Here is a 72,089-nt window from a genome sequence, read left to right as displayed (position 1 = left end):
TAAAAGACGTGCCTGACTGTGGCCAATTAAATGATATCTGCACATCACGTGACTGTGCGCACTTCAGACAGTGTGTTTTAGTTCAATCTAAAAACCTTATCCGTATGTCGACCCATAAAGAGCGAAGACATCTTCTTGACGAGCGAAACTTTTGTACTCTGTGCGGTGAGATTAAATACCGTATTAAGGACTTGTGCCCGTCATCATGGACAGATGATTCACCAGGGATTAAAATCAGGTACAGTAGTGACTTTTGAGATGAAATAGAATTGTGGAAACAAATTATAATTTTCAAGATTTTCTTCTAGAAGCACGTTGTTAAATTTCATCACAATCTGGTAGGATGTAACAAAATTGGTGAAGTACCCTACCACGGCATCGAAATTTTCGGGCTGGCCATCTAAACACGGTATACGATCGTGGTCCCCGTATAAATGTCATTATAAATTATCATAAATGTCATTATAAATTATCATAAATGTCATTATAAATTATCATAAATGTCATTATAAATTATCATAAATGTCATTATAAATTATCATAAATGTCATTATAAATTATCATAAATGTCATTATAAATTATCATAAATGTCATTATAAATTATCATCAATTTTTTTTAAAAATTATCAGAAATGTTTTTATAAATTATCATAAATGTCATTATAAAATAATATCGGCCATGTGTGTAAATACAATTTCATGGTTACTTATCTTGATAAGATGTTCCTTAACTGCACTGGAAACTCTATTCAAGGCACCCGTTTCCAGACGGTCCAAACAATAGAATCCTCCTTTAATAATTCTTTAATAATGATATACCACAACTATTGTTTTTTCGTTGGGGTTATTGTTTAAAATGATTTCGAAGTTATTGGCTTCGTTGGCGGCCGTCGAGTCTGCTAATACGGTTAAACGAGGCTTTAACTTCTCCCAGGTTTCTGTAGAAATGGCGAAATTTTTCATCGATTGTCTCCTGCATAGACGAATCTATGGATCAAGGGTGCCGTTCACCTACCCCGTTGTTAAGAACAACTCTTTCGAAATGTGGAATCTGCCGTTAATTTTACGTTCATTAGTTACGCCGATCTTCCTTATGCGAACTTCTTGGTTTTCCATCTTGCAAGTCTAAGGTCTTCTCGAATAATGATACTCTTCTCTATTGAGTTAGAGGGTTTTTATACAACATTTTTTACGTATCTATTGCGAAATACCTGTTGTCTTTGACTGCAGTGCCGGATTAACACCCTCGGTGGCCCCTAGGCACTGGGACTTCGGGGTCTCCTGCAAAATGACTATACTTAATTAAGAAATGAACAGACTATGCCAAAATTTCAAATTTTTATTTTCTTACCTTTGATGCGGCAAATTTATCAATTATAGCAGAGAAGTCAATATTTTTGACAAATTCGTGTTCGATACAAGAAGATTCAGCGCGTTAAGTCGTTCAATTTCGAAATTATCTCTCACCTTCAGAGACTGTGCACGGCATTGAAAGTTATATTCTCATTGCAGTAGGGACATAAGGAAAACAGTTTCCATTCAGTACATCTCTCATAATGCTCAGGATTTTCGAGCTTCTTTCAAGTTCATCTAGCCTTTTCTGGTCTTGAGCTTCAGCTTTTTCCTTCAGTTGTTCGTGAAAATAAATTATTCCATTTTCTAGCTCTTGACCAAGGTCATTCTTGTACTTTTCAATAAGATCGTGCGACGCCTTTCTCTTGTAAGTCAAGTCATATCTTCACTTTAATAGTCAAACGTGAAGGATAAATCCTTATGAACAAGCTTGTACGCATGAGCACGTTTATCCAACTCTGTTATTAAACTATCACATGAAACTAAATATGTTTGTGTTCTAAACATTTCTTGAGGAGTGAAATCGTATGCCGACGAAGCACACTGGTTAGTCTCATCACTTCTTTTTTTTCGTTTTGGTTTTCCTTCTGAACAATACTGAGGTTGATTTGGTTCCTCATCATTTGAAACCATTTTCATTGTCATTGGTAAATTCTTAGCCGCTTCCTCAAAATGACTAAAATCTGAGCGAACACCCAGAACCAATTCTCCAAGAGATTTCATGTGATCAACAACGATCTTCAAATGAAGGCTTTCAGTTTGCAACAGCTGGCTCTCATTGCTCAAACGTTCCAAGATATCATTCCAAAATACGCACATAAAACTGTCTGCAACTCGTAAAGTTTGGATAGTTAGATCAATTGTTTCAATTGGGGTTTTGCAATCTGTGTAACGTTACGCCATTAACATTCAATGCTGCCAAACCCGTTGGCCCGGCAATGGCCATGCTTGCAGGATCTTGCAAGTGTCGCCTTACAGCTTTGGCGACAGTGTCGGTAAGAAACGATTTTCCAGTGCCACCAGGTCCCGACACAAAAAGGCACTGTTTCCAGATTTTTCTCCCTCTTGTGAGAAGTGATCCATGATCTGATCATAAATTCTCTTTTGATCCGAGTTTAGTAACGCCACATTGTCAAAATTAGCCACGAAATTCATTTCCATGGCAGCTTCTACATTAGCCATGGCATTCTCAATTTCAATAACAATTTCTTTCCCTTGCAGCGCATTTTCATCGTCGTTACTTTCTGCCTCCGAAATTATGGATTCTGGCTCTTTCGCCTTTTTAGAAGCCTTCCGTTTCTTTTCAACTTCTTTGGAAACCAAGAGTTTCTCGTGATATTCTCTCCTGTCTTTCAACACCGAAAGCGAGTTTTCGAAAGCATCTGTGTGGGTTTCAAACTAGCCCAATAGCTCATTTTCGTCACGCCACGGTTTGAAGAGGATCAGTGGAGCGTGACAATACTTTTCTTTCTCCTCTATCGGGTCGTGAACAAAGTGGTAGGATTTTACTTTATCTAACTAACCCAACCAAAACTGGTTTCTGACTATTAGGCCACGGGGAGTTCGAAAAAAATTGTGAAAAAATTCTAAACCCGCCGCAAGTTGGTCAAACATTTTTTTTGGAAACTTTCAAATTGCATGTACTTACCGCCATTAAGACCGCGCCTAAACGCATTCTCCCCTTAATCTTGAAAAACTACTCGGGCGGGGGGGTAAATATAATAACAAGGAGTTTTGATAAGGCAGGCCCTCTTGCCTACTGCCGCTATAATCCAACCGGGGAGTTTTGATAAGGCAGGCCCCCTTTCTTACTGCCGCTATAATCCAACCGGTGAGTTTTGATAAGGCAGGCCCCCTTGCCTACTGCCGCTATAATCCAAGCGGGGAGTTTTGATAAGGCAGGCCCCCCCTTGCCTACTGCCGAAAACTAAGAAAACGTTGCCTTATTCGTCAGTGAGTTCGGCAGTGTTATCTTCGTTTTGGCCAGCAATTATAAATGCTGGTTCTATCTCGGGATCGAGAGTAGCCAGCTCTTCATCCGAGACCCCGATTTCAATTAATTCAAGGGCTTTTTGCCCGGTCCGGGGTAGCGAGACTTTGTCTTCCAAGAACCCAGCAAAATTGGTTCCAGGAGGAAGCCAGTTTCCATCCTGGTCCTTGAAAAATAGGCATCGGTACCAATACAAAGCCATATAGCTACTTAATAACCTGTCTAGGACTTAATGGCATCCTTCACGTGCCTATTTCAGTTCTCGATGTTGTTCGTATGGGCGCGAGAATCTTCCGAGTTGAGAAGCACGGTAAGGTGCTCCCGAAAGCCCATTAACGTACAATTCATGTACATGAGGGCTCCGTCAGACACGATGATGGACCCAGGGGCTATACATTTTGCCATTTTCGTCCACAGAACAGCACGGGACTTAATTTGACTTTCAAAAATAGACCATCTTTTGTATCCCGGCAATAAATTCCAAAGATACAAATGGTTTCCCTGGCTAACTCCGCCCCTCGGTTGTATTTGCGAGTATGAAGGTAATTTTCGTCCACCTCCACAAACAGTCCTGGTCCTCCAATCGGGACTTTGTCGGCCCTATTAGAAATGACAATCTCCGTTACTTCACGACACATGGAAAAATAATCCACAACTGTTCGTGAGGAGCATTCACTATGGGTTGTAGAGTCAGTGACGCTCATTTTACAAACGCAAAGGAAAACGAGAAAAAGATTGTCGGTAACCGACAAATTTTGATTATGGAACCATGTGTTTTTGGAGGGGACGAAAGCCTTCACACACTCGGAAACCAAATGATCGGAAACCTTTTTCTTCGATGCCCTTAAAGCCTTTCGCTTGTTGCCTCGAGATTTCCCAGTGGAACATCGGATTACGTATCCAAACCGACTTTGGGCCTTAAACACCCCAACAAGAAATCCATCGATAATTCCATCGTCGGATTTATTTCCACAAGTACTAGCGATTTTCTTTCATTGAAAGAAGTAACGCTTAGAACAAAGTCCAAAGAAATCACCAGAGTTTTAGCGTCCCTTTCTGATTTGGCCCTTAACTCTTCGTTCATACATGGAAAAAATCCACCCCAATTTTTTAACGAAATACTGTGGAAAAACTGTTCAGCAGTTTCAAAATTAGGGTTTTCCAAAGTGGGATTTTCCATTTTTGAAAATAGGCCAGCCACAAATACAAAGTGCTTCCCACCAAAAATGTGTTTCTTCCCACCAGAAATATCTCTTCCCAGCAAAAATGTCTCTTCCCAACAAAATAATGCCACAAAATTGAGTTTTATTAAACCTCTCTCTTAGCTCGCTCAAACGCGTCTGATGAGTAATTAAGAATTGTCTTAAAAGGCCACCTGTTACTTAAAAACGGTTCGCGCATGGCAAAGAAGAAGGTTGCCACGTTACCATGACAACCATTGTCCTGGCGGTGGTTCTGGATGTTTTAAATCTAGAACAAAGATTCATTTTCTCCACGTGAAGTGACATCCTAAGCTATCCAAACCAAAAACCTAACCGAACCTGCTTCTGCCCACAATAAGAGATAGATCTAGATCTTTTTTTTCAAACCATTTATTGAAAAAGATTAACGGTTTGTAAAAATAAAAATTATTGAAATAAAGTTGATAATTATGGCTTTCAAAAGTAATCGCGTTGCAGCGATGCGAAGGTTGCTAAATGGAAAGGATGGATCTGATTTTAGCAGCGTTCCTGAAAATATTGTGTGTGCATTTTTTGACGAATGCACATGTTTAAAAAGAATGCTAGTTGTAGCATTCTGCATATTGAATTCAATATCGGAATACAATTTTTTGCGAATCATTCGTTGGAAAGATTGTTCAAGGCAGGACGAACGTAAGGTTTCAGATCTTTTCATTTACATGAAAAAACCGGAAAATCATAGATAGAGTCATCTTAATTAATTTATTATTTACTATCACCGATTTTTACGAGATTTGGTGGAATTTCAGTGAATATATACGGCAGTACGCAAGGGGACCTGCCTAAACAAAACTCCCTATGAGAAATGACGTGTGGCCACCTCCACACATTTTAAGCAAATTTTATATAATTTTCTAAATAAGTGCCCGCCTTTCCAAAATATGTTGTTTATCATCCCAAATAATGTTACACCTTGTAACCCTCAATAGAAATTAACTAAATAGGGAGATTCTCCCGAGGGCCATAAAAATGAATCAAAGACAACTTACTTTAATTATCCAAAAAATAGAAGAATTTATCTTCTAGACTTTTATTAATACCTCCAAAACAAAGGGATAAACCCGCACTAGTCATACACTTCGACTGTTTAACTAAATAACAACTTGCTCTCTCTGCGAGCTGAGTACTGACTGACTAACAACTTACCATTGTTGTTTACGCCTAATAGTTTCTTCATTATATCGAAATTGACGTGATTCTCAGTAGACGAATTTAAATAAAATCCTTTAACTTTAATTATGTTAGTGATATTTTCTGTTGCGGGGTCGTAAATATTCATTGAATAATTTTTCGCACCAGCGCTTCCAAACTCACAAATATAGGCGTCTTTGCCGTACGGTTCTAACTCATTCTTTAACTCACCAAGATAATCTCCTGTGGGTAGTATAGGGGCTCCATCTGGCGAGAGGTAGATAAGGCTGTCCGTATCCATATAAAAACATAAGTCTCCCACCATTTCGAGATGTTTTAAGAGGTGAAGGCGTGCCATAGTCGTAGTATAGCATGCTATAACCACGTTTGTATGCTTGTGAACGATCTCGTTTTCTGCAATATCTTCTGATTTGACTAAGATGGTATCATCGTTTAAAGTCAATAGACTTTTAACCTCTTTGTCTGGGTTAAGAAGTAACTCGTATAGGGTTTTGGCGTCTTTTATTATATCTGTTGAGGTGTGTCTCGTGTTTTGTCCAAACTTTCCCCAAAAAGAGTTCAACATTAGCTTACTCAGGCATCTTAAGCCTTCATTCTTTTCTATTTTATTTATGTCTAAATCGATCCCCTCGACGTCTTTGTAATTTTTGACGTACTTTTCTTTATCCTCTTGGGTGATGCAATCAGCAGGGAATCCGCTAGCAAGGGTTTTATATTCAAGGAAGGCGTTTACGTAGTCTTTAAAAAGCCCGCCTTGTTTAGTATTGGGATCGTATTGTGTTACCTGGTACGACCAAGCTTCATACATCCGCGTGATTTTGTATCCTCGCTCCACGGCGTATCTTAGTTCATCGGTAACCCAAGTCCCCCGCAGCTCTCTCTGATCAGGTGTGTGTACGCAGTCACCTTGAAATTGAGTTTTGCAACAGGTGTAACATAAGGGGAATGTGAGCTTACCGTTTATCCTAGCTGGCAAAACCGGATGTATCAGATTTTGGGCCGGAAGTACGTCACATTTGAGAAGTCCATCAAAAGAGAAGATGTCGGGGAAATTATCCAAAATAATTTTAGGGTGTCCGATAGGAATTTTTCCCGTTTTGTTGACGAATGGGTATAGGCTAGTGAAGTCAACGTAGTGCATTTTTTCTGTACCCGTTGTTTTATGGTATAGCTTGTTAGCACCGCAGCGTCCGCCGAAGAAAGCGTCGCGAGGGTTCAGTCTTTTGGATGTTTTAACACGAATGTCGTTACGCTTTAAAAAGTCATTAATTTCGGGGTTATTTATTTATTTTGTCTTGTTGCCATTCACATTCCCATTTGACATTGACTGTATGTCCCAGGGCCTCTAGTTTGCTAATTTTCTTCTCGGTTTTCGTGTGCCTGGTGTTTAATGTTTCAGTAGGGTCACCATGTAACATCTTGTTTCTATTGATGGGAAAGTGTATTTTGCATCCATGATAATAGCATCCCATATATTCGAACACTTCTTTGTTGTTTGAACAATAGCCATCTACCTTTAGGGTTTGGATTTTAACCTCTTTGCCTCTGAACGAGGATTGAATAGGCATATTTCTCTCATGAGCAGTCCATTCAAGCCATTCAATGGCGCCTAAAGACTGGTTCTCACCAAGTCTGTAATAGTTTGAGGGAATGATGCTAATGGTGTTCGATTTGAGATAATTTTTTCGATACACATAGGAACAGACCCCTGGGAGGGTAACTGAGCCGCAATTAAAAGGGTCTACGGTAGTGACTTTAAGCAAGAGTGACCGAAAGGTTAAACACCCTAAAAATAGGAGTAGAGTGTCGTTTTCGCAATAATAATACAACTCATTTAAAAAATTAAAGCCTTTGCCCTTACTGACTTCTGAGGTATGCCATTTCATAAAAGCGTCCAAGTTTTTCCTAGTGAAATACTGGCACCCGTAAGCTTCTGTGGGGGGTAAAGTATTTTCTAACACGTAGTTTGTCTCCTCCTGTCTGTCAATATCGAACGCGTGATCAACTACGTTGAAAAGAAAATGGGGAAAGTACCACTTGGCGGCGTTAGGGAGGCCGAAAGTGGCGGGGAACTTAGATAAAGCTACGGGGATAAAATTGTACGAATCGAGGAATAATAGATTAGAGAGCTTCATCTCTAAAATACGCGTACCGTTAATTTTCAGAGTTTCGGGGACAAATTTCTCGTCTCGGTTAATTATTTCCATAATTAATAGTTGATTGTCGTAATTGCTACCAAAATGGGACAGTACGATAACTTTTTTCACGTCGAATAAACTGACTAAGTAGTCTAGGAAGGCAGCTATGGGTTTTCCACCAGTGAAACGTTCTTTGCGAGGTCCAAATTGGTTGCATTTGATGCAATTAAAATCTAGGGATTGCTCTTCTATACAATCTTCGCAAACTGAGATGCTAACGCATAAGATGGCTTGATGTTCATACGCCCCCAACTTCTCCTGGCATATTTTCGTCTGTATGCATTCCACATCAAGGAAAACATACATTAGTTAGGTATATTACGGCGTGGTTTTTTCGAGGGGATAGCGCTGAGGTTTTTATCCTTAATCACTTGAATGTAGCATAAATGATCGCTGGGTTGATGTTTTCCACATACTTGACAATACATTTCTCCACAAGTGTGTTTAGCCTTGCGGCTAGCGAAATCAATTGTTTTAAAACAGTTTTTACAAAGGTAGAGCCTCTCACAAAGAGGTTTTTTGTTACCTGCTGGGATCAAATGACTGTTATAACAGTCGTCGCCCCAGAATTTTCGCAAACATGACCCACATGTTTTTTCGCCACCGTGACAAACTGTTGGACGCATACATTTAAAGCACCAGTCGTTGCATTTATGAGATTGAATACGCCAGTAGGGTGTGAGACACTTCTCGCAAAAGTACTCGTGACTAAAAAGAGGCTTTAAATTGGTAATAACGTTGTAGTGATTACTCTCGTTAAGTAGAAAGAGGCGTGGTCTGGTGTCTGTAGGGTCATTTTCGCCTAATATTAAAATGGGTACCCTATTTTCGAATTTATATACAAAGATGGAGTAAGCCGATAAATATAGTTTAAATTTCTGGAACGAATCGGGTGTCCCGCATTCAGATACGCCTTTTCACATAGCTCTAAAGCAGCTGTTTTTTGCAACGTGTTTCCGGTGGTTATTTTGGATATGGTCATGTAACGGGTTTTGGCCTCTTTGTTGTTTTTGTCGTTCATGTAGTCACGATGCGAAACAGCTACACAAAGACCTCGGGCCAAGCATAGATTATCGGTACTCGTAATCCGAAGGATTCCTCTCCTATCTTTAGAGAAAATATCGAAGGGTTTAAGATGACGACGCTTAGATCTGCCATACCCTTCGGGAATTCTCACTATATGGAATATTATTTTTATGGGACCTTGAAACAAATGTTCAATTTCATCGTCGTAAAGCAGTTCGGCTAGTCGGTCAAAGAGAATAGAGGGATCTACTTGGTCTAGTCTTTTAAAGGATAATTCTAATTCAGACCTGCAATTTATACCTAAGCTTCTCAATGTTATTTGGACATAATCTGTTGCTCTGTACTCATTTAACACGTGCTCTGTAATACTACTTATACTGTCAACGGGATCGTCAGTGATGTTTAGAACTAATTCTCTACCGTACATATTAAATTGTTCATAGAATATTTCGCTCTGTTCCAAGATTTCGCAATAAGGGACATCCTCAATAGGCGAAGGGGGGCAGCCGCCACCCCATTGGTCGTACATATTGGCCGCGGCTTCTTCCGAGTCCATGAGAGATTCTTGTTCACTGGGTAGGTAGTCGGAGAAGTTCAGAGATAGGTACTCAAAAGGGTCGTTTTGTTGACATTCCTGATTCAAAAATGCCGCCATCTCTATATCGTATTGTGGATTGTTGAAATCTGCGATTAAGGATTCTTCCTGGTTAGTGGGTAGTAATTCATTCCGGCGTCTTTCTATGCGATCGGCGTAAGAAATATTTAAAGGTCTAGGAATTAAGTTACTTAAGTGGTTTAGTTGGTCAATTGTATCGCAGTCTTCTGGTGTTCTAGGGACGGTTCTCATGTATTCAATGACATCAAGGAATGTCTGAATTATATTTAAACCTCCAAAAGGAAGATAGGTGTGACTAACGAACGTAAAATTAACGGCAGATTCCATATATATCTAAAGAGTTGTTCTTAACAACTGGATTCGTGAACGGAACCCTGGATCCTGAGGTTCGTCTATGCCGGAAACAATCTGTAAAAAGCTTCGCCATTTCTACGTAAACCTGGGAAAAGCTGATGCCGCGCTTACCCGTTTTAGCGGGCTGGACTGCCGCCCATGAAGCCAACAATTTCGAAATCGTTTTAAACGATACCCCTAATGAAAAGACAACAGTTGTGGCGTACCATAACACATGCCATATTAAAGACTTAATAAAGGAGGACTCTATTGTTTTGACCAGTATGGAAACAGCGGCATTGAACCGCGTTTCAGGAGCTGTAAAGGAGCATCTCGTCAAGATAAATAACCATGCAATTGTGTTTACACACATGGCAGATATCATTATAGAAATTTATAATGATATTTATGGCAATTTATACGGAGACCCCGATCATATATCTTGCTTAGATGACCAACCTGAAAAATTCGACGCTGTGGTGGGGTACTTCACCAACTTTATAACGTCATACCAGGTCGTGACGAAATTCAACAATGTTCTACAAGAAGAAAATCTTGAAAATTATTTTTATAATTATAATTTATTTTCTGTAATTTCGGGGCAAGTAACTTATTTAAAAACACGTATGCATTTATTAACTCATTTTTAATTTTATTTGTATTTAATTTTATGAGTTTTATGTTTAAAATAAATTGAATTGAACTAAAAACTGTTCCATTTTATATAGCTAATACTAAACATATCTTTTTTCTTCTACTGTTTAAGCCTATGAAATTAGAGTTTAGAAAAATAAACTAAACTTTGAAGGTAAAAATATAAGCTTAATTTAAATAAAGAGAAGTATATAAAGTCAAATCAGAATTTATTTTTTTTTAAAAATTTACAAGATTTTTTTTTTTAAAAACATTTACAAAAAAAAAAGATTTTCTTTTACATTATTTTTTTTTAAACCGCCCACCCCCGCCACCTCACGGCCGGATGAGGATCTGCACTAGTGCCGAGAACCCATGGAATAGTACGTCATCCCAGTTCTCGAACACTAGTGCAGCAGGCGCCGGCACCTCCAAAAAACGTACCCGGCGGTACAAGGCCAACTGCCCTAGCTCGAGGGTTACACTAAGAAAGAGAGAGAGAGTAAAATTAGTTATTACTTGTTAATATTATGTATAAGAAATGTATTTAGCTTACCGGAACCCTCGGCAGTTAAAGGCTAGGAGGCTGTAATAAAAATTATAAAATTTGGTTTAAAATTTTTTACCGAATAAAACCTTTTAAAAATACTTACTCATCAGGGATGAAGATCGAATGATTATAAATGACCTGCCGAACCTGATTCAGCAGGCCATTTAAATAATCAGCATCCCCAATGACCTCCGAAAGTACCACCAGGTACAATTGGACTTGGTAAACGAGGCTACGAATAAATAGAAATTATAATTTCGCGTTATATTACCCCAAAGATAAAAGGTTCACTTACAAGTCACTATTGACATTTAAGTCAGCCTCTCCCGGCCGAGGCATGGCTTGCCACGGATAGTGTATGGCCGGGAGAGGTTGATAATAGTGTTGAGGTTCGGGCGTCGGCGGTGGGGTGGGCGGGAGTGACGGACTCGGTGGCGGCGATGGGCTAGGTGGCGGCGTTGATAACGCTGGGCTGTCCGGTCGCCGCTGCGGCCCGACGACGCACTGAGGGCGTCGGCGGTCGGGTTCTGGTGTCCAGGAACTGTACGACCCCTGTGAGTCGGAGAACTCACAGGGGGAGTACGGGGTGTCTACACCATGCACATAACTATAGAGAAAGATTTTCTAAATCTTCTCTCAAAAAACTAAGTTTTATAAAAAAAGATTTTTTCTTACCTTGATGCTGAAAGGTCCATTGGATGTTGTTGCTGGTTGTTCATGGTTTGCTTGAGAGAAAAATGGTGCCTTTGGGGTCTGAACATCGGCCTTTTATACCTTTTACTATGGTCAGGGCGTGTTCGAGATCAAACACGTGTCCCCAAGATGGTTAGCATGTACGAGGGTAAAAATTTTCGCGGGCAAATTGGTCCGAAGCCATGTCATTGGACCACAGTATATCTCCTTTTAAGGAGATTTTTGAAAAATTGCCCCCAGCATTTCTTTATTTGCTCATCCAAGCTTCTTTGGTTATCAGTACAAGCTTCTTTAACCGTATTTACCATCTCGAATAGTGACAGATCATGTTAAAGGCTTATAGAAGATACTATAGTGAAAGGCAGGACGATGTCAACGCGCTTGTGGTGCTGGCCTACCCGCGTGAACCGCGCTTTTCCCCCCGCGAGCCGTTTGGGGGCGTCCGACCGCGTTTAGGGGGGTGGGGGTCGCGAACCACGCGCGCGCGTTTTAATTAATCGTGTTTAAGTATGAATGATAATTACAAATTTGTTTCATTCAAGTATTAGACATGATACCATTCACTACACCTCATTACATGATTCTTATGAAAACAGTAAGAGATCTTATGCAATTAGTGGCCCTTTCTAAACAATTAGCACCCAACAACTCTAAATTTATAGTAGAATGTTATTTGGACGCGACAGAAAAACCATACGGGTATTTACTTTGTGATTTAACCCAAAAATGTCATTCCGATTTAAGGTTTAGAACAAATATTTTACCGGGAGAGCAAATCGTCATCTATACTCCCAAGAAGAAAACTATATAATTAAACAACATTTCCTAAATTAAATCATTCTTTACGATGTCTCCAAAGAGAAAGGTCAAGAAAACATCGTTGAATAAAAAGAAAAAAGTTTAGCTGCTAAAAATATCAATTTAATAGCCGCTTTGGGGCAATTAAAAAAACCACAAAGATTAGCTATTCTTAAAAATTCTAATAGAGAAATTATTGATTCAATTAGCGAGTGTTGTCATAACGCTTTACAAGGCGCCATCAATTTGAAACCAGACGTTTATAATAAACTGTGTAAGCATAAGAAACATATTCGAAAAATCGCTTGCAAAAATACTCATTGGAAAGACAAAAGAGCCATTTTATCTAAACAAACCGGAATTTTTTTTAGCGTCCTTTTTCCAGTAATTTCGAGCCTTTTAGGCGGATTATTTGCAAAATGAATAAACAGTTAGTTTACGCTAATAAAATGACCTTAGTGCCTTTGGAACAACAGCAACACGAACAAAGTCCTAACCCACCACCACCACGTCAATTAATAACTACAACAAACAATGATATTTCAAAAAACAATGCAGTGTTATCAGAGTTGGATAAAGAGATGAACCTAATTATCTCAAATCCTACTTTAGATGAAAGAACCAAATGGGTTTTTTACGAGGAAGCCTTGAAAAGGTACCAGAGCATCTTGAAGCCCCGCCCATCGAATAAACACGACACCTGGATTAATATGTTTCCACTGAAATATAGGGGAGCAGCGAAAAAGATATTTGATCATTTGACAAGTAACACCCATAGTATACGTTGGGATGATGCGGGGGTTCTTTATGTGAATGACCTTAAGATCCCTGATTCTGATATAGTTCAACTAGTATATTTTACTATACAACCTATGCTCTTCAACAAATACGGGGTAACTCGTTCGCTTATGGGGATTCCCCCTACAGGATGGACAGAATTTGAACCTTTTGTTCAAAACTTTCTACCTCCTAAAAGTAAATCAAAGCTCCCCTCAGCACAGCCCTCATCAATCAAGACATCGCCTCTCTCCGTACCCTTAAAAAATAGGCTTCGACCACGATCGTATTTAAGAGCGAAGAAGAAATTAACTTTTGACAATAAAGCCAGCCCCTTAATATTAAAGAAACAACCTTTTAATACCAAGGGTACAGTATGGGAGGTCTATCGCAGCTCCAAAAAGAGGAAATCTTAAAGGACACTTATCTCAACAGCAAACACAGGTCAGGGTTCACGGGTTTAGCCCCCTTGTACAAGGCGGTTCAACATCTTTACATTTCGAGAAGCGATGTCAAAGCCTTTCTAGAGGCCACTGACGTTTACACACTACATAAAACTGCTATAAATAAATTCAAAAGACGTAAAATCCCTGTATTTAACATCTCGGATAGAGTCGAAGTTGATCTAGCTGACTTGGGGTCAATCGCCAAGCACAACGATAACTACAGATACCTTATGGTAGGCATTGATTGCTTTTTCCCGAAAAGCTTTTGTGGTACCCATGAAAAGAAAACACGCTGTCGAAGCTACGAAAGCTCTCGAAATAATCATCGAACAAAGCAAACCTAAAGCCATCTGGTCCGATTTAGGAAAAGAATTTATTAATTCAAGTACGCAGAAACTTCTAAAGAAAAATAAAATCAAATACGGTTCTATGACGTCAGAAAAATTCCACTGTCCTTTTGTAGAAAGATTAATTAAAACTTTAAAACATCGAATATTCAAAATGTTGACTCATTTCAATTCTCATAGATATATTGATCATTTGCCGGACATAGTTAAAGGCTACAATGCCTCTTATCACTCCGTAATAAAAATGGCACCCGATAATGTTTCCCCATCTAACGTTCTGGACGTCTACAAAAACATTTACAAGCCTGAATTGAGAAATAAGCCTACTAAAAAAGATGTCAAATTTCGTGTTGGTGATTTTGTAAGAATAAGTAAGCTTAAACCAGAATTTTCTAAAGGTTATGAACATAATTTCTCGACGGAAGTATTTGTCATTTCCTCTATTCTGAGTTTCAGAAAACCAGTGTTATATCGTCTGAAAGATTTGGACGACAAGCATATAAGCGGGTTGTTTTACTCTGATCAGCTCATTCGAACAGTGGAGCCCAAACTGTTTCAGATAGACTCCATACTCCATACTCAAGAAACGTAAACGTAAAGGGAAATTAGAATATTTTGTATCGTTTATCGGTTTACCTAAATCACAGAACTCTTGGGTAACAGCCGAAAATGTCCAGAAAATCTGAATTCTATTTAACGCTACCTAGCGACGCTAGTATGGACATCTACCCTAATAACACTATGGGTAGTTACATCACTAAACTACCGGATCCTATTAATTTACAAGGACAGTGGGAAATTTCGTTAGTAGAGATAATATATACAAACAGCTTCTACAATGTAATATACAAAACCAATAAGAGTAAAACACCTGAAGATTCATTGGATGATGACAACTTTAAAAAACCTAAAAACCCCAAGTCATGCGACTTAACATACCAGGTTGAACGAAAAGATACAAAACTGACCAGATACGAAATCTATCAACTGCATAATATACCGGCTGGTCATTACAAATCACTAAACCACGTTGTGGAAACTATCAATACTTCCAAAGTATGCGAAAAAACAGCTTCTTTATTTCATATTAATGAAACGACGGGACATGTAAAACTAAAAACCGATGCCTCTGGTGATACAAAAATTATCTTCAAGACCCACAAATCATCAGCCGACATCTTGGGGTACAAAGACCATCTCAATATACAAGGTTTGAGCGATAGACCAGCCAGATTAAGCTACCACGTACCATCTCAATTATATATTTATTGCGACCTGGTAGAAGGGGAAATTGTCGGTAACATCCACGCCCCTCTCTTACGCATTATACCCATCGAAGACAAGAAACACGGGGATACCGTGTGCCTTACTTTTGTCTCACCCCATTACGTCCCTTTGTCAAAACATTATATTAGCGAGGTTGGCATTTATATAAAGGATCACATGGGTGAACCGGCTTTATTTCAGTTTGGACTGTTGCACTGTAAAGTTCATTTAAGATGCGCAAGTCCAACGCGTTAGATAACAAAAGATGTGTCTACACGGATTATTATACTCAACAAGCGATGTCAGGCGGTGGTCTGACTTTTTACGTCGGCAAACAGGGACAACACGGACACGGACAAAATGGACATGGCATAGGGTCCTTCTTGAAATCTTTCGGAAGATACGTATCACCTTTCTTAATTAAAGGGGCAAAGTTCCTTGGTAAACAGCTTCTGGGCACATCTTCAGAGATTATAAACGATGTCGCCGCTGGAAAGGATCTGAAAACTTCCGCTAAAAGAAGGTTCACCGAAACGCTGGATGATGTACAACAACAATACGGTAGAGGACGGGGTGGCAAACAAAAGAAAAGACTAGCTAAAAAGAAAAAATACCAAAGAGAAAGAAATCTATAAAACAAAGCAACACAAACAAATTTAAATCAGATAAACGTAAACTTTCATTCAAAACGGTTCGCGATATTTTCTCTCCCTAAAAAATGACCGAAGCTTGGAGTACTGGTTTCGATATTTTCGCCACCCCTCCCCTTCAAACGGCCATCTAAAATTCCAAATGGGTTCCGTATCAACCTTTGACTTCCTTGAAAGGTGACCAACCTATTGAATTTGAAGTAACGTATAGCGGTAGCGAATACGTGGATACAGCCTTAACAATGCTGTACACCAGAACTAAAATTGTAAATGAGGATGGAACCGCTTTAACAGCCACTGACGAGGTTGGACCCGTAAATAATTTCCAACACAGTCAATTTGAGCGTGTCGATTTGGAGCTGGGCGATTGCGCAAAAACACCCGCTGCTAGTAACTACGCGTACACGGCTTTGCTTTCGGCTCTGACGTCATACGGTCCGGCGGCTAAAGAATCTCATTTGGGGGCTTCTTTGTTTTACAAAGATACAAGTGGAAGCATGGATTCGCTTACAGAAAATATGGGTTTTGTTAAACGACAGAAACTTACAGCATTATCCGAGGAAGTTGAGATGTATTCCAGCCTTTACGTAGACATGTTTAATATCCCTCGATATCTGATAAACGGCGTTTCTATGAAATTAAAATTACACAGAAGCAAACCTAATTTTTGCCTTATGGGTAAACTTCCCGCGGCAGGCACTGGTTATAAACCCGTCATCGTGGAAGCCATATTATACGTCTTAAAGTTGCAATTAGCCCCTAAAATTCTAATTGCTCATGTATTAAACCAGCCCAATATAGTTACACTAGAACGGAAACTAAAATATTTACAATCTCGCCTAATATCTTAAACACATCAATCGGAAACATCTACCTGGGTACCCAGCCCTCAAGGATTACAGTAGCTATTGTAAAGCATACTGCTTACAATGGAACATTGGATAGTAACCCTTTCGACTTTGGACATTGGAATGTCAATCATCTAGCAGCATTCATCAATTCCGAACAATACCCATCCAGAGCCTTAAGACCCAACTACAGTAAAAAGCAATTTGTCCGAAGCTATTACACTTTATTTTCGGGGTCAAACTGCCACTACAATGACAAGGGGAACAATATCTCTATGGACGACTTTGCCTCGGGTTACGCCATTTACTGTTTAGACTTAACACCTGATGGTTACGCGAGTCATTCAGATCATTGGAGTCCCACGAAGCAAGGACAATTAAGATTAGAATTGAGATTTGAAAAACCCACACCCACTACTCTTAGTTGTATCGTATTAGCCGAATTCCAGGCTTTGTTACAAATAGATAAAAATAGAAACGTGTCAATCGTTTGTTAAACAAATAATGAACGCCGATCAGATAACACGCTTTCTACGATTCACACCACATTTCCTAGGTGTTTACCCAAGTGATTTATTACCCGAAAAAATTGACAAGTTTCCTTCATCTATTATAATAAATTTAGACAATCACTATAAAGACGGGTCACACTGGGTATGCTGTTACTTTGATGGAAACAGAAGGGGTTATTATTTTGACTCCTTGGCTTTAGGGAACTTTCTCCCCTCGATTAAAGAATTTGTTAAAAGAAATTCAAGAAAATGGTCCTTTAACAAAAGAAGACTTCAAAACTTGTCAAGTTCGACATGCGGACTTTATTGTATTATGTATATAATACAAAGAACAAAAAGAAAGAGCCACAAATCATTCATGAAGCAGTTTGGACGAGATTGCTTGAAAAATGACGTCATTGTTACAAACATGTTGAAGCGCGCCCGTAAAGATTAACTTAATCCTTTTGTTAACAAATACTCTTTGTAATCTCTTTTGTATTTTTAAAAAATAAATGTGTCACCTTTTTTTTAATACTGTTTTCTTTTATTTCATATATTAAGGAATTTGAGGGGGAAGGTAAAAAAGGGGGGGTAGTAAATTTAGGGGGGATATAACTCAGATATTCCTATAAGAATTTTCATTCAGCATCATGAACTCCGAGCTGCAAAGATATCACTCTTTTTACTCCTGGCCACAAGATAAAAACTATAAAAAAGCTTTAAGCAGCGCGGGGTTTTATTCGTTACATACTGATGATCTAGTACAATGTTTCGAATGCAACGGGATTTTTCTAGCATGGAAACCGACCGATAATCCTTACGAAGAACATTTAAAACATTTCCCAAAATGTAATTTTATCAGAGGTAGGCTTACTAAAAATATACCCTTTACCATTGATGAAACAGAGACGTACACCAAAAATATAAAAGTCAAGACTGAGGAAAATCCACCGGAAAAACCTCAAGAAAACCCGGAAGAACTTTATCACACCTTTAAAGTCAAAACTAAAGATCTCGAAAGATTAGTTTTGGAACTCTACGTTAGAAAACAACTTAACGCGTTGTATATTAAAGAAAGGCTTAATGACTTACGTAAGATTTAAAAATAATATTAAAATTTATCTTCTTCCTTACGAAGATAGAAGGAATTATTTTAGAATAAATCAAATGCATTTTAAAATGAAAATTGAAAAAATATCTTTAATATTAGAACCTATACTTTTAAAGAAAATAAAATAACTTTTTTACTTTATATGATGGTCTTTATTCCTACAAAACCATCTTTTGTTATAAGCCTATAATACTTCAAGCCTATACAATCAATCAATCAAATTTTGACAGGTAAAGTGAGGAGAACGGGAAAACCCGCCCCCTCGACCTTGAGTGGCCGCCATCTTGGATCGGTATAATGGCTGCACACTCTCTGCCAACAAATAACCGTATTCCAAATTAATGGATGCCTTGCGTCAGAGATAGTAGAAGGGACTAACATTTTCGGGAAGACTCTTTTGGGAACCCAATCCATCGAACCAAAACGTTCCCAATTATCTTCATCCACATCAAGGAATTCCGGTAAAGGTTGCCATTTATGGGAAGAAGGAAATGGGAGTGGATTAGGAGATGCGTTTACTCGAATAGGGTCAGGGTGAGCAAGAGCTAGCGCCCTAAGTTTATGGTATGCCGTGACGGGTTCAAGGACTCTAGGTTGTGGAGTAGCGGGAGGCAAGTGTACAGTCAGCGAAAAAGGGTCGAAAGCCGCTTGGGAAATCACTTCTGATATAGGGTTAAACCCGGAAGTTTCTTCTTGACAGGAGGAAGAAGAAGAAGAAGAAGGATCTAGCAATTCCTTTAGCTCTTCCTGAGGAACTTCTATAATTAAAGATTCTTCCTAAGCGAAAGGACAATTGATTGCAGAATGCCCCTGGGAATAGCATAAAGGGCACGAAATTTTTCTAAAACGATTTGGCATGTAGCAATCGCATGCTTTGTGTCCGAAATCACCACAGTTTCGACACCGTTCTTGATCTTGTTGATCAGCTGGGCAATACTTTTCCAGTATCTCGATAGATTTGCCAGTTAAGCTTGGGGGGTTTCAATGTCCTACATTCTTTTTGTCGAATTCACTTAGGTAATTCGAAATACCACGGAGCCTCTTCAGATTTTTTCGCCATCTATAAAGATATTTTATTAATAAGGTCTCTTATTAGCTTGGGAGATAAACTCCCATGGGAAAATAGAGATTGGCTCTCGGGTGAAACAAAAATGTTCCCTGGTTAGGTTCGGGACCTTATTATTTTGGAGGTAAACTTGGACCTCATATTTCGACCGTAACCGTTTATTATCAGGAGGTCGATAATAGATGTCAACTTCATTACCTCCTGGCTGAACCGTCGCCCGTTTACACACCTCTCGTCGCCATCCTAATCGAAAAGGTTCTAAATAACTATCGGGTAAGGTAGCCCTGTTTAATCTAGGAGTTCTCATAGACTCTGAATACGTGGTCGAGGAACTGTCAGACGCACGCAGCGATTGGGATTGCGATTGAGAATTCTGTTCAGGAGCTAAAATCTCCTCCGAAAAGCCAAAAGAAGGAGAATAGTGTAACGCCGGTTCCGATATTGACTTTCAGAAGACGTTGATTTGTGTTCCGGCGTTAGAATTTCTTCTGTAAAACTGGAAGTTGACTTGTGTAGCTCTGGTTCCTCGACTGATTTTTCATGATCAGACGGGGAAGCCCCCCCTGCCGCAGAAGGCGGACTATCAGTAGATGGATGATTGAGCTGGAAAGCTCGCATATCATGATAGGTATGGAGTAGGAGAGGAGGGTCTTCAAAAAGGGCCATGCCCGGTTCACTATCAGAGTCCGTTGGTTGATGTGAATCATCTGGAATTGCAGGAGGGATCTGTTGATCCGCTGCTTGATCATCTAAAGTAATTGATGTCGACGTATGAGGGACATCTGAAATAGCAGGAATGATCGGTTGATAGACTTCCTGACCGTCCTGAGGCGGTGACGGTGAAGTAGAAGATGATGATGATGATGATGATTCAGATGAAGTAGTTGAGGAAGTCGCCGTAGGAGGGTGGTCCATGGTACCACCGTTCGTTGCGGCACTAGACCCAGGATCATCTGCAACTTCGGGCTGGGAAGTAGGGGCATTTCTGGCATTATCGAAGACAGCTACATTTGTCCAGTAGAGTTTCAGATGCTCTAGGTTAACTTTCCCTATATTCTCCCCTGGGTTAGCGTCCTCTAACTCATAGACTACGGGAGAATGTTTTGCAACTATTTTAAAGGGACCTGCCCATTTAGGACTGAGTTTCCTCATAATCTGACCTGTCGTACTTGATAAAGGGTGTGTTTCCATCCATACTAGAGTTCCTACCTCAAATTCTAGAGGGTCATGACGGAGGTCATAGTATTTCTTCTGGTGAGCTTTGGCTAACTTAGATAATTCATTACTGAATTCTAATTGTTCCTTAAGAACTTTTAAAGCTTTTGTACGACTGGGGTCATCAGGGTCCAGAATGGGTTCTTCAATTTCTAAATCCCAAGGGAGACGTGGCTCCCGCCCTAAATTCAAAAAGAAAGGGGATCTTCCCGTAGTTTCATGGGGTGCAGAATTAATTGCAAATTGAAGAAGGTCAAGGGATTCACCACATCTATCATCATGATTCCCTACATAAAATGATATAAGCTCGCCTATTACTCGATTGACTCGTTCGGTGGGATTTCCCTTAGGCGTATAACGGGTAGTAAACTTTGGGTTAATTCTAAAAGCTCTGCAAGTTTGCAGCCAAAGTTTCGAGGTAAATTGTACCCCTCTATCACTAAGGATAGCTTTAGGAGCTCCCCACCTAGAAATAATAGACTTAAGTTTATACAAATAAGCATGTAAGTTATCTAAATTCAGTATATTAATTACAAAGATACTTTTATTTTTAATTTATTATGTAAATTAATCATGATTAATCTAGAATTAATTTAATTATCTTTAAACATTTACCACGTGGGGGGCGGATATACCGACAATGATAAACAGTTTTTCTACGGGACTGACGAAGGCTTAAGGCCTAGTCATATCGAGTCCCTGTTCGGGCGCCATTTATGTAACTCTCTATAGCTATTAACTAAATAGGGAGATTATCCCGAGGGCCATAAAAATGAATTGGAGACAACTTACAGTTTCAGATCCAAAAATAAGAGAAATAAATCTTCTTACTTTTATTTGTACTTGAAAATCAAAATAAAAAGGGATAAACCCGAACTAGTCATACACTTTGACTGTTTCACAACAAAACAACTTGCTCTCTCCGAGAGCTGAATACTGACTAACTAACTAAAGAGAAAAAAAACAATCACAGAAGATTTTGATAGGAGGAGGAGCATGTAACATGGTGGCATATATACCCTGCTAGATCCAAGGAGTAGAAACTCCAAGGAATCTGGCAGCCATGTTACACTATCTTGATTTTAGGTGAAAACGACCCCGATGAAAATAACCATTATAACGCCATTACAAAATTAAGGCCACTTTTTGGCCGGGACCGATTCTGCCAAAAATGCCTCATCCCTTATTGGCGAATACAACCGCATAAATGTAATGGCTTTTGTTTTAGTTGCATGAGACCCACTATCTGCCAAGGCCACGAAAAAACATGTGTGCATTGTTTACGGAAATTCTTAGGCGATGGCTGCATATTTCGGCAATAAATCAGGATTATATTTGTGGGACGCAAAATATTGATGGCGGGGAAAATTCATTGATTCCCGAGGAATTACTGAGCGTAATAGATCCAGAAGCGCTGATCATCGATAGTTGTGATGCGGTGCCACATGCTTCGCATGCGCTTACAAACAAAGTGGTGGATAGCAGTCAAGACATGCAAGGTGACCAAAACACGTCGAATATTGGCGTGCCAAGTGAGGATCAGTCAAACCTTGCAGAAGACAATTACGCAATTTTAACACAGCCCGAGGCTTTGTTGCAAAAACTTTAAGAAGGCGAAGCCAATGATCTGTACGATAATTACTCTACTCATCCGGTGAACGTCCAGCCACCGAAAGATTTATTGGGTGCTTACCAAATGAAGCGCGTCCTAGAGAGAAAGATTTTCGAAGTAAAAAGTGTTTTTAGAAAAAGGATTTCTTACCTTGTTGAAGAGAGATCCATGGCTTGATCTTCTTCTTGTTGGTGGTGGTGGTGGTCCTTTGGTGCAATTCGAGAGAAAATGGTACCTTTTGGGCTTCTTGTTGGTGGTGGTGGTCCTTTGGTGCAATTCGAGAGAAAATGGTACCTTTTGGGGTCTCAACCCCATCATTTTATACTTATTACTAGAGTCAAGGCGTGTTCAAGATCAAACACGTGACTTCTATGTATTTAGCACGTACAAGGGTAAAACTTTTCGCGGACAAAATTATCAGAAACCTTGTCATTGGACCTTTTCCGCTGGCCGGACTTCGGTGTTAGTTAGTCCAGGTTCTTTTGACTTCGTTTTCGGTATCTTGTCCACAAATCGGAAAGGTTCGATCATCTCCACAACTTCCTCAAAGGACTCGGAGGAAGGTTGAGGTCTTTCCCGTGGCACTTCTTGGGGAGGTGTTCCCTCAGGAGGTGGTCTGATTGGTACTCTTGCTGGGGAGAAAGGTTCCTTTGGGATGGTGTTTTCCCTTTCTTGCACGCCTTCTGCAGGTTGGTTTTCTTCTGGTACCTGTTGAGGCGGTACTCTCTCTGGAGTTGGCACTCTTGGTCTCCGTGGAGAGATAACTGCTTCGGGTTGATTGTGTTCATCTCTCTGGATATGTGCTTCAGCGTTAGTGTCAATTTCGTCTGATTCTCCTGGAGGAGGCGTCTCTTCGTTGTCCTCTAACGGAACTTCAGGAGTTTGGTATAACTTGAGTTGTGACATGTTAATTGGGCCGATCTTCTGTCCCGAGATCATATCTTCTAGGACATAAACTAGCGGACTTCTCTTCTCTATGATCTTTGGACATAGTTTGGCCATTCGTCCCAAGTTAGCGTTAGATAGGGGGTGAGTCAGCTTCCAAACGATCGTCCCAATGTCGAATTCTAGCTCTTCTCTTCTGAGATCGTAATATTTTTTCTGTTTGGCCTGGGCCAATTTTGAGAAAGTCTTGGTTAGTTTCCACTGGTCCTTCAAGGTCTTCAAGGTTTCCGAACGATCTTCGAATTCCTCAATGGGCATCCCTATGTCGATGTCCCAAGGGAGTCTCGGTTCTCGTCCCATGTTTAAGTAAAAGGGAGATCTTTTAGTCGTTTCGTGGGGCGCTGAGTTTATCGCGAACGCAAGAGCGTTCAGAGTTTCATCCCACGTTCTGTGATTACTTTCGACGTATATGGAGATGGTTTCTCCGAGGACTCGGTTTACCCGCTCAGTGATGTTCGACTGAGGGTGATACGGCGAAGTGTGTATTGGTCCGATGGTAAATAGTTTGCACGTGTTGTGCCATAGGGACGACACGAACTGAGTTCCTCTGTCGCTAAGGATTTGCTTTGGAGCTCCCCATCGACATACGAAGTTCTTCAATGCTAGGGCGCATGCGTCGGCTGTTATTCTTTTTAAAGGAACTAGTTCCACGAATTTCGTCATGTAATCCGTAAAGACGAGAAGAAATCGATATCCTCTTCTGCTGATCGGAAAGGGTCCCATGATATCAACTCCTATTTTGTCTAAGGGTCCAGTCGGAACTGTAGATATCATAAGACCAGGAGTCCTACGGTTACTGATCTTATACTGTTGGCAAAGGACGCATTCTTTGACGTATTGTCTGACGTCCTTATCGAGATCGGGCCACCAATATCTGTGTCCTACTTTTTCTCTTGTCTTGTATTTTCCTCTATGGGCAGATAGAGGATGATCATGTAAGAGTCTCAAGGCTTCTCTTCTGAGAGATTGTGGTAGATAAATCCTCGCTGGACGAACTCCCGACGCTTTTCGGTGCACGAGGTTGTTTACCATCTCGTAATCTGCGTTGTCTGGAGGATTATTTTGTCGAAGTTGTTCAATGATTTCGCGAATAACAGTGTAACAAAGAAGCCACCCCTCCAACGTCGTCTGCTTCATCTCTTTTTTAAATTACCATTTTTCACACGAGTGGCGCCTTAAGCGCCACTGGCTTTCATTTTTGTTAAAAAATATATTTTTGGCGGGGATAAAAACCCCCGCCGCCGCTGTCAGTCAGGGAGTAAAATCTTGTAACGCGACAAGTACAGACGCGCTTTTTGTTATAAATAAATTCAAGTGAAATATTAAGATACCTCTGCGTTATTTCTGCCTACCACCATGGACTATCTGGTAATTACTTAGTCATGATCAATAAGATCTTTAAGCGGGTAACCTGGGAACTTTTTAACTGCTAGTTATTTATTAAATTCTTTGTGGAATCGTGAAGTTAGGCCCTTTTCCTACTTTTAAAACTTTACGGTTACATAAAGTGGCGAGCTTGCCAGGACCCGTTAAGACTGCCATTACCATTTATACTTAACGCGTACTTGTGAACTTTACTTGTGCCATTGCTTGAACTCATTAACTGTCGCGTCATGAATCCACCCGATCCGCATGCTTTGATCGCCGCGATTAACGCGCAGTTACCGGGATTCCATACTCCCCCGAGGGGGATCACTCCCCCTCCAAGCCTCGGTACTAGTCCTTCGCAAGGACAAGCGGCTGGAGGACTCCCACCTCCGCCGCTGCCACCGCAAGGTGCAGCGTCAAATATTGGCTACAAACAATTCAAACCCTAGCAACTACTTTAGCAAATGTAGGCACTAGACCAGCTGCCAAAAGTAGGCCAAAACCGCCCCCTCACTTAATATTTAGTGGTGTCGAAGGTGAAAGCGCGCCGGAATTCCTTCGGACTTTGACGGAATTCGCGGACTATCACAGCATGTCAGGAGATGACATTTTCGCGCTTCTACCCCAAATATTGAGGGGTCGTGCATTAATTTGGTTTAGGGACTTGAACAGGCCAAATCAAGTACTAACGTGGCGTACCGTGAAAGGCGCATTTAGAGACTATTTCTTTTCGGGTAGAGCGGAGGAATCCCTCCGCCTAGAAATAGCGCAATTTAAACAATCCGACAGTGTATCTTTTGACACGTTCATCGCGAGTATCACCGCGATGAATCAGAACCTACGCGTTCCGTATACGGACTCTGAACTGGTCGGTATTTGCAAGCGTAATATCCTCCCCGAAATACGCATCCATGTCTTTCACGACAGCATAAGGACAATGCGCAGCTTCATAGAAAAGGGCCGCGTAACAGAAGAAATTTTACGGGCGACCCCTTCTAGCGCATTGTATCCTAGAGACAGTGCAAAGTCTACCCCGCGTAAATCCAGTGGGAGAAGAAATTCTCCCACAGCCGCGGTTTTAACAAAACCGCAGGGGGGAGGTGCGACATCAAAGGTTGCGACGCCAAACGCAAGACTTTCCAATAGACCGACACCGGCTCAGACAGAGCAAAACGACTTAAGTCACATAGAATGCTATAAGTGCGGATGCTTAGGGCATTATGCTACCGCCTGTCCGAGCAAACAAGAGGTCGCGCAAAAACACGCTTCGGGAAACGCGAAAGCGGGAAGGCAAAAAGGGGATCGTCTTCCCGCCACGCGACGAAAGTAAAGCCCCCTATGGAAATTGGCTCTATGGATGTGCGTCGCTGTGAGGTTGATCCTCCCGTGGCCAAAGATGCCGTATATTCGCATGGGACTTTCGCGACCAGACTAGATTCCGGCGCTGATGCTTGTTTTATCAGCTTATATCAGTGGCGTAATTTAGTCAAAACTTTGAAACCAGACTTAGTGCTTCCGGAAGAAGAAGAGACTCAGTGTATAGTGTTAGGCGATGGACGTTATACCTTCACGAAGGGACGCGCGCGAATAGACTTCCGCTTAGGACAGTTGAAACTAACGCAAGAGTTTCACGTCGTTCCGTCATTGCCAAACGATTTTATTTTGGGGAAAAACTTCCTCTATAAACATCGTGCCATTTTGGACTTCGGTACAAAAACTTGTCAGATTGACGGAACAACGTTTCCATTCGTGTTAAATCTCCCGGGGTTAAAGACTCCAACACCTCAGATTATCGAGGATGTTGAACAAGCTGTCGCGTCGCCTACACTAAGTCCTAAACAAAAGGAAGACTTAAAAAACTTATTATTACGATTTCCAAAACTATTTTCGGAAAAAGCGGGACGTACGAACTTAGTATATCACGAGATACATACTACCACCGATGTTCCCGTTAGTCAACGCGCGTATCGTGTTAGCGACGAGAAAAAGCGGATTATTGAAGATCATCTTCACGAAATGATCCGCGACGGTATCGTGAAGCCATCCGTTAGTCCTTACGCGTCGCCGGTGGTACTTGTCCACCAGAAGTGCGGAAAGATACGTTTCTGCGTCGACTATCGCGCTTTGAATAAAGTAACCGTGAAGGACCCTTACCCGCTTCCGAGAATAGAAGAACTATTAGGAAAAATGGGCGCCCCAAAGTTCATTACAGCACTGGACTTAAAGAGCGGCTATTGGCAGATAGACCTCCATCCGCAAGCGAAAGCGAAGACTGCTTTCATCACGCATGCGGGAAAGTACGAATTCGAAGTACTTCCGTTCGGTCTATGCAATGCGCCGTCGTCGTTTCAACGACTCATCGACGAAGTCTTCAGGGATGGACATCACTTTTCCATCTGTGTCTATCTGGATGACATAGTCATTCCATCCAGTACTTGGGCAGACCATTTGCAAGCCTTAGAATATGTCTTTCACCGACTGTCTGAAGCAGGACTTACGCTTCAGACCAAGAAATGTCGCTTTGCGCAAAGCGAAGCGACCGTGTTAGGGCATATAGTTAATGAACGAGGGATTCACATTGATCCCTCTAAGACTAAGGCTATAGTAGACTTTCCAATCCCGAAAAACGTGAAAGCAATCCAAAGATTTCTGGGCATGGCGGGATGGCATTCACGATTCATCCCGCAGTATTCCAAGATCGTTGCCCCGTTAAATCATCTTAAGAAGAAAGACGTTCCATTCCAGTGGAAGGAAGAACAGCAGAAAGCGTTCCAGGCCATCAAGGATGCGATCTGTATGGCGCCTCCTTTAGCGGCTTACAACCCTAAGTTGCCGTGTATCCTGACAACGGATGCTAGCGACGCCGGACTTGGAGCTTTCCTGTCGCAAATTCAAGATGACGTCGAGGTACCTATTGTCTATGCCAGTAAGCAACTGACCGACGTCCAGCGAAGATATACCACCACGGAAAAGAAATGTCTTGCCATCTATTGGGGAGTTGGAAAGTTCCGGCCATACTTAGAGAATATACCATTCACTGTGATCACCGATCACAAAGCACTCCAGTGGTTGTTCACCTTGAAGGAGCCGAATTCTCGACTTGTACGTTGGGCAATGTACTTGCAAACGTATGACTTCAAGATCATACACAAGAAGGGTGTTGAGAACAAGGTTGCGGACGCATTATCAAGAGCGCCTGTCTCGCTATTAGCCATGTCGTTGGAAGACATGACTTCGCCGTCCTCGTCAGAAGATTCCAGTCCAGCGGAGTCCTCTTCAATGACGTCGACCTCGTCCTCAACCAGTAGCGGATTAGCTCCTCCCGCCAATCACGCATTGTACCAGTCTTTCACGCTGGAAGAAGTGCTGAAAGCCCAACAAGATGAGCAAGCCACACATGACATCATAGTCCAGTTATCAGGAGATAATCCACAAATACATCGGTACTACGAACTGAAGAACGATGTCTTGTATCGGAAGGCCTATGGTAGACAACCAGCAAAACACTATTTGCCACAGCGGTTCCGGCGGGACGCCATCCGCTTATTTCATGACCACCCTCTATCTGGACATCGAGGTCGAGATCGTACCTTCGACAAAGTACGAGCCAGATACTGGTGGCCATCGTTCCGGCAGGACGTTACCGAGTACGTCCGCGGATGTCCTTTGTGTCAAATGCACAAGGCCCGCAATAGAAAACGTCCAGGTCTCATGCAGCCTACGGCCATTTCTGAGCCATTTGATTTGCTGGGAGTGGACATAATGGGACCTCTACCGAGAAGCCGTCACCACCACAAGTACCTCCTGGTTTTCACGGACTATGCCACCAAATTTGTCGAACTTTATCCGATGAAGAACATCACCGCCAGAACGTGCGCGAAGAAACTCGTCTCCATGATAGTTCGCTACGGATGTCCGAAAGCCATCGTAAGCGACAATGGGACACAATTCGTTTCTCAACTTTGGAAGGACATTCTTAAGATGTTCAAAGTCAAGCCACGATACATCACTCCGTATCATCCTCAAAGTAACATCGTGGAGCGCACAAATAGAGTTCTGGGCGAAATCATTTCGATGTTCGTTGGTCGAGATCACCGAAGATGGGACGAGAACTTGCCATTCATCCAGTTCGCCATCAACTCGACTACACATACGACAACAGGAAGAACTCCTTTCTACCTGAACATGGGTAGGGAACCGAGATTTCCCTGGGACTTAGACGTGGGGATGCCAGTAGCGGACTTTGTTGAAAGGTCCGCCTCACTCTCAGCTTTAGCGAGGCAACTTGCTTTGTCTAAGGACCTTGCCAAGAAAGCGCAAGCACACCAGAAGCGCTACTACGATCAAAGGCGGGAAGGAATTGAATTTCCCGTTGGTGCGCTTGTCTGGAAAGAGACGCATCCTTTGTCTCAAGCGGCACGTGATGTCGCCGCTAAGTTATGTCCCAAATGGGATGGTCCCTACAAGATCGCGAAGAAGCAAGACCGCTTGCGATACAGATTAGAATACCCAGAAACCGGAGAAAATAAAGGGATTGAGAATATCGCTCATCTCAAGCTTTATTGGTCAAACAAGGATGTCTGCCAACCGGCCGGAGGCCAGTCATCCTCAACGTCAAGTAGTTCATCTTCAAGTTCTACCTCGTCACCATCCGTACCTACGCTTCAGGACGCTGGAGTCAGTACTGGTGACGAACGTCGTGAGACTCGACGAGAACGAAGACGACGACTGTTGAAAGACCAAGAAGCGCAGACCGAGTCGTCTGGAGAAGAAACGAGGAGACATCAAACCTCAGCTTCATCCACTAATGGATCCTCTGATTCCCCGTCGGAAGAAGTTCCAGAGTCCTTCCCAGAAGTCTCTGATCTTCCTGAGGAATCTGAGCCAGACGCATGCGCCTTGTTCTCAGATCCTCCCGCGGTCTTCCGAGTGAATCGGATGCCGCCAGACCTTTCTCCACCTTCCTCTCCTGATAGGAGCTCGAGGGAGAAGTCTCTCCCTTCACCCTCTGCACCTTCCTCTCCTGATAGGAGCTCGAGGGAGAAGTCTCTCCCTCCACCCTCTGCATCGTCCTCCCCTAATAGGAGCTCGAGGGAGAAGTCTCTCCCTCTACCCTCTCCTCTATCTCACCCTGACGATTCCAGTTCTTCCTCTGAGCCTGAGGAAGACGATAAGGAATTGTCCAACCCTTTTCCCGTCAATCCCATGAGATTCGTCAATCCTTTTCGAAGAGGATGGAGACGTGAGATAGTGTTGAGGAAGAATCCTAAGCCTGGAGGTCCGGGGATGGACATTTACTATCATCCTCCAGAACAATATCCGCATGAGACTCTCCGGTCTCGCCCGGACGTTGCGAACTATTTGCGCGCGCATAACATCACCGATGTGACTTCGCGTGATTTCACCTTTGCGCGGCAAGCAATATCGCGAGAACCGTGGGAAACGGTTCGAACCGCAAACTAATAAACTGTTGACGCTTTCCAGGGACCAATGGGCACTTTCGTGCTCAAGATCGAGACGAGCGACGCCCCCTTTTATGCCAGCCAGGTTCCGGCAACCGTAATGTTATCGGCACCTTTTCCCCTCGTGTCTCACGGGGCACTGCGGCTGCTAGGGCGCCGCCAAGGCATCCGCCTAATGACGTGGCAATTGCAAGCGTTCCGCCAACGTTGGCCATTCGCCCCCGCCGACCTCCTCATCGCACAATCCCCGGTACTCAGGATTTCGCGCGTGGAAGAGGACACCTCCGCTGCGCTGTCACCGATCGTCTTTCAGGAGGAGCGACCTCTGTTGATTTTAGATATCGCCGGTCTACGCCTGCTTAGGGCGATGATCTGCCCTTGCCTCCGGTGCGAGGGTCTACTGTTCGCGCCATGCGTAGCCCGTGCCCTGGACGCCCGTGCCCTGGACGCCCCTCGAGGTTCCATCGTCGCGGCGGCCGATACTGCCGCCGCAGAGGTCCAAACCGACCCCATTCCGTTTCACCACCAAGAGGTCCAAGCCGACCTGATAAATCCAAGGGAGGTCCTCGAACAGTACGAGGCGGCCCGGAACTGGGAGCCTCCCGCACATCTCGCGGCGGCCTTCATGGCAGCCGCCGCACCGGCTCCGCCTACCACCGCACCTGCCATCCCCGAACTAAGGGTCCGCCCGTCCGATTTTGGTCGGGTGTCGCCAGTGGCAGACATCTTGTCCGCCTCTTCTCCTGGTCAGGGACGAGGTCGAGGAAGGCGACCCGACGCGATGCCACCACTAGGACGAGGCCGTGGTCGAGGGCTCGGATCCCTTCTTGCCCGCCCTGTTATCGTCACGAATGTTCGGGCGACCGCCACCCCTGATAGCGGCCAGGGAATTTCCTCGGCGACACCACCACCACCCGCGGTTTCCACGAGCCGCCCAACCAGCGCCGCGCCGCCAAACATGGTCCCAGACGAACGATACACCTTGTGTCGCCGTTGCCAGGTGGGACGACACCATGAAAAGAACTGCCACAAGCCACGGCCCAAGCGGAGCGAGGCCTACAAGGCCCGCCACCGCAAACGTAGCAAGAAGGGAGGCGTGGCCTCGGTCTCCAGAAGATCCCCGGAGCCGCGAGACTCCCATGAGTCAGACTCCCCCTAAAGCAGACGACTTTTCTTGGGGGGGAAGATGTAACAAAGAAGCCACCCCTTCAACGTCGTCTGCTTCATCTCTTTTTTAAATTACCATTTTTCACACGAGTGGCGCCTTAAGCGCCACTGGCTTTCATTTTTGTTAAAAAATATATTTTTGGCGGGGATAAAAACCCCCGCCGCCGCTGTCAGTCAGGGAGTAAAATCTTGTAACGCGACAAGTACAGACGCGCTTTTTGTTATAAATAAATTCAAGTGAAATATTAAGATACCTCTGCGTTATTTCTGCCTACCACCATGGACTATCTGGTAATTACTTAGTCATGATCAATAAGATCTTTAAGCGGGTAACCTGGGAACTTTTTAACTGCTAGTTATTTATTAAATTCTTTGTGGAATCGTGAAGTTAGGCCCTTTTCCTACTTTTAAAACTTTACGGTTACAACAGGATCTTCCCCTTGAGCTTTAATGATATCATCGCGATCAAAGATATGAAAATTCGCGTGAGGGTAAGGTGGTAAAATGTACGCGACGTGTGAATGATCCGATGGTACGGTCGATTCTTCCGATGACGTGATCTGATTATCTTCTTCCTCTTCCATGGTGGAGGCTACCGACATGGCGAACAGTCCTATTGGAGCTCGCGAGAGGGCGTCGGCTACGACGTTTTCGACTCCCTTCTTATGTTGAACCTTGAAATCGAACGTCTGTAGATACATTGCCCATCTGACAAGTTTCGAGTTTGGTTCTTTGAGTCCAAATAGCCATTGTAACGCCTTGTAATCTGTTACGACTGTAAAAGGTTTACTTTCCAGGTAAGGGCGGAAATGTCCAATGGCCCAATAGATCGCTAGACATTCCTTTTCGGAAGTACTGTACTTTGCTTCCGCATTTCGGAGATTTCGGCTGGCGTATGCTATCGGGACTTCGATTCCCTCTTGAACTTGAGAGAGCATCGCTCCTAAGCCGGCGTCTGACGCATCTGTTGTTAATATGCTCGGCGCATCTGGTTTATACGCAGCCAATGGAGGTGAACTGCAGATGGCCTATGTGATTTTCTGAAAAGAGTTCTCCTGATCAGGACCCCATATGAACTTGACGCCTTTCTTCTTCAATTTATTGAGTGGAGTGGCTAGTTTTGAATAGTGAGGTATGAATCTATGATGCCATCCGGCCAAGGAATCTTTGGAGTTGTCTCAGTGTCTTTGGTTGAGGGTATTTCTTGATGGCATCAACCTTGGAAGGATCTATGTAAATTCCGGTTTCGTTAATTACGTGTCCGAGGACGTCTGCTTCCGATTGGGCGAAGCGGCATTTCTTCAACTGAAGAGTTAAGCCAGCATTCTTTAGCTCATTCATTACATACTCCAGAGCGTTCTTCTGCTCTTTCCATGTCTCGGAGGCAATAAGAATGTCGTCGAAATACACGACGATAGCAAATTTTTCTCCATCTCTGAAGACTTCGTCCATTAAGCGTTGAAAGGCACTTGGTGCATTGCAGAGTCCTAAAGGTAATACGTTGAATTCGTATTTGCCCGCATGTGTTATGAAAGCCGTCTTTGGTGCGCTTCCTGGTTCCATTTCAACTTGCCAATATCCTGATTTCAAATCCAATGCGGTGATGTATTTGGGTTTTCCCAATTTACTGAGGGTTTCTTCGATTCTTGGAATCGGATAGGGATCCTTTGCGGTGATGGAATTTAATTCTCTAACATCTATGCAGAAACGGTATTTTTTCTTGCCTGTACCTGATCCGTCGCCTTTCTCTAGGATCACCACTGGTGAAGCCCATGGAGACGTAGATGGCTTGATGATTCCATCCTTAAGCATGTCATAAATGCTTTGTTCAATGATTTTTTCTTGGCATCACTAACTCGATATGGTCTCTTGTGTATCGGCTTTGCATTTCCGGTGTGTATTTCGTGAACCACTAAGCTGGTTCTTCCTAGCTTATCACTAAAGAGTTCTGGAAATCGGAGAAGGAGTTCTTTCAACTCTCTCTTCTGCTTATATGAGAGAGAGGTTGACTCAACCGCTTCATTAACGTTAGAGACCATTTGTGGTGAGGGAGGAAGTTTATCTTCTGTTATTTCTACGAGTTTCAATACTAGTCCATCAATGTTACAGGTTAAGTTTTCAAAATCAATAATAGTTTTCCAGTCTTCTAGAAAATCTTGACCTAAGATTGCATCGCAGAGAAGTGAAGGGACGATGTGGAACTCTTGACTAAACCTCCTCGTTATATCTTGTTCAAATTTAATTTCGAAATCTAGTACGGTAGAGCCTTTAGTAAAAGAGTATTGCCCATTTCCCATTACGATACACTCTGATTTTTCCGTGTTTGGTTCTAATCTGATATCGCCTCGGAATCTTTGTATGGCCCGCCATTGGTCTAAACTAATCATGGAAACTTCTGCACCATTATCTATTCTAGTTTGTAGGGCTGTATGTTCAAAGTTAATGTTTATTAGGTGTGGATTTCTTTTGCGGGGTCTTCTTCTTCGTCGAATTGTGGCCAATTGTAACGGTGGTCTTGCCACAATTCGGTTTTCTTCCTGTGGGACTATTGGTTGGCGGGAGGGAGACGTCCTCTGGGATTCCCTCCCGGGTAGGCGTTTCCCGGAGACGGACCTCTTTGTCTTTCCACCCTTGGTGATGGACATTCACTGGCTTCTTTCTCTTGTTGACGAAAGGATAGAGACTAGTTACGTCAACGTAATGCATTTTCTCGCTGCCGGATACTTTATGGTATAGTTTAAGTACCGACGTTCTTCCACCAAAAAAGGCATCGCGAGGACTTAAAGGTTCGCGTACTTTTTCTTTAATGTTTTCTGCTTCCAGAAAAACACCAATAGCCGGATTATCGGTTTTATCTTTAGTCCAATCACATTCCCACTTCGTTATTACTTTAAAACCCGCTTTCTCGATTCGTTCCTTCTTTTTTAAAGTTCTGACGTACATGGTGTTCAAGGTTTGACCAGCATCACCTTGCAAAGATTGGTTACGGTTGACTTTGTAGCATTTGGGGCAACCATGGAAATAACACCCGTTAAACTCTAGAACATCTTTATCACAAAGACCGTCCACTTCCATTTTCAAAACTTTGGCTTCCGAGCCGTTAAACGCAGACTGTATATTTACGCCGTTTTCGTGAGCATACCAGGATAACCATTCTATAGCCACAAGTGACTGATTATCAATCATTCTATGGAGGTTATGAGGAATAATGCCTATAGAATCTTTATCCATAAAGTGTCTCCTGTATACCCAGCTACACAAACCGGCTATAGTACACGCGACCTGGAAAGGTTCCACCTGGGCAATGTCCAAGAAAATTTTTCTAAAAGCTAGACAACCTAACTTTAATATCACAACATCCTTGATGCAATAAAACTTTAATTCCTCCAGAAAATTAAAGCCTTTTTTCTCCTCAATTTGTTTATCGTACCACTCCATAAACTCTTTGAGATTTTTGGAGGTTAAATTTTCCGACCCGTAAGCTTCTGGAGGAGGCATTTGGTTTTCTAAGACATAATTTGTTGCTAATTGATTATTAAGGTCGAAGACGTGATCTTTAATCACGTTAAATTAAAAATGAGGGAAATAACCCTTTGTCGCATCTTCTAAGCCGAAAGTGGCGGCGAATTTAGAGAGTGGTACGGAGATAAAATTGAAAGAGTCAAGGAAATTTAAATTAAAGATAGTTAAATTTATAATTTTAGTGCCGTTAATTATGCAGTTAGGTTTAAATTCTTCGCCTAGAGCCATAATCTCTCGCAATAGAAACTGATTATCGTATCCGCTAGCATTATGGGCCAATAAAGTTACCTTCTTGACAGAGGCTAATGTTCTTAGAAAAGCTAAAAAATTTGAAACAGGGTTTGCCCCTTCAAAAACTCTCTGTCTCGGACCTAGTGACCCACATTTCCCGCAGACGAAACCAGCCTCGGGCACGTCGATACAACTTTCGCAGACCATCTCTGATACGCAAAGGAGAGGCTGGTGGACTAACGCCCCTTTTTTTCCTCAGATTCTAATATCTGAATCGCTTCAAAATCATAAAAAATATAAAGCAAATCAGGGACAACTTTCTGTTTCTTGGCTTGGCGAACTTTAGGAGGTTCTTCTTTAATTACCTGAACGTAACAATAGTGTGGACTGGGAGTGTATCTACTGCACACAGAACAATAGGTCTCACCGCACGTATGGGGCTGATTTTTACGCTTAAATAAATTTATTTGCGTGAAACATTGTTTGCAATGAAATAGTTGCGCGCAAATACTCTTCCCGTCGACACCATCTTGTTTATGGTAATTAAAACATTCATCTCCTTTGAAAACCTTGAGACATTTGTCACACGCTCGGTCAGCACCCGTACAAGTTTGATCTCGTAAACAATTGTAACAATAAAGATTGCAACTATGATCTCTCTTGTTTCTAAATCCTACCAGACAATTTTCACAGTTATGGTCCATCCCGAACAAAGGTCTTAAAGACGTGACGACGTTGTAATGTCTATTTTGATTAATTAATATCAAACGAGGTCTATTGTCGTCATTGTCGATTTCCCCCAAAATCAACTCGGGCAAATTATTTTTAAAAATATATATTAATATATTATATTGCGCTAATTCGGCTTTAAATTTTGTATAGATTCTACTTTACCGCAGTCTTTCGGGTTAACTTTAGCTTTGCGGCAAAGCTCTATAGCGGCATCTCGTTGAGAGGCCGTATCGCCTCTATCCGCTCGTGTGTACGAAATCGACTTAAATTTGTTTTTAAGCGCGATATTAGTCGGGTTTTTCTTATGTTCCGAATGCGCAATTGCCACGGAAATCGCTCTCGCTAAACACAGATTATCATTGTTCACGATCCTGATAATTCCTCGAGAGTCACGAGAAAAGATATCAAAGGACCGCACTCCTTTGGGAGCAGCACGGCCAAACCCTTCCACCGGGATTCTCACCACGTGAAATTTTAAGACGATGGGTCCCAAAAAGAATCTTTCAAACTCATCATCGTATAAAACTGACTCTATCTCATCTAAAACAGATTTAGAGTCCAATTGGTCAGCTCTACGAAATGAGAGCGATATCTCGCCCCTGTTTGGCAAGCTTAAACTTTCGGCCGTTATCTGAATAATATCAGATGGAGCTAACCTATTAAGAACGGCCTGGACAATATTGGCTAAGCCTTCAACCAAATTATTAGTTATTCTTACGGTGATTTCGAGACCCGTTAGGTTAAATCTAGGGTACATTTGCACTCTTTGATCCGTAATTTCACAGTGAGGTAGAGAATCTATTGGCGTCATAACTGCCCCCCTCGCTCCGCCTCCTGATTGGTCAGGGAAATTACTAAGACCCGAAAAATCTATAGAGGCGAAATCGTTTTGAGAGGCGAAACCTAGCTCTGGATTATTGTTTAAAAAGTCGCGAGCTATACGGTCATTCTGGGAAGATTCAAATTCCCGCACAATTGATTCTTCCTTTTCGAAAATGTTTAAAGCTTTAATCATGTTTTCATCTTGCTCATCAACGAGTAGATTTTCAGCTTGCATTTCGTCTATATCGCGTTGACCTATGTCAAACGCCCTTTTTTCGAAACGAGCCATATATTGCTCACTACACGTTAAAGGCAGATTATAAAAGAATGTTTCCAACTCTTTAATGTCGCGGCATTGTTCAGGCTCACGCGGTACGCTTAACATATATTTAAATATGTCGGTAAATGTTTCAAGAATAGCGTATCCTCTATTAGACGAAAAATTCGGTAATATTTCCCCGACTGTAGCTGGGTTAAGTTTGAGTACTGTACATAAATTAAAGAAAAAAGCGTAGATTTTCTCAATGGGCCAAGGTCGTGAAACAACCAACGACTCGATCTCTAATAAAATAGATTCTTGAGCGTCTATATCGCGTTGATTTATTTCTAACGCTCTTTGTTCGAAACGGGCCCTATATAGATCACGATACGCTAAAGGCACATTATTATAGAATGTGTCCAACTCTTCCGCGTTGCGGCATTGTTCGGGTTCACGCGGTACGCTTAACATATATTTAAATATGTCGGTAAATGTTTCAAGAATAGCGTATCCTCTATTAGACAAAAAAGTCGGTAAAATTTCCCCGACTGTAGCTGGGTTAAGCTTGAGTAAAGTACATAAATTAAAGAAAAAAGCGTAAATTTTCTTAATTGGCCATGGTCGTAACTCGGCCAATTCCTCGATCTCGAATAAAATAGATTCTTGATCCATCTTTACGCGTTTTTATAGTAAAAAAAAACTTACGTTAAATGCTGTCCCCATGAAAAACAAAAAAGAATATAAAAATACGTTACCTTTCAAATCAAGACGTGTCCGGGCAGGTTTTGTAAAACTTTTCTAAAAGCGAGACTATGCTATTCGTCTTTACTTTATAACTCTGAAGTAGAGAATGAGTTTTGCATACTCAACATATTGCCTTATATAGGTCATAACACTCACCTTACCACCCTCCTCCCCCCACATGTTGTACGTAACGGCTTTTTACGAAGCAAAAATGTAATATTTTTTAGATACATCCCCCCTCTCTCCCTCTAAAGAACCCGTACTCTAACTAGAACCGACCAACACAGTTTCGTCCAGACCTGTTTACCCTATATGAAAGAAGCCAATCCATAACTAGAACTGCCACCCACTCTCTCTCCCCAAAACTAAACTCTAACTAGAACTCCCCCTTCTCTCTACCCCCAAGCTAAACTCTAACAAGAACAAATCTTTGCCCAGACCTGTTTACCCTATATGAAAGAAGACAACCTTAAACTAGAACTGCCACCCACCCTCTCTCCCCAAAACTAAACTCTAACTAGAACTCCCCCCTCTCTCTAGCTAAACTCTAACAAGAACAAATCTTTGCCCAGACATGTTTACCCTATATGAAAGAAGCCAACCTTTAACTAGAACTGACCCCCCTTCTCCCCCCCTAAAGAATGAAGACATAAGCCATGTTAGGGCTCACTTTGATTTTGACATTCGAATAAGAAGGTCGCTTGAATTGTAAGTAGAATTTTTACGTAACAGTTTTGGGCGTTCGTTTGGTATAATAATGGCGGATGCTTTTTTAGATAAGAATGGAAGTTGATAATTTTCGTAAACGGAAACTTCCTTCCAAGCCTCGTAAAATCAATTCGAGATTCCATTTGGGAGAAGTGTTTCTATCTTTCGGATTCACGTCTGATCTCAACATCGAAATTAGAGTATGCCAGAAAGAACCTGATTTGTCTACGTTTCGTTTTGATGTTGACACTTGGCAAGCTTTTGCATCCAAAATTGGTCCGCTTAGCGGTTGGACAAGTTGCCAGGAACCCACATCATACGATGCTATTTTAGCCGATACTCCATTATCTTCGACATCAGCACACGCAACCTTTAACAATCTAAAGCTGGAAACGAATATCAGGGGTGGAGACAGTATCGACTTCACATTGAACGCTTCAGAAGCAAGCGAGTTAAATCGATTAATGCCATATATCAATGAACATATGAAAAAGCTTGTATCGAACGAACAGGTCTATTTATTACTTGGCGATTTCATTTGCGCTGAACTTATTACCATATATAAAATATTACACATAGATTACGGTGAATTCTTTTCTTTCGAAGAAATTGAAGATCATATTAATTTTGACCGTGTACTATCATATTTTGGCTCGTACGTTTCACCGTATAAAATATTAATGGGTTTTGAAAGTAGATTAAAGGAACGCGGAATAAGTTTTGATTTTCAATCGTATAATATATTTAATATATTAATGTCTCAAACTTCTTAATTAAAGAAACGTATAAGCGTTGTCAATCTTTTTGGCCTGGTGTAAATTTGTATTGAAATAAATTTTTTAAAACGTAATTTTTTTCATTTGATCTGGATAGGCATATATATTTATAGGACCATAACAAGACGCTTCTAAAGCATTGTGGACAACAATAAGTAGTCTACAAAGAAATCGGCTAGGATTGCGTTATTATCGTTAGGAATCATTTGAATTCGGGGTCAAATTCTGTTTTTTTTAGGAATGTGACAGCGTCTAGACTATTATTATTTATTAATGCATTGAAAGACATGCGGCTAGGGTACATGGAAGTCGGCTAGGAATGTGTTATTATTATCGTTAGAAATCATTTGAAGTCTGGGCCAAATTCTGTTTTTTCTTAGGAATGTGAGATGGTCTAGACTTGTATTATTTATTATTTTATTGAAAGACATGCGGCTAGGGTACATGGAAATCGGCTAGGAATGTGTTATTATTATCGTTAGGAATCATTTGAAGTCGGGGGTCAAATTCTGTTTTTTTTAGGAATGTGAGAGGGTCTAGACTTTTATTATTTTGGGGTCTCGTTTGCTTCAATAACAACTTTTGAATATTGGAAAGATCATAAGGTTTTTGTATTGGGGTATATAGAAAGAACGTCGGAGACTAAAAGAACCCCCCGGTTTCTCCATGGGTACTATAAATACGGCAATTTACCCAATACAAAAATCACTCTCAGCCTAAACACTGTCGAACTACTACTACTAAGACTAAATCCTGCACCAAACTTTCAACATGTGAGTAAATTGTTTTTTCTCCTGAAATCATAGAATAAGTGTTTTTGGTATTTAGGACGCCCAACCCTTTACCGTTTGGGGATGAGGTCTTTGAATTTCTAAACCCACCTGCCCCTTTAGAAGAAGAGCCTTTTCCGTTAGCGGAACTAGAGGAAGTGGTGGTGGGGGAGGGGAGGAGGAATGGGAGAATGAATCCAATTCTGATGAGGAATTGGATGAGGATGATGAAGATCCTACGCCATTGGATTGTAACATCCAACGGTAAATATTCCATGTTTTCGCCTATTTTTTAGTAGCTATATTTCCACCGTAAAATTTGAGCAGGATCTTAGCCCAGATCCACCAGGCGGCCGAGGAAGAAGAACGGCTTGCCAGCAACGAAGTACGCACGGCCGTCGAACAAGTGTACGCGGTCGAGACAAATTATGTTATCGAAGCCCTGGGTCAGACCCTGTTGGGTTTCATGGTATTCCCTGTAGAACCCCTAGAAGAGGCACCCCTAGTCGAGGAACAACCCTTAAATATAGGTAACTGTTATTCTGGCTTGTAAGTTATATAGTTTTTTTCATTTTTAAGACCATTTCTAATTTCATTTTTCTTTACAGTCTCAATTCGGCCATCTTAAAGTTTTTTAAAAGGAGAGCCCGAATATACAGGGAAGCTGAAGGGGAGGTTGATGTTGACGGCGTGATTGACGCCGCGTCCGTTCGGACGGCAACCGAGCACGACATACGGCGGGCGAAACTGTTCCTTGACAAGGTCGCCTACGGGGTGCTCGCCCAACAGATGGTAGATCTAGGGCTTTTTCGCTAACATAAATATCCGCGTCTCGGGGGGGCTATTCAATTTTCACACCCCCTAACCGCCAAATGTAAGAAACCGTTTTTGTATATTATAAGGGGGGGGGTAAATAGTGTCTGGGTTTCAACGGTCCCCCTCCATACTATATATACGGAAAGTTTCCCAATGCTAAAATCATTCTCGCTTTAGCTTCGGCCAGAACATCACGTACAATCATCATGTGAGCATACTGTTTTTTTCTGAAATCGTGGAAAGACTAACTTTTGAACTTAATAGGGCGTACAGTCATATTGACGATGTTCTTTTGTACACGGACGACGAGGAGGACCCGAGACAAAATTTTCATGAGCGACAGCAGCGTCATCCACCCCCACATCAACCCCAGGAAAACCCGCCGAGAGTAAATGAACATCCGCCAAATGATTGCAGTCTCTTCAGGTAATATTTTTTAAAACTTTAATGGCTATATTCAAACATTTTTATAGGATCCTTGCTGATGTCCATAAGGACTTAGTGAGGATTCGCGCGGAGAATCTCGAACATGGTTTTGATCTCCGCGTGGACGATGTTGTCTTCCGGGAGTTGAGTTCTCGACTCATACCATTCGTTGACATAACACCCACTCCCGGAAACCCTATGCCGGTTTACGTTAACACGTCTCGCTCGGGCTCGTAAGTTAATTAGCATTATTTTTTTAAAGATGGATCCCTAATATCTTTTCTTTCTATTTTTAGTCTCAATACCGCTATCACCGACTATTTCAGGGGGAGAGCGGGTACCCCCAATGAGGGAATCCTAGACCGGTATAGGCTAAAACGTTTCCTCAGAGCTGTAGCCGATGATGTTCATTTACAAACAGGCCTTGAATATTTCAATTTTTTTCTATTTAAATTTATATATATATACAAATATTTTGAAATAAAACATGGATAAAATATTTAACGCCTCTTGATTTATACATACATAGCGCAAAAGTAAAAAAATGCCCCGCTTTAATAAAAAACGTTGGGAGAGATTTAGAGAGATATGGAAGTTCCCAGGCTTGTACATGCATTCCCCCGCCTTGCACGTGTCTCGGAGAGAGGGACCCGAGAGATGTATTCCTATAACATTTCAGTACTATACGGAGAGAAAACGCGCCGCTAGGCTTGTACATGCATCGGAGAGAGGGACCCAAGAGAGGGGAAAAAAAACTCTCCAGCCTTCACGGCGCTCTCGCGGCGCGCGCCGCTAGGCTTGTACATTCGCAAGCGTAAAAATAAAGAGACGGTCAAAGGGAAAGAGACGGTGAAAGTCAGGAGGGAACCAAGAGAGAGAAAAAAATTCTCCAGCCTTCACAGCGCTCTCGCGGGTATCGGGCTGGGTAAAGAGAAAGTGAAAGTCAGAATAAAAAGGGGGTTTTAGCGCAAAGAGAGAGCATACACTCAAGAACAACCTACACCCTTCGGGTGGAGGAGGTGAGGGGGAGAACCACCAACCCCCTCCGGGGATGGAGGCATGGGGGCAAAAATTCGTCCCCCCCTTCGCGGGTATAAACCATGGGGGGAAAAATTCACCCCCCCTGCGCTGCCCGCGGGTATCGAGGCTTACTATTCTCTCCCGTCAACCATTTTTTACATTCGCTCTGGGATACGGTAGAAGTAACCGCCAATGATACGGCTATTTCATCTTCAACCGGAAACTACGCCTTCAAAGCCTACCTAGAAACATTGCTAAACTATGGAGGAGACGCTAAAAAATCTCATTTAACTTCTTCTTTATGGCATAAAGATACGGCCGGAAAAATGGTTTCTGTAACTGAAAACCAGGGGCATCTTGTTAGGAAAGAGTTAGCAAAGGGCTCGAAAGAAATTGAAATGTACGGAGCCCTACACGCTGATATGTTTAACGTTTCGAAATTCAGACCCAATGGCGTCAGTCTTAGAGTCAGGATGACCCGAAATAAACCGGGTTTTGTTTTGTTTGGAGCTCCTCCCCCCGGTGGCGTATGGTACAAACATGAAATACTCGAAGTAGGTTTATATATTCGTAAAGTGAGAGTAGCTCCTCGAGTAATGCTAGCTTTAGAATCGGCTTGGACTAAAGCCACGGCAAAATATCCATTCAAGTTTTTACCATTTCGGCAAATATTCAAAAAACTACGATAGATAACGTATATTTAGGGGTTTTACCAAACAGATTAACAGCGGGTTTAGTAACTCATATAAAGGCAAATTGAGTTGGAACCCTTTCGAATTCAACAACTTTAACGTGAATTATGTTAATCCGATTATCGGCTCGGAACAAGTACTAGCTAAGCCTTTGCGACCAAATTTCAAAAAGGGTCTTTATGTTAGATCATATTATTCTCTGTTTACCGGCTCTGGTACTCATTACAAAGACGATGGTAACGAAATATCTATGAAGGAGTATCCCAAAGGCTATACGCTTTACTGCTTTGATTTGACTCAAGACGGAACCGCGTCAGATATAAATCATTACAACCCTATACGACAGGGACAATTGCGACTTGAACTCGGGTTCGAAGAACCTGTACCCGAAACGCTGAGCTTGATCGTTTATTCAGAGTTTCAAAGTTTAATGCACATAGATCATAATAGGACCGTCGTTTTAGATTCGCCATGAACGCTTCAACCATAAGAAGGGTTTTGAGATACACCCGCGGATTCATGGGCGTATACCCGCGCGATGTTCTACCCAAATATATCCTTCGATACCCGGCTTCCATTGTTATAAATCTAGATTATCACAAAGGAAACGGTAGTCATTGGATTTGTCTCTATATCGATGGGAATAAACAATGTTATTATTTTGATTCCTTGACAGAAGATATTAAAACATTTATGAAAAAAAATTCTACGAAAATAAACTATAATAGGAGGGCTTTGCAGCCCCCCGACAGTTCCGCTTGCGGTATATACTGCGTTGTATACATTATGCACAGAACGATGAAAAGAAGCACAAACGTGTTTTTCAAGAAATTTAAGAGGGATCCGTGGATGAATGACGTCATCATTTCCAACCTCTATAAGAGAACCACGCCCTCCCACTGAATTCTCTTATCCAATCCCGACTCGGTATTAGACCGTGTTATGACGTCAGCCGTTCCAGCCTCTATAAGAGAAACACACCCCCGTGAATTCTCGTATCCAATCCCGACTCGGTATTAGTCCGCGTTATGACGTCAACCAATCTCTATAAAAGAAGCCCTACGGTCGTTAGAGGATTCATATCTACTCCCGGTTCGGTTTTAAACAGTCATACACAGACTCGCTGCTAGTTATTATGAAGTCCGCCGTTATTGAGTTAGAATACCTGAACGGATGCACTCGTAGTGATGGCAGCACGGACATTATCGTGAAAGAAATGGCCATAACAACCATCGAGGCCAAGCCGGCAACCGTTTCCTGGACATTCGCGCCACCGTTCAATAAATCCCACGTCTCGATTTCAAAACAACGACAAAACCAGTGGGTCTCGCGTAATCTACACCGATTGGACTGGAATGCTGGCCTAACCTCTTACGCCAAAATCGACGAATGCCTCGCCGCCGGTCTACAGGGGGTCGACCTAATCTTTTCAAAGGGTGACGCAAAGGTCGCCTTTCTATCGGACCGTCTCAACAGAACGGTTCACGACTTGAACGACTTCAAGTGCCCGAAAGCCACCACCGCGGACATCATTTCTCTTCCCGTACGGTGCTTGTACCCACACCCCGTCGGTGAGCACCGAACGGCTTGCGCCTTTGACAAGGCTTTAATTTAGGCCTTATGGGCGCACTCTAACAAAGCCGAAATTAATATTTCGTGCAATCTAGACATCCTTAATGAATTTTACATGTAAAAAAAATGAATAAATGTGTTTTTTTCTTTAAAAATGATTTTATTTTTCAACATACACATATTACAGTTTGAAAACAGATTCTCTGAGGGGGAGAACATGTCTGGTCGTTTTATTTGCAGACGAGTGACGTAAACAACATTTGTAAAGGGGGGAGGGGGCTCATAGCGGGGATGGCGAACGAGTCTGGGCACGAATTATCTTTAATCTTGGTGGATCCATTTGGTTCGAATGTCGTAAACAACTTTGTATACAAAGAACGTCTGCGGGGCTGGCTGACAAGTCTGGGCATGATTGATAGGGGGAGAGAGGGTGGGGGCAGTTCTAGTTCTTGTTATAGGTTTAGTTTGGTGGCATGGGGGTGGAATGAGGGTCGGCTCTTGATATATTTTGAGTTTGGTTCTAGTTAAAGTTTAGTGGTGTGGGGGTGGAAGGTGAGGGGCGAACGGGTCTGGGCATGAATTATTTTAGCCGCTAGGGGGTTTGTACATGTTGAATTATATAAGCAAGCGGAAAAGATCGTTGGGTTTCATAACTAGTATGAACACCGAGGCGAAAAGACGTGAAAGTTTCCATCGCTGGAAGGGTCCGTATATAAATCCCCGAGATCTAGCTAGAGACGGATTTTTTATTTATATACGTATGGTCACGATACCGTAGAGTGTTATTTTTGTCACGGTATATTAAACGATTGGAAAATTCGGGACTCTGTGCACGAAGAACACAAACGTCATTTTCCTAGTTGTCCCTTCATCCGCGGACTTCCAACAAACAACGTACCGATCGAAGACGACAAGGGTCACGACGTAAAACCACCGCCCGCTCTGATTATATGGAGTTTCGCATTCCAAAGTCTGTCATTCAAAAGGCAATTTTGGATACCTACGCCCAAGAAATTTTCAGCGACCCCAAGAACCGCGAGATGTTGAATACGACATGAATTCGGAAAAAGCCCGTTTAAAAACTTTCCAATCGTAGACGTCGCTTTACGTTGATGCCGCCGAACTAGCGCGAGACGGGTTGAATTTAGACCGTAGAGATACCTTCAGATGTTTCTTTTGCCACGGTACTCTTCAAGTATGAACAGCCTCGGAATCGGTAAACGATAAACATAGACAATTGTACCCAGACTGTCCATACATTTTCGGGCAACAAACGCTAGTCCACACGGACCATACCTTCAGATGTTTCTTTTGCCACGGCACTGTTCAAGTATGGACAACCTCGGAATCTGTACGCGATAAACATAGACAATTGTACCTCGACTTCCCCTTCATTCTTGGAAAACGGACGCTCAATGTGCCTATCGAATCATTAGTATACGTTACTTCGGAAAACGAGGACTATATCTGCCTTATCAAGAAAACGACTCGAGACGAAGCCTTGGCTAAAAGACTTTTACAATGGTGAAAAGAAAAGTTACTTCTTGCCCTTTTACCGTAATATATAAAATACCTTACGAGGATCGTTTTAACTATTATTATATCGATAAATTGCATTTTAATGAACGCATTCGTAATATTAATACTTTATGTAAAAAAATAAAACATGGATAAAATATTTAATGCCTCTTGATTTATTTTATACATACATAGCGCGAGCGCAAAAGTAAAACAGCCCCGCTTTAAAAAAAACCTTGGGAGAGAAATTCGGCGAGAGAGATAGAATGAGAGATTTAGAGAGAGGGAAGTCCCCCGGCTTGTACGTGTATCGGAGAGGAAACCGGTACGGAGAGGGGACCAATAACATTTCAGTACTATACGGAGTTGACCTACACAGGGTGTTTCTGAAAAGTCCATCACAAATTAAGGGGCGTGTTTATGGGACCAAACTGAGCGGAAAGTACCAAAGAACATGGGGTGTACAACATTTTGTTACGGAGATATGGCCTTCCAAACATTCGCCCCTAAAACAAGGAAATATCCAAAAATGAGGAGTAACACTTAAGACCGACTAACCAGCTTGTTTAAAATTACTAGACAATTTCAATAGCCTTTAATCGAACAATTGATTTCTACCTTTACTAATCAGAAGCGTATAAATGAGTAGAAGTATGCCTACGGTGGTAATGCAAAATTAATCCCAAGTGACATGATGTTTCAAGATCTTCCCAGCACCAAGTAAAATGGTTCTGATTGAAGGGACTTTTATTAGCACAGCGTAAACAACGTTATTTTCAGGAATTAGTCCAAATGTCCACGGGCGGCATTACAAAAACGAGGCAGTCTTTCGAATGATACTTGGACATGTTGGAAGATCCCTGGCTTGTTCCTGTTATCTCAAACCGTAAAAAGCTACGCAAATCTTCATCATCACGGACAACACTCTTGTACGTTAGGTATGACCTTGAGAAAACCTAAAAGGACATCTCGAATGTATTTGAAAAACCCATCTCCAATTAAGGGGCGTGTTGTTTGTTTCCAACAGAGTAAACTCGCCCAGAGAACAATTACAATGCAGAGCCACGTTTCGGCGTTAATGGCCCACAAAGGTGGTCCCAAAAACAAGAACAAACTTTAATTTGTTTCGTTCAGTAAGTGTTTCATGTGTCATAGATAAAACGCCATGATTAATGCACGAAGAAAATGAATTTATTGACAAGTTTTAACATTTAATTGCAACTAGTTACAAAAATTGTTCAAAGTGTTCACCAGCCGCGTTAAGGCACACATTAGCACGTCTTACAAATGATTCCCTTACACGTTGAAAAATGCCTGGAGTTTCGCGAATTGTTTGACAGCCGTGAATTATTCGTCGACGTAGCTCTTCAACATCGGGCACTTCAGTCTGATAAACTAAGTCTTTCAGGTGGCCCCAAAGAAAGAAATCACAAGGGTTCAGATCGGGTGATCGAGCAGGCCACTCCACAGGTCCACCTCGACCTAACCACCGCAAAGGGAAGGTCGCGTTAAGATAATTTCGGACCGCGATGCTGAAATGTGGTGGTGCACCATCGTGCATGAACCACATTCTGTTTACCAAACCTAAGGGTACGTCTTCGAGTAGTTCCGGTAAATCGTCCCGTAAGAACTGCAAGTAAGCCACACCGTTTAACCTGGGCTCTAGGAAATATGGCCCAATTAAATTGTCACCCACAATACCACACCACACGTTTAAACTGAATTGTACTTGGTGACTTCTAACGCAAGTTGCGTGGGGGTTTAGCTGGGACCATTGATGTTTATTATGTAAGTTAATAATACCATCCCGTGAAAAGTTAGCTTCGTCAGTAACCAACAAATCCCGTGGGAAATCGATATCGTTTACTTTAGCCAGAAACCACTGACAAAACGCCGTGCGTCGTGGGTAGTCCGCTGGATTCAAACCTTGAACTTTTTGAACATGGAAAGGATGAAACCGGTGGCTTCTGAGGATTTTCCACACGAGCGTGTGGTTTACGCCTAATCGGCGACCAACTTGGCGGGTACTTGATTCAGGCTCGTCCTCGAAAATGGTGAGAACTTCGTCTTCTACGGCCTCTGGGATGGCTCTCGCTCTAGGTTGAGGTCCAGCCGGTTGGATTCGTCCATCTTGCCTCAAACGTCTGTCCACAGCCTCGAACGTCAGTCGATTTGGTAGTCGCCTCTGCGGAAATCTTTCCTGATACAAGCGTACAGCTGCAGCGGCATTCCCCTCGGCTAGTCCATACATTAGGTGCATATCCGCATATTCGGCATTTGTGAAGAAAGGCATTGTAACAGACTTCGTTGAATTATGAGTTTAATAAAACAAACACATGTACGTGAAACCTCTTTTATTCCTTTCTTAAAAAACATAGTGCTCTGTTTTAGTGCTCTGTTTTTTAAGAATAGGCGAAGTTCTCACTATTTTCGAGGACGATCCAAAAACAAGCAGCCGCCAATTGGTTTGCTGATTAAGAAAAAACCACACGCAACTTGCGTTAGAATTCACAAAGTACAATTCAGCTTAAACGTGTGGTGTAGTATTGTGGGTGACAATTTAATTGGGCCATATTTCCTAGAGCCCAGGTTAAACGGTGTGGCTTACTTGTAGTTCTTACGGGACGATTTACCAGAACTACTCGAAGACGTACCCTTAGGTTTAATAAACAGAATGTGGTTCATGCACGATGGTGCACCACCACATTTCAGCATCGCGGTCCGAAAACTTGTCAATAACATTTTCTTTGTGCATTAATCATGGCGTTTTATCTATGACACATGAAACACTTACTGAACGAAACAAATTAAAGTTTGTTCTTTTGTTTGGGACCACCTTTGTGGGCCATTAACGCCGAAACGTGGCTCTGCATTGTAATTGTTCTCTGGGCGATTTTACTCTGTTGGAAACAAACAACACGCCCCTTAATTGGAGATGGGTTTTTCAAATACATTCGAGATGTCCTTTTAGGTTTTCTCAAGGTCATACCTAACGTACAAGAGTGTTGTCCGTGATGATGAAGATTTGCGTAGCTTTTTACGGTTTGAGATAACAGGAACAAGCCAGGGATCTTCCAACATGTCCAAGTATCATTCGAAAGACTGCCTCGTTTTTGTAATGCCGCCCGTGGACATTTGGACTAATTCCTGAAAATAACGCTGTTTACGCTGTGCTAATAAAAGTCCCTTCAATCAGAACCATTTTACTTGGTGCTGGGAAGATCTTGAAACATCATGTCACTTGGGATTAATTTTACATTACCACCGTAGGCATACTTCTACTCATTTATACGCTTCTGATTAGTAAAGGTAGAAATCAATTGTTCGATTAAAGGCTATTGAAATTGTCTAGTAATTTTAAACAAGCTGGTTAGTCGGTCTTAAGTGTTACTCCTCATTTTTGGATATTTCCTTGTTTTAGGGGCGAATGTTTGGAAGGCCATATCTCCGTAACAAAATGTTGTACACCCCATGTTCTTTGGTACTTTCCGCTCAGTTTGGTCCCATAAACACGCCCCTTAATTTGTGATGGACTTTTCAGAAACACCCTGTATACAAGAGAGAGAGAAAATGCGCGACTGCTAGGCTTGTACATTCGCGAGCGTAAAAATAAAGAGACGGTCAAAGGGAAAGAGACGGTGAAAGTCAGAATATCGGAGGGAACCAAGAGAGAGATGGTAAGAAAAAAAAGCTCTCCAGCCTTCACAGAGCTCTTGCGGGTATCGGGCTGGGATAAAATATAAAGAGAAAGTGAAAGTCAGAATAAAAAGGGGACTTAGCGGAAAGAGAGAGCATACACTCAAGTAGAGAAGAACAACCTCCACCCTTCGGGGGGAGGAGGTGAGGGGGAGACCCACCAACCCCCTCCGGGGGTGGAGGCATGGGGGCCAAAAAATTCGTCCCCCCTTCGCGGGTATAAACCATGGGGGAAAAAAGTCATCCCCCCTGCGCTGCCCGCGGGTCTCGAGGCTTACTATTCTCTAACCCGTAATCGTTGAAGCCGTATTATACGTCTTAAAGCTTCAATTAGCTCCTAAAATTCTATTTCCTCATGAACAAGCTTTAAGCATTAAAGCCGCCCAATATAGTTACACTAGAACTGAAACTAAAATATTCACAATTGCGCCAAATATCTTAAACACATCAATCGGAAACATCTACCTAGGTACCCAGCCCTCGCGGGTTACAATCGCTATTGTAAAACACACCTCTTACAATGGAACTTTAGATAGTAGCCCCTTTGACTTTGGGCATCATAATGTCAATCATCTAGCAGCATTCATCAATTCCGAACAATACCCATCCAAAGCCTTAAAACCCCACTACAGTAAAAAGCAATTTGTCCGAAGCTATTACACTTTATTTTCGGGGTCAAACAGTCACTACAACGACAAGGGTAACAATATCTCTATGGATGACTTTGCCTCGGGCTACGCCATATACTGTTTAGACTTGACACCTGACGGTAGCGCGAGTCATTCCGATCATTGGAGTCCTACGAAGCAGGGACAGTTAAGATTAGAATTAGGTTTTGAAAAACCACGCCCACTACACTAAGCTGCATCGTACTATCCGAATTCCAGGCTTTGTTACAAATAGATAAAAATAGAAACGTGTCAATCGTTTGTTAAGAGATATAATGAACGCCGAACAGATAACACGATTTCTAAGATTCACGCCGCATTTCATAGTGGTTTATCCAAGTGATTTATTACCCAAAGAAATTGACAAGTTTCCTTCGTCCATTATAATAAATTTAGACAATCACTTCAAAGACGGATCTCACTGGGTCAGCGTCTACTTTGATGGCAACAGACGTGGTTATTATTTTGACTCATTGGCTTTAGGGAACTTTCTCCCCTCGATTAAAGAATTTGTTAAAAGAAATTCTAGAAAATGGTCTTTTAACAAAAGAAGACTACAAAACTTCTCAAGTTCGACATGCGGACTATATTGTATTGCTTATATAATACAGAGAACAAAAAGAAAGAGCCACAAATCATTCATGAAGCAGTTTGGACGAGATGGTTTGAAAAATGACATCATTGTGACAAACATGTTGAAACGCGCCCGTAAAGAATAACTTAATCCTTTTGTTAAAAAATACTCTTTGTATTCTCTTTTGTATTTTTAAAAATTAAATCTGTCAACTTTTTTAATACTGTTTTCTTTTATTGCATATATTAAGGAATGTGGGGGGGGGGGTAGGAATGTTTGGAATGTGAGAAGGGATGTAAAAAAAGGGGGGAAAGTTTGGCAGAGGTATAAATCGGATATTTCCATAATCATTTTCATTCCTCATCATGAACTCAGAGCTGCAAAGATATCGTACTTTTAACTCCTGGCCTCAAGACGGACACTATATAAAAACTTTAAGCAGAGCGGGATTTTATTCCCTACATACCGACGATCTAGTACAGTGCTTCGAATGCGATGGAATATTATTAGCATGGAAGCCCGATGATAATCTATACGAAGAACATTTAAAACATTTCCCCAAATGCAACTTTATTAGAGGACGCCTGACAAAAAATATACCCTTCAGTTTTGATGAAACAGAAACATACACCAAAAATATAAATAACGACATTAAAACCGAGAAAAAACACCAGAAAAACCCATGGAAAACACCGAAGAACTTTATCATACCTTTAAAGTTAAAACTAAAGATCTCGAAAGATTAGTTTTGGAACTCTACGTTAGAAAACAACTTAACGCTTTGTATATCAAAGAACAACTTAATGCCTTGCGTAATATTTAAAAATAATATTAAAATTTATCTTCTTCCTTACGAAGATAGAAGAAATTATTTTAGAATAAATCAAATACATTTTAAAATGAAAATTGAAAATGTATCTTTAATATTAAAACCTATACTTTTATAGAAAATAAATAACTTTGCGCTTTATATCATGGTCTTCATTTATATCTTTAAATAATATTCCCACCAAAAAAAAGACGAGAGCGTAAAAAAAACACGGATCCGCCGACTTAACAGTGGCCGCCATCTTGTATGCCATACTGGCTGCATACTCTCTCTTTTATCCCCTAACGGAGACCCTTTATTACCTACGGTATACTATTTGGGACAACTTAAAAATGAATTAGAATGTTTTGGCAAGCGAGCATATTGCCAACTATTCGTAAGCGGTGGCCCTAAAAATTATTGCATGACAATATTTGATCCTGACTCTGGGAAGAAATATAATATTACTAAAGTAAAAGGATTTAGGTTAGACATTAATTCGAAAAAAATTATAAATATAAAAAATCTAAAAGCCTTATTGGGCGTAGAAATTGAAGAAAATGAAACTACTGATTTAAAAATACGTATTCCGAAACAAATTAGAAGATTACCAAATCATATTGTAGTATCTCACGATGAAACTAAAGTATACAGGATAATATTAGATAAAGTAAGAAATTTACCTGATAAATTCGAAACTGTACCATACGGTTATAAACTTTAAAGGAATGTAAGTCCAAAATGTGAAGTAAAAGCGCAATTTACAAATTTAAAGTGTTTTTATTTTCTTTTTTTTAAAAACAAGCAATTTTGTCATTTTTTTATGAACCAACACATTAAAAATTTTAAAACTAATATTTTGTTTTTAATAAAAAGTGGCATTAAAAAACTAATATTTTTTAATGCAATGCGCCAGGATGCAAAAGAGGCCTTCAAATAAACATTCGTCAAGCTGGCCATGGCGAATGGTTTGACGAATGTTTATTTGTAATATGTAATATTTGCATCCTGGCGCGGAAGCCACGTAACTGGATCATTTCCAATTGTGCGCTAATAAGAAATAAATTAGGAACGAATATTAAATCCAGAGGCGGGAAAAATATATATGTGAAACTTACGCGAAGCCATTACAATTGTTAGCAAATTGACTGATAAAAAAGAATTTAGAGAAAACACGTTATAGCATGAAAAAGGTTTCTAAACTATAATAGAAAAAAATTAATTCTTACTTTTGGTTGTTATTGACCTTGTTATGATCTATAAGGCGGTTTAATTGCGACAAAAGCGATTCTGCATATTCTTCGTCGTTGATAAATGGTCTCGAACGGGAGAGATACGTCTAAAACTGGGCTTTGACACTAGATGAAAAAATCATTTAAACATTTTAGAGCGCGTGATTGATGTGAGGACGCGCATGTGATTGTAATTGGGGTTTATGAAATAAAAAAAATTAATACATACATGACAGAAGTTTCGAGGGTTTGTCCGGGTCCATTAACCCAAGGCGTTAAAGTGAAAATAACGTTGTTTTCGTCATCGGTTGATGATGGTGATGGTGGAGAAGGGAAGCCGTTTAAAGGAAATAAAGTTTCTAATTCGTGAAAAGGTGAGCGGGAAAATGGAGTATCAACTCCGTGCAAATAACTAAGAGAGAGAGAGAGAATAAAAATTTAACAAAATCGCAATAAAGGTAATACTACTTACCAATCTGGTCCAGCGGTGCAAAAGTGAGTTTCTCCGTTTCGATCCATTTTTTAGTGACTTAGAAACCGATAAAATTTAGTTCCTAACTCGAGTTAAGTGAAGTCAAGAATGATGGTCCCGAAATAAGTCTTAATTCTCTTTATATAAAAGAAAAGGGATAGTAAAAAGAGGGTTTCCAAAACCATATGGTCTTTTTGACCAACCATGAAGTTTATTTAGGTGGTAGAATAAAGGGCCAGTAGAAGCAAAAAAAATGGGTTTTAAGATTGCTTCAAAGCAGTTTGAGGGCCTAGTTTCGCTTCTACAATGAAAGAGCAATATCTAATTTTAAAAAGTCTTATTTGTCAACCTTAACAACGTAAGACTTACGGACAAGTTTCACCACGAAACAAATGATCAGATAAACGAAGTAGTGCTTTTGGTAATGTCGAATGCTTTTCAGAGTTTTCTGGCGGAATATTTGGAACCTCTTATATTTCTAAGAGGCGTCAAAATTGTACAAATAATTATATTTTATTACATCATCATGATATACTTTATAATGCAATAATTACCGGCAACCGGAAACCGAGCGTGAGGAACATCGGCGTGGGGCTCTGGGAAACAGGTGCTTGTAAAGGTTTTAGCCAATTAGGATATTTCGCGGATACTTTGTGGTAAACGACTACAACCTCTTCAGGGAAAAATTCCCTTAAAACAGTTTCAGGGCCTAGTTTCGCTTCTACAATGAATGAGCAATATGAAATTTTAAAATAAGGGCGATGCTGCCATTGGGGTCGCGACAAAGAAATGTAGTAGACCAAGAGCCAGTGGCCTGGATCTTACCTCATAAAGTACAAAAGGTCTGACCATTGGAATGAGTTCAGTTTTGATGCTCATTAATAGATTTGGCCGTCTTACGCGTCACAGCTGGGGCATTTGAGGGGGGCGGGGTCATGTTTGACCCTAATGAGGTATGATTTCTTACCTCATGAGGTACATGAATAAAAAAGGTGGCAAATAATAGAACTGGAAATGGCGATTCCAAATATATGAAATCTGACGTAATCAAAGGGGGCCATCAATAAATCAGACGGCGGTTAAAATGGTCGAATGAGGTATGTATTTTTACCTCATGAGGTACATGTATGAATCCGGTTCTGTTTGATAGATCTGGTCGTGCTAAATAGCAGAATATAAAATCTGACTGGAAAATACGCGGCTTAGGTTTATTCTGACGGCCTGATTCTTGCGTCAGACTATCACAACTTCGTGCCACATAAAGCTAGATTCCCACTCGACCGAAAAAAACTGGTGCAAATCACGCAGCATACGGTAAAAATTTTACCTTACGCTGTAGACTGTTCACACTATGACTGAATTTTGAGTTTGGCGGTGGATATTTTTGGGTCACGTGACAGATTAGAGTGGTTTCCATAACATTTATTTCGCACTCTGAATTGGTAGCTCTGTCCCATTGTCGCTTAGATCGTACAAGAAAGTATATTTTCTAACCTCCTCAATAAAGACTTCCTTATTAACATCTTACCTCTATATACTCCCATTAGATATATTTTTCTTTCTTCGTGGCATGTTTCCGACCAAAAAAAAATACATGGCGGCTATCAATTTATCTAGTGTATGCGTGCACTCTTGAAATTTATGACGTAGTCAGTGGGATAATTTCATGGGCTGAGACACCGGCGTAACGCCGAACACGACCGAAAAATAGAACACAACTTGTGCCCGGCCGAGCGGAAATTCAGTCGGGCTCGGCGTAAAGATTTTTCGGTCGAACCCCTTTCTGCCGGGTCTCCGTCGTGATTTCCGTCGAGTGCGAGTCTAGCTTAAATGTAGCAGGTGATATATTGCAAAACCAGCCCCACTGATGTCAAGTCCATTAAACCTAACTTGTTTGAGCGAGTTGCCTCTGTTTCTATCGAGGTAATGTGGTGAAATATTTTTGACTGTGATAAATGAGATGAACTAAAATTGGCATCATTTTATAATATAGCTATTTCAATTCGGGGGTAAGGAGAGTTTTTGAGTTTGGGTTTCGTCAGTCCCCGCCTAGGTGCCTTATTGTGCGCTAAATTTAGCATAGAGTTTTACAGTGCCCCACACGGAGGGAGGGTGACTATGACGATGAAACCGTATATATTGATTATCAGACTGATTCGGATGATGAACCAGATGACGTTTAAAATGTAACATTTTTGTATCTTTATTTGCATTAAATAATAATTTAACGTTAGAAGGTTTCATTGAATGAGTGTGAAATAAAATGTGCCTGCATAGAGCTATATCAGTTGAAGGGGGAAACGTCTGCCAATAAACGGAGCCGATTTTCACCCTCCCTCCGTGCGGGCCACTGTAGAACTCTAATCTAAATTTTGCGCTCAATAAGGCACCTAGGCGGGGACTGACGAAACCCCGACTCAAAAACTCTCCTTACTCCCGAGTTGAAATAGCTCTATTGTTAAATGATGCCGATTTAAGTTCATTTCATTTATCACAGTCAAAAATATTTCACCACATTACCTCTATAACTCGCTCAAACAAGTTAAGATTAATGGACTTGACATCAATGGGGCTGATTTTACATTATATCACCTGCTACATTTAAGCTAGACTCGCACTCGACGGAAATCACGACGGAGACCCGGCAGAAAGGGAATCGACCGAAAAATCTTTACCCCGAGCCCGACGGAATTTCCGCTCGGCCCGGCACAAGTTGTGTTCTATTTTTCGGTCGTGTTCGGCGTTACGCCGGTGACTCAGCCAATGAAATTATCCCACTGACTAAGTCATAAATTTCAAGAGTGCACGCATACGCTAGATAAATTGATAGCCGGAAACATGCCACGAAGAAAGAAAAATGTATCTAATGGAAGTATATAGAGGTAAGATGTTAATAAGGAAGTCTTTATTGAGGAGGTTAGAAAATATACTTTCTTGTACGATCTAAGCGACAATGGGACAGAGCTACCCATTCAGAGTGCGAAATAAATGTTATGGAAACCACTCTAATCTGTCACGTGACCCAAAAATATCCACCGCCAAACTCAAAATTCAGTCATAGTGTGAACAGTCTACAGCGTAAGGTAAAATTTGTACCGTATGCTGCGTGATTTGCACCGGTTTTTTTCGGTCGAGTGGGAATCTAGCTTTATGAGGCACGAAGTTTTCATAGTCTGACGCAAGAATCAGGCCGTCAGAATAAACCTAAGCCGCGTATTTTCCAGTCAGATTTTATATTCTGCTATTTAGCACGACCAGATCTATCAAACAGCACCGGATTCATACATGTACCTCATGAGGTAAGAATTCATACCTCATTCGACCATTTTAACCGCCGTCTGATTTATTGATGGCCCCCTTTGATGACGTCAGATTTCATACATTTGGAATCGCCATTTCCAGTTCTATCATTTGCCACCTTTTTTATTCATGTACAGACTGTTAAAAAAGTCTTTGCGCGTTGCAGTTTTCGCACATATTTTACTATATTTCAAAAACTATTCAAGCTAGCGCTCTGGAATAAAGTGCGTTATAAAAGTTTTGCATTTCTCTTTCATATTTTACCCGTTTCACAGTTGTCCTTTGCATACTTATACCGGAAACCGGAAATGTCAAAATTATCAACTTTGAAAATATTGGATTCTCGAGGATATAAATGCGATTTTCGGATTCCTTGGGGTCTATTCATATTTGAAAAGTTTTCACCAAATTCAATTCGGATGAATAGGTCACGAGTAATCAGCCTTTATTCAAAATCTGGCAACTTCGATTTAAATGGCGATAATTCACAATCGAGTATCGAATCTATGTCGTAATAATGCTTGTTAGATGTTATGGCACTTTATGCATATATATATGATTGGTCTTGTGGCGCGATACTTTGAAACAATTCAGACGCTCGTTAAAGGGATGGTGAAGTGGAAAATTAAGTAATTTTTTATTGATTCTTCTATAAGACCAATCTGCATACAGTGCATAGTGAATTATCCAGGAAATAACACCGAACGATTTTTATACGTCAATTAGTTTGAAATTTCATGGACAATTTTAAATAAGGATCTCCGACCAATCGCGTCCTTTTATAAACAATTTTCTCGTGGCACGTTCCGTGTTGAATCAATTTATCGCGAGATTTGAAAAAATTTGCGCGATGTGACAATTGTGGCGCGAGACATGGAACGTGCCACGAGAATTTTGTTAACAAAAAGGCACGGCGTTACGCGATTGGTCGGAGGTCCTTATTTAAAATTATTCTTAAAATCTTAGCCTAATTTGAATATTAAAATCAATGGGAGGTATTTCCTAAATTTTTCATTATGCAGACTGGTCTTATAAGAACCGATAAAAAATCACTTTAATTTCCACTTCCCCCTCCCTTTAAGAGAAAACTCGCGTCTTTTGAAGAGGAGAAGCGGTTTGAAAATATTGTTATTTGGGCCATGATATCATAATATTTAGAACTCATATTAATTACGTCTAGGTCTTCAGCCCGACTCATTGAAGCCTAGTGAAAATCTCATTCATGATGGCATATGCGCTTCACGAGATCCCTTCAAATAGACATATTCGACTATTCCATTTAAGAAACAACCTCAGAGGAGATGGCTTCTATAAGTTCTATGCTAGGAAGGTTGGCTACGCGATTGAGCTTCGCTAAACGGAGCCTGGGGTTGCCTATAGCCTCCCGCGGATAGAGCAAATGTCAGGCCATTGAAAGATTTTATTTTAGAGGTAGGAATAGGACAGAGTAATCTAGGCGCGCATCAAAGTCCCGGACCCCCTTCCTCGGGACGGTGGGATATGAAAGAAGAGGCGGCTCATAACGACAGAGGAAAAAAGGAATTACGTATTTTTCGCCGTCCCAGTCAGTAACGTCATAAAAACCTAGTTTAAGTGAGCCAATCTGAAATTTTAAACTTTTAATTACGTGTTGGAGGTAGGAGCTGTATACTGGGCTATGAGTCGGACTGAATTAAACACTAACCGTTCTCTATTCCTACTTCTAAAATTAAATATATCTCTGGTGAGGCTTAATAATAAAGCCGACCGCAACCAAAGCATGGGAAAGGCGTATTTCAAAACTGACGTTCAAAGCTACCGATGGAAAAGCCTAAAAACTAAATGGGAAAAAAATGAAAGCCGGTAACAATTATCACAACTAAAAATAACAGCTAACAGCTAAACCGAGCCCGAACGGTAAAAACTTGAAGTTAGTCTCTGCGCTGCTGGTCTGCTACTCCTTTTGTTTATTTTCTATGGCAAAAACACTATTTTTGGGCATCGAGGGGTAGTGAAAAAAAAACATCAATGCAGTTACTTGCTCGATCATTTATATAAATATATTACTTCGGGCGTGATAAATGCAGTTAGGGAGTAATGGGGATATTAGGGAATTTTGTGTTTTAAGACTTTTATTATGAGGGAAAGAAGACATGCCTTTTTTGAAGAATTTTTCGAAAACTTTTATTATCTTTATTAATAATTAGTTAAAAGCTGACAAATATTAATAAAATTTGGAGGAAAATTCTCCTTTTGTTTATTTTCTATGGCAAAAACACTAACTTATGGAGGTAATGGGATATTAGGGAATTTTGTGTTTTAAAAAATTTATTGTGAAGGAAAGAAAACAAGCCTGTTTAAAGCTATTTCGAATAACTTTTAATTTCTTTAAAAGTTGAAAAATATCTATAAAATTATTTGGACGAAAATTTTCAAATAATAAGACTTCCTTCGAGTTTCAAATTGAAGAATGTTCGTGTGCTTTATTGAACTATTTTTTACAAACAAGGCAGTCACTTTCAGTTTTAATTGTTGCTTGATTTTTTATTGGACCTCCCCTAGCCTTTAAAGGGAGGATGAAGAGGAAAATAAAGTGATTTTTTATCTATTCTTCTTCTAATTATAAGTCCATTTTGCATAGTGAAAGTTCCAGGAAATAAAGTCTGCGAATGATTTTAAAATTCAAATTATTCTCAGATTTTATAGATAATTTGAAATAAGCAAGTCTGACCAATCGCTTAACACCCTGCCATCCTGTTAACAAAATTTCCGTTGCCCGCTCTATATCACGCATCACGATTCTCAGATCGTGAGAAACTTTTATTAAACCTCGCGATAAATTCCATTGGGCATGGAGCGTACCACGAGAATTTTGTCAACAGGAAGGCAGGGCTTTACGCGATCGGTCGAAAGTTATTATTTTAAATTATCCATAAAACCTAAACCGAATTTGAATTTTAAAATCATTCTGAGATATTTCCTGGATGTTTCACTATGCAGAATAGTCTCATAATTAGTAGAAGAATCGATAAAAACACATTTTTTCACTTCAACCTCCCTTTAAAAACATTCTTCGTCTTATTCTTAAAGACAGACATAAAGTCTAATGAAATTAGGAGGTAAAGAATTGTAATATTCAACAGATCCGCCCGGTTCGCTGGTATTCTTTTCTGCGTAAGATTAACCAGCTCTAATCGTGACCGGTATTAATATAATTAATAAGCTAACAATTATTCTTATCTAACATAAAAAATAGTTTTAGTGTATGGTTTCAGGCTCTGAAGGACAATTGGCCAGCCCATGCGTCCCGACTCGTTGCAAGATTTCGGGCGAACGAAGGAAGTGACGCTTTTCACGGGGCCGCTCTTTCGCCCGACTTGAGCCCTATTTAGTGTTTATGTCTCTCATTAAATAAAAGAAGTGTTTAAGGGCAAGGGGAGGTTAAGTAAAATATTAAGCAACAATTGAAACTGAAAGTGACAGTTTTGTTTGTAATAAATAGTTCAATAAAGCAAACGAACTATCTTTAATTTAAAACTCGAAGGAAGTCTTGTAATTTGAAACTCGTAGGAAGTATTCAAGGTCTGTAAATGCGCAAAAAAATTGCACTATTAGGTTGGCTCGTACAGACCCCAAAAAATCTCGGTTTTTCGGAGCTAGGCGCGAGAGGTAGAAATATCTCAAACATACGAAACAAGACGACGCGTACCGCTTGTGATGAAAGTGGGGAGAGAGAAATCTTTCGCTAAACAGACATACGTAAGATATTTTATAAGCCTCTCCGTGCTAGCTTTGTAAACCAACGCGCTGGTTGTCTGGAAAATCGAAAACCCGACGCGCGAAAAGCGCGTATGGGCCCCCCTTGGGAAGTATTGTTATTTGAAAATTTTCCTCCAAATTTTATTAATATTTGTCAGCTTTTAACTAATTATTAATAAAGATAATAAAAGTTTTCGAAAAATTCTTCAAAAAAGGCATGTCTTCTTTCCCTCATATTTAAAGTCTTAAAACACAAAATTCCCTAATATCCCCATTACTCCCTAACTGCATTTATCACGCCCGAAGTAATATATTTATATAAATGATCGAGCAAGTAACTGCATTGATGTTTTTTTTTCACTACCCCTCGATGCCCAAAAATAGTGTTTTTGCCATAGAAAATAAACAAAAGGAGTAGCAGACCAGCAGCGCAGAGACCAACTTCAAGTTTTTACCGTTCGGGCTCGGTTTAGCTGTTAGCTGTTATTTTTAGTTGTGATAATTGTCACCGCCTTTCATTTTTTCCATTTAGTTTTTAGGCTTTTCCATCGGTAGCTTTGAACGTCAGTTTTGAAATACGCCTTTCCCATGCTTTGGTTGCGGTCGGCTTTATTATTAAGCCTCACCAGAGATATATTTAATTTTAGAAGTAGGAATAGAGAACGGTTAGTGTTTAATTCAGTCCGACTCATAGCCCAGTATACAGCTCCTACCTCCAACACGTAATTAAAAGTTTAAAATTTCAGATTGGCTCACTTAAACTAGGTTTTTATGACGTTACTGACTGGGACGGCGAAAAATACGTAATTCCTTTTTTCCTCTGTCGTTATGAGCCGCCTCTTCTTTCATATCCCACCGTCCCGAGGAAGGGGGTCCGGGACTTTGATGCGCGCCTACATTACTCTGTCCTATTCCTACCTCTAAAATAAAATCTTTCAATGGCCTGACATTTGCTCTATCCGCGGGAGGCTATAGGCAACCCCAGGCTCCGTTTAGCGAAGCTCAATCGCGTAGCCAACCTTCCTAGCATAGAACTTATAGAAGCCATCTCCTCTGATGTTGTTTCTTAAATGGAATAGTCGAATATGTCTATTTGAAGGGATCTCGTGAAGCGCATATGCCATCATGAATGAGATTTTAACTAGGCTTCAATGAGTCGGGCTGAAGACCTAGACGTAATTAATATGAGTTCTAAATATTATGATATCATGGCCCAAATAACAATATTTTCAAACCGCTTCTCCTCTTCAAAAGACGCGAGTTTTCTCTTAAAGGGAGGGGGAAGTGGAAATTAAAGTGATTTTTTATCGGTTCTTATAAGACCAGTCTGCATAATGAAAAATTTAGGAAATACCTCCCATTGATTTTAATATTCAAATTAGGCTAAGATTTTAAGAATAATTTTAAATAAGGACCTCCGACCAATCGCGTAACGCCGTGCCTTTTTGTTAACAAAATTCTCGTGGCACGCTCCATGTCTCGCGCCACAATTGTCACATCGCGCAAATTTTTTCAAATCTCGCGATAAATTGATTCAACACGGAACGTGCCACGAGAAAATTGTTTATAAAAGGACGCGATTGGTCGGAGATCCTTATTTAAAATTGTCCATGAAATTTCAAACTAATTGACGTATAAAAATCGTTCGGTGTTATTTCCTGGATAATTCACTATGCACTGTATGCAGATTGGTCTTATAGAAGAATCAATAAAAAATTACTTAATTTTCCACTTCACCATCCCTTTAACGAGCGTCTGAATTGTTTCAAAGTATCGCGCCACAAGACCAATCATATATATATGCATAAAGTGCCATAACATCTAACAAGCATTATTACGACATAGATTCGATACTCGATTGTGAATTATCGCCATTTAAATCGAAGTTGCCAGATTTTGAATAAAGGCTGATTACTCGTGATCTATTCATCCGAATTGAATTTGGTGAAAACTTTTCAAATATGAATCGACCCCAAGGAATCCGAAAATCGCATTTATATCCTCGAGAATCCAATATTTTCAAAGTTGATAATTTTGACATTTCCGGTTTCCGGTATAAGTATGCAAAGGACAACTGTGAAACGGGTAAAATATGAAAGAGAAATGCAAAACTTTTATAAAGCACTTTATTCCAGAGCGCTAGCTTGAATAGTTTTTGAAATATAGTAAAATATGTGCGAAAACTGCAACGCGCAAAGACTTTTTTAACAGTCTGTACCTTATGAGGTAAGAAATCATACCTCATTAGGGTCAAACATTACCCCGCCCCCCTCAAATGCCCCAGCTGTGACGCGTAAGACGGCCAAATCTATTAATGAGCATCAAAACTGAACTCATTCCAATGGTCAGACCTTTTGTACTTTATGAGGTAAGATCCAGGCCACTGGCTCTTGGTCTATAGTATTTCGAAGTTAAATGTATAAATTCGCGTCAACTATATATGCGTCTACTATTAAATATTTACATTTTACTTTCGAGTTACATCAAAGTCCGTTTGCTCTTTTTAGCACTTAGTATAATATTTCAAATTTTCAATATTGATTTCTCAACACGTACTCCCTTCAAAATAATTAATTTCATGATAAAATGTTTTCGGAAAATGGAATTATTCTTGAAAAAGCTAAGATATGTAACTTTTTAAATTAATTTAGAGGGAATTCTTGAAAAAGCTAAGATATGTAACTTTTTAAATTAATTTAGAGGGAATAGATCGATTAACAGTAAAATCACTTGATTGAATTAAATATTGATTAAGGATTAAAGGAACAATAATAATTTAAAAAAGTTGCAATATCTGAACTTCAGTCAAATGATAAACCTCACACATATCGTTTGTTCTTTTCGGCCTTGGTACAAACCAAGACGTTTTTACTCGTGCGGGGGAGAATCCCCCCTCGCACGAGGTATTGGTCCCGGTTTTCAAGGTCTCTCTAGCGTAGCTTTGGCAATGCATGGCGACAGGAATACCGTGTGTTCGGGCTTTTCATCCCCATCATTGCGATTTCGATTTTTTAAAGTAAACACTTATTTGGTGACTTCACCAGAACGCACTCTAGCTGAAGCCGCAAAAAACGATAAATAGACTCCGCCTCCTCCGAAGCACGCGTTGGTGCGGTGGGTTAAGGATGGTGGCGCGCGATGGTGCTAGTGGATAGCTTAAGTCTTTAGAAGGAGTTGTCTGCTGCGAGTTCTACTGTTAATATTTATTAGACTCTCACAAGTTCACAACTGGAGGTATGGCGTCTAGCATAGAATTGTTTATCTAATGGTCGCTTTTTTAGCTCCTATTGTTTAAATTTTTATTATCTTACATATCCCGCACGAGTGTCCTTTCTGCTGGGGCAGCTTGTTTTATATTAATAGTAAGATTTATTCACTTACTTGCTAAATTCGAAGCCGCGAACCTTGGCTTAGGCGTCCAACGTCTTATCCGATATCGATGGCGGTTTCCGAATCAGTCGTCTTCTCGTATATTAACGGCAGAAACACGCGTTGACGAACATACCAGGCGACGTTTTAGTTTACCCGGATCTCGATTAACTCTTTTTCTAGCCGTAATTAACATTGAAATTAATTAAACATTAGTAATTAATCCTAGTTTGACCCGGGTGGTAAATATAACTAAACCATCTTTCGAGGTATTCGAAATACCCCGGCAGCTTAGTCCAGAGTCTTTACGGTTCCAAAATCGGCGCTATAAATATAAATATAAAAATTGTAATTGGTTACGCTAGAGTTAATTATAATTCTAATAACTTACGGATAATAGAGAAAGCCAAGGATAAAGCCACACCCTCCTTTGTCCCGCTTTGAGAACAAACGTGCAAGCGCGGTGACGTCATAAAAGCCAACGAAAATTTTGAAATTTTGAAAACATTACTGCGCCATGTAGAAAAAACCCATTGGAATTTATTAATAAAACACTTTTTCGTTTTAAAAATAAAATACGAAAAGCGCTTAGGTTTTATAGTTCTATCTCCGTTATCGTAATTAAACATTCAAGTTACAAATTTAGTACAATATGTTAGCCCGCTTCTAATCGACCCCCAAGCTACTGGAATAAGCCTGGCTATTCAAAAACTTATTTCACTTTGAAAGATTAATTACTTAAACAATATAAGAGATAGGCGGAAGCCCATTCAGTAAAATACTATCCTATTAATCCTCTAATTAAAGTAACTAAAAACCCTCGGCTACGACGATGGAGGCTGGAAAAATTAAGAGAAACGTATCTTTAACTTTACAATCCGTAGGATTTCTCCTTCAGGACTAAAATTATTATGAAATTAAAACCGCGAAAAAACAAAAAACTTGCAATGGAAACTTGGGTTTTTTTCTTTAATAAAACTTCCGTTTCGGCAATTAATAAACAAAAATATAAGATATTTTAAATTTTTTTTTGACATTAATAACAATATCTTAGGATTCTTTAAAGGAACTACGCCTTATGACAAACAATATGAAAATAGGAACTTGAAATGAAATTTTAAATGAATATTTTAGAACCATTCAAAGAACGCGCTTGGCGTAGTGTTTTCTGATGCATATTTTTGTTTTAAAAAAAAATTTGATAATTCTTAATGTCTTTGTGAAAAATAGTTTTGTAGATAACACTTAATGTTATTGAAATTAATAATACTTTACATTGTTTATAAATATCAAAATTGTTATTAAAAATATCAAAATATCAATATTTTTCTTAAATATAAAACTATTTTAAAAATAACAAACAATTTTTTTAAATATATCAAACTAGTTTTTTCAAAATATAAAACTTTTTTACATAACTTTAACATTATTGAATTTAATAATACTATTATCTTAAATCAATGTATAGTAAACATTTTTTCTTAAATATCAAACTTATTTTTTGGAGTATCAAACATTTTATTCGAAATATCAAAAATTTATTTTAAATATATGATTTTTTTTTCAAAAAATATAGCTTTTAAAAATATCAAACTTTAACATTATTGAAACTAATAATACTTTTATTTTAAATCTATGTATATTTAACTTTTTTCAAAATATCTAACTTTTTTTAAAGATGTTTACCTTTTTTATCAAAATGTTTAGCTTTTTGGGAATATGTAACTTTTTCAGAATATTATTAAAATTAATATTTTAATAATAAAAAAATTTCAAGGGTTTCTAACTATTATTTTTTTTCCAATATGAAACTTGTTTTAAATTTCCTTTATTATTAAATGTATTTGTTTTGTAATATTTAACATTTTTTTAACACGAAAATAGTTTTTGAAATTCAATTTCACTCATTACGACATGCAAAGTCTTTTACATCACCGTAATTAATACGTAATACTAGGCTTCAAATATTGACCTACATTTACTCATTCTCTCTTATTCTTGTCTTGTTCCGTGTTACTCTCTCGGGCTGCTTTAAGCTCCTTGTCAGGGTTAAGGTCTTGAGCTGGTTGAAACTCTTGGGCTGCTTGAAACTCTTGGGCTGCTTGAAACTCTTGGGCTGCTTGAAACTCTTGGGCTGCTTGAAGCTCTCCGGCTGCTTGAACCTCTCCGGCCGCTTGAACCTCTACGGCTGCTTGAAGCTCTCCGGCTGCTTGAAGTTCTCGTTTTGGTTGAAGGTCTGCGTCAGGGTTAAGCGCTTTGCCGGAGTTCTTGTTTTTAATTTGAAATAAGTCAGCATTACCTAAATTTTATATCTTATAGGAAATTTTTGACGTAGTATTAAATTTAGAAAGGTTGCGCCTCAAAATTTCTTAAAGGATATAAAAAGAAACACCACATACGAGAGGATTGGCCACTTATAAGTTTTCCTATCTTTTCCAAGATTTGACCTTTCACCTGATTATTGGCTCTTGTCATCAAAGATAATTCTGACCTATATTTGAAATGATTTTCTCTTTTGATCATATTATAAACGCTCGGTCCTAATTTCAAAAGGCGAAAAATGAACACTAAGATCAAGATAGAGAAACGAAACCATTTGACTGAGATTAAAAAAACTTCTGACCGAACACCTTGTCAATTCCCTGGTTATATTTTTCCATTAATAAATTGATTGAAAGGTTATCTTCGTCCCTCGTGTACCGGTTCCTTTTAGTTGGCCTAAAACTGAAGGAAAACAAAAATTAAAAATTATGCGTTTATGTTCCATTTATACCAAGAGGCCGAAATGAAATCCATTAACAGTAGTTTGAATTACGTTCTACACGTGAAAAAACCCATGAACGTATCGGTCAATGATTTCGTGAATCAAGTTGAATCTCGAGATTCGGAGCTCGAGAGTAATTTAGCGACTTTCATGGGCCACATTCGAGGAACCAAGGATTATTGGTATAAAGTTCTCAAATGTGTTTTGGCCATGATTAGGGAGTATGGCCCCCAACTTGGCTTTTAACTTTTAATCCGGCCGAATACGATGACATTGAACTTCACGACCACCAACGACGAGTGAATGTTGACGTGCCAGGGATCGAATCTATGTCGGTGGCTGAACTATTAAATTTAGATCCTCTTAGCGTTAGTTTACATTTTCACAACAAAGTGAGGTTTCTCCTAAACAACTTTGTGCTTTGTAAAGAGAATCCGGTTCTAGGACCGATAGCGCATCATTTTGTGCGCGTCGAGTACCAATCTCGCGGCTTAGCCCATTACCATTGCTTGTTGTGGGCTAAGGAAGCTCCCGTGATTGGTTCCTCTTCGTCAATAGCTCTTTTGGAATACGTGCAGAAGTATGTCACGTGTTCAATCCCAAAAGCTGCTGAAAGTCCAGAACTTTACCGGCTAGTAAAAAAATTTCAAACACATAAATGTTGCAGCAGTTGCTACCGAAAGGTTAAGAGAGGAAATAAGGAGCTGAAAGTGTGTCGTTACGGTTTTCCTCGAAACGTAACAAACGTTGCGACATTGAACTCTGCTGAATCAGTTACGCGTCATCGTAAAATGAAACGAAGCCAAAAACGCCTGTATGATTTGCCCAGAAATGAGAGCGAAGTTTTTATCAATGACTACAATCCGGCATTACTTTTGGCATTGAAAGCCAATATGGATTTGCAGTTTGTCGCCGATTCCTCGGAACAAGTGGCGATATACGTCACGTCGTACGTGACAAAGGGAGATCGGGCTGAAATGGATCAGTGTTTCGCAGAGTTGGCACACGAAAGCTTGTCTAAAAGACTGTTCACTTATGGACTGAAATCTTTGACAAATAAATCGTTCGGTATTTACGAAGCCTTTGACATGATGTTGGGTCAGAAATTGTTTCAAAAGTCTGACAGCACCAAGTTTATTAACACTAACGTGAAGGAAAACCGATCCAAAGTTTTGAAATGTTACAAGGATCTTGCGCGCTTGAGGGAAATTGATCCTGAAAGCGAAGACATTTGTCAAAAAGGGTTTGTGGACGATAAGTATCCCAACAGACCCGATAGCTTGGAAGATTTAAGCTTGCGCGAGATCGGCCGATTTTACGATTACGTCAAGTACTCGGAGGCCGCGAAAAAATCTGAAAATGTAATCGACTAGAAAAATAATCTCGGTTTGATGAGAAAGAGGATTAAGCCCTACATAATAGAACATTACGTTCACGACCCAATGGAGGAACCAGAAAAGTACTGCCACTTTCTACTAATTCTGTTCAAACCATGGCGAAACAAAACTGAGTTATTGGGCGAATTTGCAACTTTCGCTGAAGCTTTCAAAAGCTCATTATCGACTCTAGAACCCATGAGAGAATACCATGAGAAATTTTCGGTTTCCAAAGAAGTTGAAAAGAAGCGCAAAGCCTCTGAAAAAGCTAAAGAGACTTCTACTATTTCGGATGCAGAAAGCTATGACGATGAAAATGCCCTTCAAGGGAAAGAAATCGTCGTTGAAACGGAAAATGCGATGCACGATGTCGAAGCCGCTATGGAAATTGATTACGAGGGAATGACACTAAACCAAGTTGCGTTACTCAACACTGATCAAAAAAGGGTGTACGACAAAGTCATGGATCACTTTACCCAAGAGGGAGGGCAAAATGAAAATTTTTGCCATTTTGTGTCTGGTCCGGGTGGCACTGGAAAGTCCTTTCTTATTGCCACTATCGCCAACGCCGTTAGACGCCACTTTAAAAATGCTCGTAGCGTCGCGATCGCCGCTCCCACGGGCTTGGCTGCTCTAAATGTCAACGGCGTAACGTTGCATAGATTACTTATGTTGCCAGTAGAACATGGGCGTACCGCGGAATACTATTCCCTCAATTCTGAAAATATTTCCATTATGAAACAAACTCTGGGAAATTTGAAACTCTTGATAGTCGATGAGATCTCTATGGTGTCTTCGGTCTTACTAACTTACGTTCATTTGAGGCTAAATAAATTTTGGGAAATGAACAAGCCTTTCGGCGGTGTCGTTTGCATTCTCGTTTTTGGAGATTTCTTCCAATTGCCGCCTGTACAGGGTAATCCCGCGTTTTAAAAGTCACTTCCCAGGAAGCGAGACTAAGATTTAATAGCATTGGAGGCACTGATCTTTGGAAGTATTTCCAATACGATGAACTAACGCAAAACGTACGACAGAGTTTATGGCGACCTACTAAACCGAATTAGAATCGAAACACTTACGAAAGATGACGTTTCAACCTTAGAAAGTAGACTAGTTCCGGGAGGGAACAAAATTGAGGTGGCTATGAATCTTTACGTTAAGCTGGTTAAAAAAGGATTTCATCCCATCTGTTTGATGCCGAAATTGGCCATGTGCGATAAATTCAACATAAAAATGCTCGAAGAAAGCCGATAGGATGTTGAATGCGTTGAATGCGAAGACAAACTCGTTGATTACGAGAAAAAAATTACCAAAAACATTGTCAGGAGACTCAAAATGTTGGACAATGAGCCGTCTAAAACCGGAGGTGTTGAGAGCAAGCTGTATCTCTGCGTTGGATCTCGAGTAATGGTTAGGAGAAACATCAATTTCGAAGAAGGTGTTGTTAACGGCACCATGGCCGTTATAACGGGATTCCAAAAGAACGAGCGTGGGAACATCATTGGTATCCGGGTCAGAGTAGATCGGGAACCAAACGACGAGAACAATAAGCCCGACTTTGTAGTCGAGAAAATGAGCGTTAAGTTCTTGCTAATGACCAATTTATACGTGAAACGAACGCAGTCCCCCTTAATTTTGGCATACGCCATTACTATTCACAAAAGCCAGGGAATGAGTTTAAAATGCGCAAAAATTGATTTGGGATCAAGTTTATTTGGAACCGGCATGGCATACGTTGCTCTATCGCGAGTGACTTCCTTGGCCGATCTCCATCTATTGCAGTTAGACCCGAATAAAATTATGGCAGATGGACGAGCCATTGCGGAGTATAACAGGCTGCGTCAAAAACACAGACCTGATCTTCCACTTATAGAAATAGTGGGGTCGGAAGCAAAGAGAGGTACTAAAAGGCCAACGTCGAAGAGTATTTTAGAGGGTGAAGGAGAGCGATCTGATGAAACGGCAAAAGAAAGACCAAATAAAAAGATTAGACTACGTCTTCAGAGTGTAGACATTTTTCCCTTGAAAGGATTTGAAAATGGAGATGGATTAACGTGCTACGCAAATAGCGTTTTGCAAGTGCTCTTACTGATTCAGGAATTAAGAAACATGGTTAAAGGGCATAAAGGATCATTGAGCAATAAGCCTATTTTGAATTGCCTTCGTAACACTATTGATCATGTTGAAAATTCAAATTCGAGTTCCGGTAACGATGGTTTCAATTTGCGAACGGCTGTTGGTCTGCCATTTACCCACAAACAACAACAAGATGCTAGTGAATTCTTATGGGTTCTCTTACCAAAATTATGCGAAGAAATGGAAACTTGTGACTCTAACGCTCTTCAAGAACTATTATGGACAAAGTCGCTAAACGTTACCAAATGCCCGAACTGTCACCTTGAAAGAAGTTCTGGAAACATTATCCAAAGCTGCATCTTCACTCTTCCTTTGCCAAACCTCGCTAAAATTAATTGGAAACTATTAATCGAAAGAATGAGACCAACAATGATGGCATGCGGAACTTGTAAACACAGAGAAATTAATGAACGTGATGTATTGATTTCTGCCAGTAAGTAGGTATTTCTGTGGTTTCCAAGATTTACTGTAGTAAATTGTCACCCTATTAAGATTTTAACCAAAATATCGGGATTCGAAAATCAGAAAGTGGTTTTAAACCAAAGCGTTTACAAAACTAGGGACGTGATCATTCATAAAGGTTAATCTTTAAACCAAGGTCACTATCTGAATTTTATTCGAAAAGATAACAGCGGGTACGAGGTTAGTGATACAACAATCACCAAGCGTGACAGATTCGTCAGTAACTTGACTGATGTCTCAATCATCCTTCTAGAGAAAGTCTCTCCTTTTTAAAGAGAACCCAGCCAAACTAGCGTTGTTAAGGGTGATCACTATAAATTGGTAAATTAAGGAAACATAAGAAATTTGCCCTTGAAATATACGGCGATATTAGTGTAAAATGTAAGCGACAAAAAAATTAAATTGCAGGGTAAAAAAATAGGAAGAAATTGTAGGGGGAAAAAACTAGGAAGAAATTGTAGGGGGAAAAAACTAGGAGGAAATTATAATTATAATTATATATTCCCCGCAAACGAATGGTCCCTACAAAATCGGAAAGAAGATAGACCGATTGCGATATCAATTAGAAGACCCAGAAACTGGAGAAAACAAAGGAATTGAGAATATCGCTCATCTAAAGCTGTATTGGTCAAACAAAGATGTCTGCCAACCGGAGGGAAGCCAGTCATCCTCAACTTCAAGCAGTCCCTCTTCAAGTTCTACAACGTCACAGTCCGTACCTATACTTCAGGACGCTGGAGTCAGGGATCTTTCCTATTTACGAGGCCGCCTTCGATAGTGGGATTTTTTTAGTAGGATAGTAGTAAAAATAGTAGTATTTTTCCTAGATCAAAAAGCTAGACCGATGACGGAGAAAATGCTATGAACAGCTCTATTTGAATACTCATTAGGCATATTTCAGAAGCAACGTTTTCGTATGATTTTACTGTTTTAACAGTTTTTGATTATTTAACCTAATGTTCTCAGCGAAATTTCCCAAAAGAAATTCATATTGTACTATTAATGCGCTCAAAATAACGAAACATATGTCACCAAAGTGAACTTCCCCACATCTTGGCCTCTCAACTAGGTGTCTATAGTCGCCCTATTGTGAGGCCACTCCTAATCTCGTCTGTCTCTACACGGAAATCAGTAAACCCCATCTCTACTGGCCTCTCAAGTAGGCCACTACTGACGCATAGTTGAGCGGCCAGTGTAATAGTCCATGGTTCCATTTTGCTTGTTTATTCTCTACTGGCCTCTCAAGTAGGCCACTACTGACGCATAGTTGAGCGGCCAGTGTAATAGTCCATGGTTCCATTTTGCTTGTTTATTCTCTACTGGCCTCTCAAGTAGGCCACTACTGACGCATAGTTGAGCGGCCAGTGTAATAGTCCATGGTTCCATTTTGCTTGTTTATTCTCTACTGGCCTCTCAAGTAGGCCACTACTGACGCCTAGTTGAGCGGCCAGTGTAATAGTCCATGGTCCCATTTTGCTTGTTTATTATCTACTGGCCTCTCAAGTAGGCCACTACTGACGCCTAGTTG

General features: G+C 40.6%; 2 protein-coding genes across 2 annotated transcripts; both read left to right on the top strand.

Moving 5' to 3' along the window:
• Positions 1-40,602: 40,602 nt before the first annotated feature.
• Positions 40,603-41,502, top strand: LOC149662718 (uncharacterized). Its single transcript, XM_089842240.1, has 4 exons — positions 40,603-40,796; positions 40,916-40,946; positions 41,003-41,164; positions 41,212-41,502. Coding segments are annotated over exons 2-4 (354 nt in total). The 5' UTR covers positions 40,603-40,796; positions 40,916-40,944; the 3' UTR covers positions 41,402-41,502.
• A 762-nt stretch (positions 41,503-42,264) lies between these two features.
• LOC149662717 (uncharacterized protein F54H12.2-like) lies at positions 42,265-43,351 on the top strand. The gene is made up of 2 exons (XM_089842291.1): positions 42,265-42,777; positions 42,905-43,351. Exons 1-2 carry the CDS (start codon positions 42,265-42,267, stop codon positions 43,349-43,351), a joined length of 960 nt encoding a protein of 319 aa, XP_089698417.1.
• Positions 43,352-72,089: the final 28,738 nt, after the last annotated feature.

Source organism: Phalangium opilio, unplaced genomic scaffold (genome assembly GCF_054372755.1).
Source record: "Phalangium opilio isolate 3A_F unplaced genomic scaffold, DU_Popi_V2 ptg000063l_1, whole genome shotgun sequence".
Classification (NCBI taxonomy): Eukaryota; Metazoa; Arthropoda; class Arachnida; order Opiliones; family Phalangiidae; genus Phalangium; species Phalangium opilio.
Note: the sequence above shows the minus strand (reverse complement) of the source record. Positions and strands in the feature narration are given on the sequence as shown.

Coding starts and splice junctions, on each gene's coding strand:
- LOC149662717 (XM_089842291.1), top strand. CDS start 42,265: ATGGGGGGAAAAATTCACCCCCCCTGCGCTGCCCGCGGGTATCGAGGC. Junction 42,778..42,904: donor AAGTGAGAGTAGCTCCTCGA/GTAATGCTAGCT, acceptor TTTACCAAACAG/ATTAACAGCGGGTTTAGTAA.
- LOC149662718 (XM_089842240.1), top strand. Junction 41,165..41,211: donor AATGATTGCAGTCTCTTCAG/GTAATATTTTTT, acceptor ACATTTTTATAG/GATCCTTGCTGATGTCCATA.